The 72,089-nt window shown below is 34.0% G+C and overlaps 3 protein-coding genes across 4 annotated transcripts in view; 2 read left to right on the top strand and 1 right to left on the bottom strand.

Annotated features, from left to right (window-relative positions):
• Positions 1 to 6,033: 6,033 nt before the first annotated feature.
• LOC102800808 (glutaminyl-peptide cyclotransferase) lies at positions 6,034 to 15,037 on the top strand. The gene is made up of 7 exons (XM_085506764.1): positions 6,034 to 6,170; positions 6,365 to 6,511; positions 7,292 to 7,576; positions 8,725 to 8,880; positions 9,008 to 9,107; positions 10,562 to 10,672; positions 14,806 to 15,037. Exons 1-7 carry the CDS (start codon positions 6,117 to 6,119, stop codon positions 14,958 to 14,960), a joined length of 1,008 nt encoding a protein of 335 aa, XP_085362890.1. The 5' UTR covers positions 6,034 to 6,116; the 3' UTR covers positions 14,961 to 15,037.
• A 5,390-nt stretch (positions 15,038 to 20,427) lies between these two features.
• On the top strand, positions 20,428 to 58,446 carry LOC100367941 (glutaminyl-peptide cyclotransferase). Of its 2 annotated transcripts, none has more exons than XM_002740402.4 (7): positions 20,428 to 20,620; positions 50,040 to 50,189; positions 50,597 to 50,878; positions 54,458 to 54,613; positions 56,936 to 57,035; positions 57,497 to 57,622; positions 58,096 to 58,446. In XM_002740402.4, the coding sequence occupies exons 1-7, from the start codon at positions 20,534 to 20,536 to the stop codon at positions 58,260 to 58,262; spliced, it is 1,068 nt and encodes a 355-aa protein (XP_002740448.1). In that variant the 5' UTR covers positions 20,428 to 20,533; the 3' UTR covers positions 58,263 to 58,446. The 2 variants fall into 2 exon arrangements, with proteins under 2 accessions (XP_002740448.1, XP_077870251.1); XM_078014125.2 differs by lacking the exon at positions 20,428 to 20,620 and adding an exon at positions 47,080 to 47,247.
• Positions 58,447 to 61,859: 3,413 nt separating this feature from the next.
• The window catches only part of LOC100370177 (serum response factor-like), a 16,037-nt gene continuing 5,807 nt past the window's right edge, over positions 61,860 to 72,089 (bottom strand). Inside the window, exons 4-8 of the mRNA XM_006823685.3 lie at positions 71,357 to 71,560; positions 70,528 to 70,890; positions 68,589 to 68,720; positions 68,070 to 68,170; positions 61,860 to 64,952 (exon numbers count right to left, since the gene is read on the bottom strand). Of these exons, the coding sequence (XP_006823748.2) occupies positions 64,884 to 64,952; positions 68,070 to 68,170; positions 68,589 to 68,720; positions 70,528 to 70,890; positions 71,357 to 71,560 (869 nt within the window). The 3' untranslated portion in view covers positions 61,860 to 64,883. The remainder of the gene's footprint in view (positions 64,953 to 68,069; positions 68,171 to 68,588; positions 68,721 to 70,527; positions 70,891 to 71,356; positions 71,561 to 72,089) is intronic.

Here is a 72,089-nt window from a genome sequence, read left to right on the forward strand (position 1 = left end):
GCCGCAACGTATACCACGACTAAGAGAACTGCATAAACTGCAGCAACACCGTGGTCAGTGATATGGAGCGTCCGTAAGTTCATAAACATTTCGCCTCAAGCACAGTTATTATATAGTCTATAGAGGGACTGTTCCTCAAGCTATGGTATACTTTTATGATCAGACCACTAGTGGCCTGATGTTACAAGTAGTTTAGTAAACACAGCAACACGTCTCGGGCGTCGCCTCGTGTAAATTACCCCTGGGAAAGTACCCTAATTACTTTCAGTGGTTTACTGTTGACTGAATATGCGAATGTTTTTTAGACGTCTCGAAGACAACTCTCATAGTTTTGTTACTCAAGGGTAAGAGATAACCACACTCAAAACAAACGCGTCAAGCACAAATGTCTATCCTGCAATTAAGGTAGAAGCCTAGTCATAATTTTTGACAAAATTGGTCATAAATCGCATGACAATGTTCATTAGTTTAGTATGTACAATCATGAAGCTAATGTCCAATGGTACAGTTACAATGAAATAGCATTATTTTGTGTGTTGAGAAACGTGTCCAAATATTTCTTGAAAATTGCTATTTCTAGAACATTTCCATAGAACACAATGTTAAAGAACAATTTTAATTTTTTTACACTTTTTAAAACCCAGATTTTTTAAATAATCCAGAATAATAAAATGTTCTCCATCATTAATATGTGTTTTTTCAGCCTATGTCACCAGGCTAGATTTTAGGATATTACATAATATCTCTGCCACAGGAACCTGTGGTAAAACCACTATAATAGTGTCAAAATGGTGACTTACACTGAAATACAACCATCAAATTCTCGAAAAAAAGGCTGGTGACCCCCAACTTTTTTAGGTCAATATCCTTATATTGCCTTGGATTACAGTTTATTGCAAAATAAATAAATTCTAGGTATTTTAATTTTTGAGTAAGCTTCTACCTAAGTATCATAGTGTCAGCTTTATTGTAACTCATTGTTCATAACAGTTGTTCCACTACAGTTTTCTTTTCAAAGCTTCATCCTCGTTTCGGACACGTGCCTCCACAGACCTCAGATTTTCAGCCCACACAGGCTGGGTATACGGACATATGCATTTCCTTCGTTCGCATGTAACGGCACGAATATACATACCGCAAACAGATGAGAACGTCGTAAAACAGGAATTACAGACGACATCATTGCCGCAAAAAGGTTGTTGACCTTATTTGCATACTTGTTTTCGATAAGTTCTAGGCGCGCGCTATCGTCAAGGGATAATTTTAGCACAATCTCAGTGGAATTTCGAAAAAATCACGCTAAATATAGCACATGAAGCAAGTAACTAACATCGGCAGGTTAATATACTATGTCAAAGTGAACACGTACCGCGTGCGTGACACGCCACCTAATCGTGAAGCTTCACGTCACGTCACGGCACGTTTTCCCCTCCGGTCACCAAAATATGTTGACATGAACTTATCTTGCCGTTTATTCGGTGTTATTTCCTTTTTTTTGCTTTCTATATAAGTTGCTACTATTATTTTACAATTATTTTCCAGTACTTATTCACAAATATAGTACAAGAATGTGCCATACAACCTTGACACTGTTTTCAATCGGAGCGTGTTCACTGGAATTTCGAAAGTGACTCCCATTTAAAAAAATAAACAACATAAATATGGGTCTTGGGAAAAATTGCTGAAAGCGAAAATTGTCAAAGCGCGTTTTTCACTGTGAAGGGATATGTTCCCAAAACACGCCAACGGTAGTGGTGTTTTATTTTTTTATTGAAATCGAAGTAAATTATAACTACTAGTATCCGTTGTAGTTTACTAATTTCCACGCAAATATAGCATTAACATTCTATACTCTTTTCCCGATATTGATTTTACTTCCAAGTTTGATTTTATGTTCCGTATTAAAGACCAAAGACACAGAGAAGGTATCAATGTGATGAATGGAAGAACTGGACATAGAAGAAACTTAAAAAAAATGAACTGAATTGAACCCGAAGTCAGTTTGAGCTGATCACATACACGATGGTTTGCTCAGCTCGGTGCAATGAAAGTGTTACGTACCTCGTGAAATACCAGAGGATCTGGCACTGTGCTACATAAAAGTCAAGTCGATCGTCCGTCGCCGGAGATAGATAGAACAAACGAATTTCCCGTGACGTAATACAATGAACCAAAAGCAGAAGACTGTAATCTCACCGATCGCTAGAGGGCGCTGCGACAAAAATCAACGTTCGATTACTGCGCAGGGTTTTTTCTAAATTCCTTATGTTTTCTTAATTGACAGCACAAAAACAACCCCATTGTTTTTTATGTTTACACTCCGAAGTCTAGATGTTATTGCGAAAGAAGATATCTTCTCCACTTAAGCCGCCCAACGTAAATAAGATAAATGGAGTGATAAGACAAACATCAATATTAATATTTAAAGAGACGAGAAAACATGTACTGTGTGATAACATATCAAATGTTACCACGTTATCACATTAATAATGATTTTTTTTGTTTTTCGAAACAACACGCATCAGGCCATTTCACACACGAGTGAGAAGCGTGGTGTAACAGCAACATGACGTAGTGGCCTCTGGTCGGTGTCTCTGGCTTCTGCACGTAAAAAAACCGTTAGCAAAGAATGTACTCATCATTCACGTGACCACACCCTTATGTACCCTCCCATACTTACTGCAGATCTACTACCCTCATCTGCACATACCGCCGAGGCAACACACTACACTTTCGTAGATTTCGAAGCCTACTCATAAATGAAAATACCCAGAATTTATTCAAGTTCATTTTGCAATAAATTGTACTCTCGGGCAATATAAAGATATTGACTTTCAAAAAAGATGATGATGGTTGTATTTTAGTGAATAATGGCCATTTTGTCAGTATTATAACGCTTTTGCCATAGGCTCTTATGGCTGGGATATTATGCCATATCTCAAATCGGAGGCTGAAAATATCACATTGATTGGGGGTAATTTTGTTTTTTAATTATTTCAAAAATCTGGGTTTTAAAATAGATCAAAAATGCAACGAAAAATGTAAAATGTCGATTTAAAAAAAAAAAAAAAAACGTTTCTCAAATAGTTCGCTGATTGTACATAATAAACTAGACTGGCACAGTCTGGACGATTTATTTCTTTTTAAATTAAAAATTAAATAAAAAAAATAGCGAAATGTAGGTGTTAACGCGAAATCCTTTGTAACCGCGAAATAAGTCAGAAGACCACTCCTTGTGGTGGTTTCGCGTTGAGAGAAATCTCAGACTACTATACATCTCGAACTATCTCGCGTTATTTGATGAAATAATAATGGATATCGCGTTATTAGAAGTACGTTTAGGTTGGATTAGTTCGATCGGTTGTTTATTGGATTAAATAGTTAAGCCCTAAAACAAACGTAGCACGCATCTGAGGAAAACCGCGTTGCTAGTCTGCTCTATAGTAATCTGAGAAAAAAATGCATGCCTAAATTGCTTATTTCGGCAAACCTAGGCGCGTGCGCGTTTATGAATACACTTGGATGTCAGAGTTGTATATATGTTATTAGGTATTGCAGATCATGTGATACATGTCAGAAGACCACTCCTAGGTTTCGTGTTAGCAAGGTACCATTAGGCGATATGCCCTTGATTGAAGTTCCATTCCAAATGATAGCCATGGATCTGATTGGTCAGATCAGTCCAACAACTACATTTAACTGTTGTAGACTATGCTTCACGAGACTCTAAGGCTGTAGTTAAAGAAAATTATTTTTCCGAGGTGGTGCTGATGCATTAGTCAGTATATATAGTAGGGTTGGTGTACTGAAAGAAGTTTGTGTCAGTATATATAGTAGGGTTGGTGTACTGAAAGAAGTTTATGTCTGACATTATGAAGGAAGTAGAGTGTTGTCTAATAAACAATTAGTAACTACTCCATAATGCCCAACATGTAATGGTTTGGTTGAGCGGTTTAATGTTACTTTGAAAAGTATGTTGAAACCAAGTGCCAAGAAAGACCCAATGATTGGGATAAGTATCTTGACCTAGTAATGTTTGCCTATAGAGGAGCTCCTCGGAAGAATTTAGGGTTTTCACCTTCGATCTTATTTATGGTAGAACCGAGAGGGGTCCAATGATGAATTTTAGAGACTTGTGGACAAAGGAGGCCGCTGCACCAGAGGTTAAAACTACATATCAGTATGTACGTATGTATGTATTAATTTTAACATTTTATATTTATTTACACACTAAATGTGATTTACTAGCTTGAAATGACACTTCAAACAAATTATGTTGTGGCTAGACTGGTAGCCCCATGGGTGTAGGTCATACGTCCTGTCTCATACAGTTTTGAGGTAAGTGAATTGTAATGGTTCGTCATTCTATGGATTTACTCGATTTTCACTGTTTGTGCTTGTAATATTAGGTCTTTTTCTTTAGTAAATGGCGCCCTCACTCAGCAATAAATAGAATGAGTGGTTCGTGAAAACTTCAATGAGTCGCGTGCTTAGGAACTAGTAATGCTGTAGGGTATATTGGGAGGGGTAGAGGAATTCGGGTTTTCAGTGACTGGTTGTAATATTCTATCTCGTTGTTTTCATTGATTCATTTGATTGGTTGCTGGGTCATCGTTAAGACACCCTGTATAGATTGAAATGGTATGGTCCAAATCAAAATTCGATATGGCGGTGTCTTCTGAAAAATGTACATCAACATGATTTCTGTTCACTTATTACTGTTGTAGATCCCGAAAACTAGCCATTGAATGTGATGTGGGTAAATACAAGATTCATTAATTACTGCTGGCAATAATTTAATTTGAATTGGGAGCAAACTGTGACACCAATTCTAGTCGTTTTATTGTTATGCTTCTAAAATAAATTTTCTAAATGTCTTGAAACCGATTTAAATATAAGGATATGGATTGTAAAATATAACGATAAAAGAGTGTCCAGCAAAGTAATGTGTATATGGTAACGGTCGAGTCTTATTGACACTCGCTATCTTAGTTAGAGTGGAGCATTGAATGTAATAGCAAGGACTTTTGACATAGTGTGTTTTAATGTATTTTGTGGTCATTTGTTCATTTTCAATTTTCAGAAGCAGAATTTATTCAAGTGTATTGTAACAACTGCTCAAGTGACTGTCAAATATGCCATGTCCTGCTTGTTTTCCTTCTTACCCTTTCTCTACTATTGTTACATTGGTGAATTTATGAATTAATTACATCTGTAATTAGGTGTTTAAAATTATGTAACACTTGTAGGAGTTTTAGTATGCCCGTGCACTATGAAAGTAAACATTCATTGAAATCAAGCGAAATACTGCAAATATAGCAAAATAGTTTTAAAGAATTCAGTTAGAATATTATAAAATGAAATAAAATAAACGGAGATAGTGTGTGTATTTTTGTATGTTTAAGACTTGGCTAGCCCATATAATAATGTGAAGTAGGAAGTTTTCCTTTTTTCCTTTTTTTATTTGTGAAAAACTGTTGTTTTAAAGGGGCACTTCCAGTTAAGCCTAATCTCACAACAAATTTACTTGCTGGATTAAAATCACAATGGATAACAAAAAATATATTAACTTTGTAAATAGCATAAACAATAGTGTCCCATGATTCTGTGGTGCAATCCCTGGGCTTGGAAGGTTCCCCTTCAAGTTTAAGACTGTAAACAATAACACACCTAGAGTGAAGGCCAATTCATTAACTTGTATCACTTGTCTCTTCTCTTGTTTAAGTGTGAAAGAACATATAGTTAAGTGACTAATTCTTATTTTTTCAAATGTTAGAATTTCTTCTATTTGGGAAGATTCTTCTGTAAATAGAACAGATATATACAGATGATAGACCCCGCGGTAAAGAACTACTGTCAGCACCATGTATAGTTATGGGATTAAAGTTCCTTGTTTATTTCGCGGTAACCCAGTTTTCAGTCATAAGGATTGGCTCGATTGTTTAATTACTAATTTTGGACTAATATACCCGCATTTTTCATGCTTGAAATAAATCTCAGCTTAACGATTTACGTCACGACAAAAAAATATCACTGCTGTACCATAAATACGTTGTCACTTCCAGGCTATATACTAGTAACTAGAAGCTAGGCTTAGTCTTAGGAAACTATTCGTGATGGCGATCTGGTTGGTCGTAGCTTCAGTGATGGCATTGTGTGGCCAAGTCACGGTAAGTACGAGGTGAAAACACACATGGAACAACGTTGTGTGTAGTAGTAGATTGACCCAGTTTGTCAACGCTGGGATGCCCTCTTAATTTTACGATCGTTTTAATATTGTGGTTTGTATTGTGCTGGAGCTACTATATTTATTATCGGGCCTGTTTTTTGTATACTTGTATGATGTATGTTTATCTATTTACAGAATGCGTATCCATTTAAAGATTTATCAACATATGAGTTGCGCACGCTAGCACAGGCAGGAAATAACCTCACTGAATTCAAGAGCACACTCAGGAAGGTGTTAAAGTTGCGCGTTCCTGGAACGCTCGAACATACTCAAGTGAAACAGGTACTTCTGCCAGAAAAACGGGGGTGGTTGGGTAAACTAGTGTTGCTGACACGTAATCAGACTCTAGTTTATTTCAACAATCTGCATGAAGGAGGTACATGCAAAACTATGTACTACTTCTAGTTGTATTGTCAATACACGCACGTATTCATACAATGTTTGTTTGTTTCATTTGTTTTTTTTTTATTGATTTTGAATTATTATGGTTGTCGTGTAATTTTATTTACATACGTTTGTGCGAACTTGTACCTCTATACTTAGTCTTTTGAAATATATAAGCTAAATTACTGTTCTGAGCGAGACAACATACAGAGAATGTTTTATTCGAAAACGTCACAAAACCCTTCTCGCTACCTTAAGTGTTAAACTTGTAAACATTTTAAATGGAATTCATTAGCGTCTGTGTGCAGAATGTAATTTTTCATAAAAGTGTAGTTTTGACAATTAATACACTAGTGACTATATAACAGTTCAGTTGTCGATATGAATGACACTGCTTACGAGAATGCTTTGTCGCTAGAGGGCGCGAATTAATGGAGAAGCGTATTAAACGTCAATTTGAACGTTAAAGCGCGGTGGTCGTCGCGCAGCGCGTGTTCGAATTTCATGTAAATAAACAATGTATTTTACACGCGTTGTGTACGTCGCTAAGAGTCCCATATCGAACAGTACGCGGCACGACGACTGCCGCCCTTTAAAAGCCGCCAATGGCATTTGCACAAATATATTGTGTGGTTTGCAATTGTTGTACATGATAGAAACGACTGTTTTGCGTTTCAGGCAATAGTGAACCACTTCGAAGACCTCGGTGGATGGGATGTCTCACTCGACAAGTTTGACGAGGAGACGGTGTTAGGGAAGAAGTCCTTCAGTAACATCATAGTTACTTTGAATCCATCAGTGGATAGGAGACTAGTACTGGCATGTCACTACGATACTAAATTCTACGCTTCCTCACCCGAAGGCAAGCAGTTCTTAGGTGCTACGGACTCCGCTGTTTCCTGTGCGATTCTGATGGAATTGGCTAAACGCTTGGACAAGTATCTAAAAGCACCAAATATTCAGGTGTGTTCGATATCTGAAAGCGGGAGGGTCGTCACCTGCGCAAGCGCGGGAATTGAGTCCCCGAGCGCAAATGCTCATGGGTAGACGCTTGTTTGTAAACAATAACACGCTATGGCCATCTGACGCGTGCGTAGGTGACGACTCCCCCGCTTGAACTGATAAATACAGTTTTCATGTTAATCGGACGAACAAACGTAGAGCAGTATACCGGAACTGACGGCTATCGTCAATGTACTGTAAATGTTTCGCGTTAACAAAATACATAGATACAACAATTCTAAAAAAAATAACAGTCAATTGAAATTTGGCAAGGTGGAACTCTTTTGCATCAATCAAAATGAATTTGTTCAACCATACAATACAACAATATAGAGTACACGTTTCAACGCTTTGTTTTTGTTATTATTGTCTCCACAGTGGGGATAGGCGACTGGTAATGGCATGTCATCATATTACTAATAGTCCATTAAAATAGTGTGAACATCTTTCATTCGGTGTGTTTTGTTGTCTTTTTCCTCATAAATCACACTGCGTCATATTCAGTTTACACGATTAAATTCCCCTTCCGGTATACTCAAAGCTTTACGTAAATCACTCAAAGATATTCATTAATTATTCACTGGGTTTTTAATCAAATATAAGATGTGACCATTTAGTTAAAATAGTTAAAAGTATACTGTATTGGATATGTATAAATAATGTAAAAAACGAAGCAGTTTCATTAATCAAAAGCTTCGCAAGGAATGTGTAGAACTAAAAATAATATACTGTACTAATATACGTAATATTACTGTGTAATAAAACGAATCAATCATTTTATACTCAAAACGAAACAAAACAAAACGACACTCGCATAACACAGCATGAATTTACCACAGTATTATATATATTGTAGTATACTGATAGTTTTACCATTTACATATAATTTACTTTCTTTACCATTATTATCAAGGGTTGCGTATTTTTCTGCTTCCAGACGTTTTGACTTGAAGTTTGATTTTGCGTGTGTGAATCTTATTACATATAATTTAAGCTATATATCTTGTTTTGCGATGAGAGCGAGGTAACGTTATAGTTTTTGAAAGTATATGCAAATGTGAGTACTATGAAAGTATCACAATCTTATTCGATATGTGTTATGTTTACAGAAAGAGGTCACCCTACAGATGGTCTTCTTTGATGGGGAAGAGGCATTTCTGGAATGGACAGCAACCGATAGTCTGTATGGTTCGAGGCACCTGGCAGCACTTTGGCAGAATACAACATATCCGCCAGGCTCTGATACAACCATGCTTTCTGGAATTGTAAGTATGAGGAACGTACCAATATTCTGTGATGGGGTTATCAAAAGTAGTATTTGGTTCATGACATTATAATTTTTTTTTGGTAATGTAATGACATTGACACATTGTTATGCGTTAACCTCTACAGGACGATTTGGTGTTGCTGGACTTACTTGGTGCAAGACACCCTTCTATCTACAATTTCTTCAGTGATACCAGCGATATATATAATCAACTGATGGACATTGGTAAGTTGTATTTTTCCCCAATCAATTAATAAGTCGTCTGTTCCAACAAACAACTTTAAAAGAGAAAGTGTTATTAGATCACACAAGCATAAAATCAACATTCGCGCTAATGCTAGTAATAATATAAATTGATTAATGGCTTGATTTTATGGTAATCCAGAAACCGAGCTCGCTAATACCAGTGGTTAAAACGAGGAAATTAATAATAATAACTTTATTACACAACTTAACCATCTGTGGGTTTAGTAAGGTAAAAAAAAGAATACAAAAGACAAATAAAATAAGACACACTAAAATTAAAATACACTGAAATTCAACATAGAAAGAAATACAAATTAGAAAATCTCTGAAAAAAATGATTAAACAGCAGCAAGGTTCTCCCAGACCAGTTACATATTTATCTTTTAGGAAATTGTATTTTTTAAATAATATGACAAAGCCATATTATTTCCCATTATTTTCACAAAGCTTTCCATTCTGGACAAGTCATTAATTTTTATTTTAAAATACTTCAAGACATGTTTTCTCTCTACTTCATAGAAATTGCAATCTAAGATGAAATGCATTTCATCTTCAATTTGATCTGAATTGCATTGTTTGCACGTTCTTTCATTTTCTGGGGTTTTTGGTTTACTCTTCCTTCCCAATTCAGTTTCAAGGTTGTGGTCACTGAGCCTAAACTTTGCTAAAACTCTACGTTGGCTGAAGTTTTTCATTTTATTTAGATAGTTTTCTAATTCAATTTTTTGTTTAAATACACTATATGTTCTAAGTTTGTTCCCCTCTTTTTTATTTAATTGTTTTCTCCATGATTGAATAAATTCATTTGATAGCTTTGTTTTTACAACATTGGTTAGTTGATTAATATTGTTGATCTTGTTAGTTTCTTTTATTTTAGACAAGTTTTTTTCTCCAAAAATTGTTTTTATTTGAATAATCCAGGTAGAATTATTTTGTATTTCCTTTAATGCACATTTTAATATGTGATTTTTAGGAAGCAAATTTATTCTGTACCAAAATTTAACCTTTGAAACCATTGCATTTATTCTTACTGGTAATCTACCTAGTTCACCCCTTATACCAACTGATGGTGTAAATTTACTAACACCAAGAATAAAACGATAATATTTATTACAAACTGCATTGCATTTAAAAGTGTCGACCACGTGACGAAATGTAAATTTAAAAAAGAACGGATGGATACCTATGCTTGTTTCCATGCTTATAAATGGTTTGTGATTTTATATATCAGGTGGCTCTTATTACCGAATGTGTTCAAAATTTTGAACTAAAATTGTGTTATTTTGTGAAAGGTGAAACTATTTAAAACTATTTAACTTCGGCACTCAAAAGATTAAAGGTCAAAGGAATATGCTGGTAAAATATTCACTAGAATCACCGTAATCATAGACAATTCAACAATCGTTTAAATCCTCTGTGTTTAACTATTACAGAAAAAAGACTCTCGGCCGAAGAATTGACCGCTCGCGTGTCGCCGTACTTTGTTGGTAGTGCACATTCCCCTATATTTGTTGAAGATGATCACGTGCCATTCCTGGAAAAAGGTAAACAATGTTAATACATCTAATTCTGGCAGCGTTCTTTATCCTAGCTTGAGAAATCGGAGAAACTGACATCATGATGTGACTTCGGTTTGGGGTGCTTACAAATTTTAAACTTGAAGTTTCTGCGAGTTTCTATCATGGGGGAACTCTTCTTGCCCGGATTTCTCCAACACGTGTCGGGGGGGGGGGGATATTCTCGTCTGGTCTCTATACACGTCTGCTTGAGGTACCGGACCGGGAAAGTCACTTAAACTTTACAGTCAAATAGACGCACACAACGGAATACGTTTCAATAGCTAGTCTTTAGCCACACCGAGAACGCCTCGACGCAAACTGCCTCGTCGGAGACTCTGCCCAGGACTGACCAAGACTCTCTCGCCTCGTGGAGCTCTCTCTGGGACCAAGGACTTAGACCGTTTATTACGTATCAGAACTTAACCAATTACAAAGAAGTTTAAACACTGTAAGGCGTAACTTTCACACATTCAATTTGCACATAACCAATCACACTAAGTACTGGACACGTCATATCTTTTGATTAATCGTTCACTGCATTAATAACTGCAAATACCAACTGTCAGAAATAGCGGCCCGAATGGCGTCGGTTATATCGTAATTAGTTCCAAATCACTGAGTCAAGTTCCGTCCAGGACCTCGCATGAGCCTAAATGATGACAGATATAACACAGCCATTTACTAATAACCAGCTAAATAAGTCGGTCAACAGATACGCGAAAACTAATTCATGACATTTCTGTCAGGTGCAGGCTAGTCCAATATTTCGGAATGAGTTGCCATAGTAACTGATTTTATTATTTCCCATGGTGAGCAAAGTAATCAGTAGGAGATGTTCTGCGTATAATACAAATAGAATTACAAATTATAATATAATATAATATAATATAATATAATATAATATAATATAATATAATATAATATAATATAATATAATATAATATAATCGGGTGAACGCGGTGCTTTTCAGCGCTCCCCGATTTTCTGCCTGTTTTGCATTTTTGCGTTCGGTGTGCGCCCGTGTTTCTACACAGTTGTATATATTGTGTGTCTACCTTTTACGTGAGTAATTTACTGTTGTTGTTTTTGTTATTATTGTGGTTTTTGGAGTGTTTTTACATTTGCCTTGGCAAAGTGGTTGGCAACCAAGATGGCTGCCGCTCACACAAGGCCACCGTCAACACCAACAGATCACCTCACTGAAACCATGCGGTACGATGTGAAAACATTGAAGGCATTCCAGTAGAGACTTATGTGGAGTCGGTTGCGGATTTAGTCGGGGCCAGTAATATTGTGGCAGCATCCCGAATGAACCGGTCAGTTATTGTGTTTTTAAATAAGGTCACATGGGTCGACATGGTTTCTGCCGCTGGCCTTGACATTGGAGACCTCTATGTTTCTGTTGAACCTCTTGTCCGCCCCTCAACAAAAATTGTTCTTTCAAACGTTCCCCCTTTTTTACCTGACAATTCTATTACAGACGCATTAGCTAAATACGGGCGTGTAATGAGCGCGGTGCGAGCGATTCCACTCGGGTGCAAAAGACCAGCACTAAAACACGTAAAGTCTTTTCGCCGCCAAGTTTATGTTTATTTAAAAGATCCCAATATTAACGGTTTATTACATATTACTTTTCAAGGTCAGACATATAATATTTACGTTTCGTCTGACGAACTGACTTGTTTTTCATGTAACATGAAAGGACGTACACGTAAAACTTGCCCAAACTCTAAAACAATGAATATGCAAATGACAAATGATGAAAACAATAGTGTTCAAAATAGTTCTCCAACAGACTCTCAACAGGTGAATGTAGTAACGAATTTAAATTCTCCTGACACATTACACGACAAAGACGATGACATAACTGATATAATTAACACCCAAGCATCAGATACTGAGATAAACAATCTTGAGACCGATGGTACAATAGATAAATTGAACTTGAAACTGAAATGGATACAGATTCATCAAAAAATATAAGCAAAAAGCGCACGCGCTCTAAATCACCAGTTCATAGAGAAGAACAAAACAATGACCAGTTGAATGACGAAAATAAATGTGAACCAAGTTCTAAAAAGCATAATGATGGAAATGAAATCGAAATTGATGAACAAAATTGTCCGAGTGATGAAGAGAGGGTACGAACCCCTCCTTCCCCTTCCATTGCTTCACCATCGCCTCCCCTACTCCATCCACCCCACAAACCTTTCCCCCACGTATATGCCAATGCAACAGTGTGTACTCCAAAGCCACAGTCCGAGCTTACGGAGTCGACCCCATTTCCATCATCTCCCTCACTTGAGTTCACAGTTGAATCCCCGCGCTATTCGCCGCTATCCGAAATCCCCATTGATTTAAGTGGTTTAACTGATCAATCGCAAGACCTTTTCAGCACACCTATGTCACAAAATAAAACCGCTGGTGATATGGAGGAAACTGCCAGCGAATGTAGTGAGAATGAGGGGTCTATCATTTCAGATGTTTCAACATTTACTGATAGTAACGTAACTGATAGTTTTAATGAGCCACTGTTTAACAACCCACTCATCATACATAATGAGCCTTTTGCGCTCAGACACTTTGTTGACGCGGGAATAACCAAAGTATGTGATTTAGTCTCAGAAACGAATGAAACTTGGTTGGAGGCCGCTGATATGTCGGATAAAATTAAAATCCATTCGGAGCGTATTCTCCATCTCAGTATCAAAGTTATTCACGATTCTATTCCTACCAAATGGAAAGATACTATCAACACTTACTTCAAAGGGAACGGGAAGTGTAATCAATCTCTTTCACATCATAGCTTTGAACTGCACTTTTCTGATGAACTAAATTTGCCACTATATAAGTTTGAAAAGGGCGCAATCTATAAATATCTATTACGTGTCTTGTTAATAACACAACACCCACAAACACTTGACACTGTTTGGCATGACATCCTTAGTCTGCCTGAAAATGCTAAACCCAACTTCAAGGATTGCTATGAAACACCAGTCATTAACAAATATGGAGATCTACAGTGGCGTATTGTCCATGGTGCCTTTCCAACGGGGAGATTTCTGTTCAAAGCTCGTTTGAACAATCCAGATAAATGTTCCTTTTGTGATGAAGTTGACACACTTCAACACATTTTTTATGATTGTCCATCAAATAGCACCTTACTCCATTATTTTAATAACATCGCGTCGCGACTGCTTCAACCAGATTTTTGCATTCCGATTTGGTGGTTCACTATTTTACCATCCCATCGCTCAAAACACTTAATGTCGTGCAAGGCACAAAGTATATTTTGTTTCTTAGCGTGCATGGCTAAGGTTGCAATTCATGTCAGCCGTCGTAATAAAAGCAAAACAAAGGATCGAGTGAGCCTCTGGACATTTTCTATTTAAAACAGGAAGTTGCCTTGTATTGTTGTCAAACATCGATACAAACGAACATCATTGTATTTACAAAATTAGCACACGCACAGAAGCTAAGAGTTTTGTCCTCTTGGTGGGCTATCATTGCACACACTTACAGCAGCGCATATATGTTTTATGTTATTTGTTCTGTGTTTTAAATGTTTTGTTTTTGTACTCAATACAATACAATACAATACAATACAATACAATACAATACAATACAATATAATATAATATAATATAATATAATATAATATAATATAATATAATATAATATAATATAATTGTTTGATACACGTTGAAGCCCAATCTATATGTATGTTTTGTTGTTACGTTGTTACGGTATTAAAAGTTGTTTTTTCAGTGCACTGTATAAAATTAGCTCGATAAAAATGAAATTCACTAATACGCATGTGTTTATGGTACGCACCAAATTAATCAGTGCGCATGCGTATTAGAAAAATGTCATTTGTTTCATCGAACGAACTATTTCTGAGGATCCTATAATTTTGACTAACAACAATTATGATTAACGATTTTATTTATTATGAAGTGTGATAACTCTTAGAGTTCATCATTTGACTGTTAATAATATCAATGCAATGTGTATTGCTATTGTACGTGTCCATAAAAACGATATTTCCGTAAAAAAACACTTCCATGTCGACATTCAAGCTAGAATTGTTTTAACTATCACGTTGTCTGTCATTTCAGGTGTTCCAATTGTACATATCATACCCGTTCCATTTCCATCGGTGTGGCACACACTTGCAGACGATGAGGACGCATTAGATTACGACACGATATCCAAACTCAACATAATATTTCAAGTCTTTGTGTCGGAATACTTGCTTTTAAATGTAATGTAGTAACATATACTTCAAGTGTATGCCCATATTTCCTGTCTCGACGCTATATTATAAAAACCGACTGAGACATACTAGTATATCTTATTGTTTGATTTATTTATTTGCAAATATATATATATATGTATGGTTTATTCAGTACTATAGCCATGGGCCTATAGTACAAAGTAAGACACATTAACATACACGTAAAAAGAAATTGTCTAGAACGATTTGGTGGTTTACAACTGGTCAAAAGTATCGAGTTGTGACAAAACTCTAGAATCGTTAGTTTGTATAAGGCATATTAATGTATGATATGAACGGTCCTTATATAAAGATAGACATTTCTCTACTAAGATTATTATATCGTGGACATACAAGGTAAAAACGAAATTCATCCTCGACCAAGCCCATGTTACATAATTTGCATATTCTCATGTTCTTCGGAATATTGAATATCCGATTCCACCCGAAGGTTGAGTGATGATGATCTCAACTGGCATAAAATATGACTCAGCTTATCGTCATAATTAATCAGAGATGAATATTTTTCACAACAAAAACTTATTAAATTCCTGGTACTTGACAAGTTTAATTATCTGTGGCCCATGATTGAATATACATATTGCGAATTTTCTGCTTGAAAAGTGGCAAAAGTACTTAAAGCGGGAGGGTCGCCACCTGCGCACGCGGGGGAATTGAGTCCCAAACGACGATAACAACACATGCTAAAACGCAAAGGCTCATGGGTAGACGCTTGTTTGTATCATGGAAGGTATAGTACTAACTGTTTGTGTACAAACAGTGAACAGTGACACGCTATGGCCATCTGACGCATGCGCAGGTGACGACTCCCCGCTTTAACATCGTCAACTCCCTGATTCAACCAAACAAACCCAAAGCCATGAGGGAACAACAACTTTTTGATTTGTTGGGCCCAATATTTAACATTCTTTTCTGCTTTGATATATCGATGCTGGTAACACTGGTAAACATAACGGTTTGTATTCATTTTCAAAATGTCCAGCCAAAAAAATTAATGAACAAATAAACAAATTCAAAACATATTTGCAAAATTTTCGTTGCGCCATTTCGACATTTTCCGCGCCATCAAACCCTCAAATTTACATTAATATTGGTAATATCTTACAGTCATAGGTATTCATATAAACTTGTACGTCAATGGAACTATATTCAGATGAAACACGTTCCAAAGCAACATTGTTTTCATCAGATTTTTTTAGCCATAAATGAACGGCCACTAGAAGAAAATGGGATATCAAAGTAAGTAAAGGAAGATACGACTGAAAGTATTTCTCTGTTATAGTACCATCTCACGTAATGCCTCAAGGTATCATCTCTCCTGAAGATATGATTTGGGTTTTATTTGTATTTACTTTAAGTTTCCATTTAGCCGAGTATTCTGACAAGCCATTTAATAGTCTATGTAATCCAATTGCGTTGGAGCTAAACAAAATCAAATCATCTGCAAATAGAAGGTAAAATATTGTCTAACAAATCAACATATACGCCAGAGAATCGATTGCTGTAGATGCTCGCCAAGGTCATTAATAAATAATGCATATAATAAAGCCCACAAAATGGAACCTTTCTGAACCCCGCATAAGCATTTGAACACATCCGAGATTCCATTTGACGTATGCACGTGGGACTTTATATTGCTGTTGTTATCATCGCTTATGGCCCCGTCACACCACAGGGAGCCCAGGAACTATAATCAACTGTAATACGCAGTCTCTATGAGCGGGGGGGGGGGTATCGGCTGGTATCTAGTGTAAGAAATAGACAAGGGATGAAGGCTCCAGCCAGCTCACATTTTTTAAACTCGAAAAAACAGACGAAAAAAAATAAAAAATAAAATGTAAAAAAAATACCAGGTTGAAGAATATTAGTTGCTCCTTCGAATTTCGCCAAAGCCTTACCTACATTTTACCGATATCTGCAGAATAAATCAAGAAAACTACACAAATTGACTCCATTTAGGAATTCCTAACGGTTAGTCCGAACGCACGACACCGTTGGAAGCGCGGCCTGTTCAGCATTTATCAACAACCAATCACAAGACTTTAGGACGACCCTCCCGCTTTAAGAAAGAAAATATCTTGGAATTCGGTTGCCTGGATCCTTCTATTAGTCACCTGATACGATCCTTTTACAAACACATGTTTGGTCCAAATTAAAAAGAAAGAACTAAAAATGTGCCAAAATACGACATCAATTGTAATTGCCTAATTTCCTGTGTACCTGGTCCTGCCTTGATATGAAGATCATTGGCAACTGCTGATCTGGTGTTAATTGTATGCATATCTCAAGTATACGAGAACATTTCTCTCATATATGAAAGTGCTTAATCGTTCAGTGATTTAAAAACTGGAGTTGCTAGGCGAAAATGGAACAGATTATATAATGGTAACCAACGAAGGGATCTAAAAAAGATTTTAAATGAGTGTCTGTGAAACACCAAGAATCGGACGAGACGTACGTTTCTGTAACTGAAATAGGTTTGACACACCTGATAACAAGCGCCAAACTGGAGCAACAATATGAAAGAATAGGAAAGATAAGAGAGCTGTAATATTTTTTAATGCGTTAAACTTAGCGTTAGCATTAACTTTTCAACAAACTTTCTTAATGTGGTCCTTTCAACTAAAAATTGTGTTCACAATAACATCAAGCAACCTTTTGTAATCGACATTGATTTAGTTTTTTCAGTGTTGATAACCATTTCATTTTTATCACACCACCGTGACCCAGATATCATGTTGAAATCTTCAGTATTCAGCTCAGATAAAGTTTTCGATGATGTGTGCAATGTGGAGTGGCCGCATACATATCAATATCTGTATGACAAACTTCAATTGGCAGGTCATTGATAAATGTAAGAAATAATAGCAAGGACGTAGAATATATCTAATGAGGGACCCCAGTAGTAATAGGTATATTTTCAGAGTGGACACCCTTGAAATTGACAGATTGGTATCGATCTGTTAAAGTATGATTTGAGCAAAGTAACAGCTTTGACTTCACATTGGTATAATGATAATCTCTTGAGTAAAATTGTGTGGTGTACAGGCTAGCTTAACGTAGGTCTAATAAAATTACTAATCCTAGTAAGTCGCCCTTCTGTACGGATGTTGTTCAAATTTACACCAACCTACTGAGGGCAGTCTCACGTGAATGACTGTGCTGCTGCCCAATAATCCATAATCAGTTAAGTATTTGTAGAGAGTATTATAAATGTGCTTTTCAAAAAATTTGGAAACCACTGGCAATACATATGTGGGGCGATAAATATTTGTTTTGTTTTTTCATCTCTCCATCCTCGAATATAGACGTAACCTTTGCCAGTTTCCACGAATTTGGAAAAATCTCTACTTGAGATACATAAATTACAGATCTTAGTCAAGGATTGACAAATACAAACTTCAGCAATCTAGCACTAATACCATTAGCACCAGTGGATTTATTTGGTTTTAAATTATCCAAATGACGCAAGGCAAACTCATTAGAAATCATAAAAGTATGATAACCATCGCTTGTACCAAGTTTATTTCTAACAAAATTACTTGTGTTCTCTAGGTAAGATGGTCGGATTTTTGCATATATTACGTGGAGTGAACTCACGTGAATATTTCTACATATTTTAGTATTGGCACTTTTACTTTCAATATTTGACTTGAAATATGTAGTTTTAGCTGTTACAATTAAGACATTAACATGATTTCTCGTATTCTTATAATTGATATGATCACCAGGAGCCTTGAAATAATCCCTAGCTACAATTGTATAACCTTGTATGACGTCCCTCACGTGGTTTTGGATATCTGACACAACACTCCTTTAGTGGAGCATGTCCACCTGCATAGACATTCATAGTGCAATATAGAACTAAATTAAAAGGGCGGTAGTCGTCGCGCCGCTCATGTGCGACATTTGTGTTGATAAACATTGACTTTTCCACAATCCAATGCGCTCTTCTAATGGAATCGCAATTATGAGGTTTGACTGGGGTCACTCCTTCGATACTTTCCAATCACCGAAAAAATACCTAATTAAAGCTTGGTAACGTCGCAGTTTGTGTTCGTTGATCTGCGCAACAGCCAAAGTTGCCATTTTTGTTTATATGAGACCCATATATCTCGCGCATGGTTAGCGCGACGACTACCACCCTTTAAAGTACAATGTGTGAATGTATAATAGGATTGACAACTGTACAATTTTGTTGTCGTGTCATACGTTAATTGCAATCATTTAGCTTTATGTTGAACTCTACGAATTCCACAAATAACTCCATCCCCTTTTGTGTATATCACGTGCTTAACAAACAGTTGAGGCTGAATAACACGGCGGTTATGTACCATCATCAAGAACCAGTTACTAGTACCAGTTACTATTGGTATATAAATCTCTTATATTTATCAAGTGATCATTTTGATTGTCAAAAAAAACAATTCTCAGAATAGCCAGTATGAGTTTATGTTCTTGTCAAGACAATATTTTGCTCTAAACCACCCGTCTGCCTAATTATTGTCTGGTGTAAAGTGTTGGCCCGACGTGGAAAATTGGTTAGAAATTGAAGTTGGACGACACTCTTGAAGGAGGTGCGCCCTCTATGGCAACCAGTTCAAAATGCACGTCGCACAAATCAGATGACTTGGAAAAATAAAATGATGGCATGAACACAGAGTTAGAACGCTGTAAATCCGCATTAAATAAACGAATTTGTCACTTTGTCGTCCATTTCATTTTCACTCTAGTTGCAAGAGTTAAACACATACAGATTTCACAATATTTAAAGTGGCATTCAGCCTATGTGATGCTGTTAAAACTCACTATATGGCACATACCCCCACTGTTCTAATCTTGTGAGAGGTATACCACTAGAAATCTGGGTGATGACAGAAAAGTTCACATGAAAAAATACTGCATGGATCTTAGGAAAAAGTATTTCACACAGTGGAAAAAATACAACAAAATCATCATGGGAAAAATAGTACAAAACTGAGTGAAGGAAAAAATGTTTCTAATGGTCCTAATATCACACACAGTTATCCGTAACCAAACTCACATCAGACTAAACTGTTTTGACGAAATAATGACGAAAATGGTTTCCAGGGATCGTGACATGCGCATAGAAAATTACTACGGTAAAACTTCTTGATATACTGATTTGATTGTAATAATGCGTTCTTGATGACAATAAATTACTCCCGAACGCTGTGTTGAATTACAGATAATAGCCGTAATGTTGTACATCCAGTGGAGACTTCACTGATTATAACGCGTGGGAGCTTGAATATTATTATTCGTGAATAATTATCTTCCAGGAGACGCCAATTATTTAGGTGTTCCCCTCTCATGTAAGGAAATATTTCATTGGTCTAATCTTCGTAGTAGCAGCCAATAGTGTGACTGCTCTCATTAGTATGCACCACACCACTGCGCAGCTGGTGGGTTGATCGCTTCCGCGTTGTTCGTCATTCCTTAGCGAGCTACGTAAAAACATTCGTCATTCACTTCCACGTCTCGAGTGGAGAAGAGAAAGCGAGTTTCTTAGCCGAAACGGTTGTACCATGTTGAGGTTTTCCGCTGTGTTGATCGCTACAATACTCGTATGCCACGTACAGGGGCTGGGTAAACCGAAATGGACCACGAAACGGGTAAGTTAGTTTTACTATGGTATAAACTGGTGTGAGTTGGACTATTAAAATACAACATTGGGGTCTATTTTTCAAAATGTGGGACTTTGGGACAGCTCGGACTATAGTGTAGATATAAGTAGGGGTACTGCTGACGTATTGTATCCTATCGCTCCCTGACTGACATTGTGTACGATCCGATCGTCTACCAAATTGGCGGGGGACCCACTTGTTGATGTGATCGCACGTGACTACACGTATGGTTGTTTAGGGCGTTAACGCGACCCACTTTTCAAATTCTTCAAAATAAACAGGCAGTCCTTCCAAAACAATTCGGCGATTTTCCAGCAAGATAACTTTTAAACATTAAAACTTCTACTTGTAATCATTAATCAGGAAATCTATTGCATATAATTTAAAATCTCGTGACACAGTCGGCAATAATATTTGTACAAGGTTTTGATAAGCTATTTTCTTTTCTTGAAAGATAACTTTCTAATATCCTTTATGTGTTTTACATGTAATCATTTTCTGTATATACTAGATGTTGTTTTTTACCCGTATAATTATTTTTGCTCTTTTCCTTGTTTTTATAATTGAACTGTAGTCCTATAGTCGTTGGTTTCTCAGACCCATCAGTGTGGAACAGGTCAAGGCGCTGAACAGAATGTCTCCGTAATGTCTGAGTCCGTTTACTCGCACTGCCTTGTTCAACCTTCAGCGTGCAATGTGACAGATAATAAAAAAAAAACTTTTGTCGCTAATTGCTCCGTGATTCCTCAGTGTCATATTGACGTAGATGCTTTCAATGTCAAAGGCTGTTTTTCATGCAACGCGATTCTCCTAGACTAGATGCTGTCTACTGATCGCGAGACTTTGAGTGTACTCAAAATAGTTGGATTCTCCTTCCGTTTTTTCGACTGAAATTACACGGTGAGGATTACAGAAGGTAATACCCCCATTAATCCATTTCACCGTACTTTTTCGTTCTTTGAAGTACTCATAAATACCGTCTATTTGCTATAATTCTTCCGGTGGAAATCCTACTTAATGATAGAATCAAAATCATGGATATGTTTTCAAGTGATCGCAGTGATCATCAAACTCTTTGTATTTCTTTTTTCAAAACTGTTCTCTTGTTAACTAAATTGTTCTAATCAGTAGTTAGAACATAACTAGAAACAGATATATGTTTATTGTGGACGATAAAAAAACATCCCTAACTAATATTGTAAGCATATATCATTATTACTATATATAACAAAACTGTCGTTGGGTTTCCTTTTTGTTAACAGTAATACAAGACGATATTTATCACGATCAGACATTTTATACACTGTGATATTTATCTTTTATGACAACAAAAACAAAAATGGTCAATAAAACAAAAAAAGATACGACAGACTATCAGTGGCGTCACATGAAATAAAATGGGGTCTTAAAAAAGTAATGGCAGGTTTTTATGCAGATATGGTGTTGATTACCCGCAAGGCAATTGATACTTAAAACTACATTTCGCATGATTATGTGATAAGCTTTTTTTTTTATACGCTTTTAGTATCAGTCTTTCTATATATTTCTTCACGAAAATGGAGCGTAGAATCGATCTAATATATTAGAGCTATCATTGTATGGTAATTCTCGTTGCGTTTATTGCTAACCCACTCTACGACTAATACACGAGTGTCTTGTTAGAAGGGCAATCTTGTAAGTGGTTGCTGTAGCATCTATTTTTGAGATGGAATTTCTTTCACCTCGACACCTTTACGCATTAAAGTTACTGCAAGTGTTAAGTGGACGTTTCAGTGTCGATACTCGTATCTTACAACGCTGTGAAGTAGCTGTACAAGTAGCAGATACACTGTATTAGTGTTTCCCTGTTGTATTTATCCATTGGTTTTTTAATCACCTTCGGTCAGGGGAATTAATTCAAGAACGTGTAGGATTCATTCTTATCGTTCGAATAAGATTCATATTTTATTTCTGTTCGCACATATTTTCAAATATTTTGAATGATATTGTACATTTGATTCAAGTTGTATATCTGTAATTCTGATTAATGTCATGTTATTTTTACGCACTGAGGCTACTTATATACTCGTGGAAAACTACATTTTCAGAATTTGACAGTTTCCCGTTCACAACATGATTACCCCGGTGAATTTATGTCATCATGTAATTACGGTTGCAATGTCAGTGAAATGTCGCCTATTATGTTATAAGTCATTTTTGCTAATGGTATTCGTAAATAATTAATTTAATTGTTATCACTGATGTACACGTCAATGATATCGTGTTTGCTATTTTTATATCGAGAGTGACAACAATGCTCGTCGCCGGTCATTAAGAGAAATTGAAGAGTGAGAAGAAATAAATATTGTTCTGCAATCTCGCAACATAATATTACTCTAGGGGTTTATCTTAAGTCTAAATTTGAAAAAAAAAAACAGTGTGCAATCCATCTCTTTGATGCTTTTCTTGCCTCTACTATATGGGCTGTATTATAAAAAAATTATCTTGGTAGGTCAAAGGTCATGGAACATATCCTGAAAAACTTTAATTTCTTTATTTTTTTTACGCATTTTTTACCAATTTGTTAATTATGAAACATTTGAAAAAATTAGCAAGAAAGTTGATATTTGAATGGAATATGACTCTAAAATGACATAAACTATTTTTTTTTTTTTGACAAATCAGATATTTTGTGGCCATTCCAAATGTTTGCTCATGAGCATGTCCCAATCATATTACATCATAAGCTCTTTACTTTTATTATTATCACTTTGTGTACTACTTAATTTCTGTGTAGTGATAGGATTTTTTAAACTTACTCATCGATGCTAAAACTGCCAATACACTGTATTTTGGCCTGTGAATGTTTTGTAATTTTGTAGTCAGTTGCCTAGAAACAAAAATAAAAACCTTTCAAATTTTTTTTTCCCTAAATCCATGATAAACACATGCACACTTGATTCTGAGCAGAATTTGTTTTAAGATTGTCAATCTTCTTCGCTTGAACAATTTTATTATCCCTTTCACGGCTTGCCTCTCGTCATTTGCCATTCTGTCGTGAATACGCCTCATTTCTTGAACTTAATTGCACTCAGCGTACTCTGTAATTGGGATTCTGTATTATAGTCTATGTGAGATCTCACTATTGGTGTTTCAAGTGAAATTAAAGTTCTGTTGCCATGACGATTTTGATTAATGACCGTTAGAGTCATCTGCTCCACAATATAGGAAGGATCCACGTTGATTGCATTAGATCAGGTTTCACTCGCAGACTCTTTTCTTTATTTTTAATGATTTATTTTTTGTTTGCTATCACAATATAATTACCTGTCATTGTTAAAAAAAAAAAAAAAAAAAAATTGGCGAAAGAAATGAGATTTATCGATTTAGTTTTTAAAAAGTGACAGCATGCCTGTGTGTTTGAAGAAACGACTGTTCCAATTACATTCCAATTTTACTTAACTGGATGACACAAGTATTGAGGCAAAAATGTTATCTTCATGTGAACTTGCATTCATTAATTTTATACTTAATGAGTTTTTGATTTTACATATTATTTTATTCACAACTATTATTGAATTTAAACTCGCTTGCGTGATTGCTGTGAGCTACCGTTTATTTGACTGAGAGCCCAGTTCTTCAATGTTTGCTCTTAATACTCCACTTCAATCTGGCGGTCATTTCAAGAGGAAATTAATTTGTTTCTAAAATTATCAGAAATTGGATTACCGTAGTTGTTTTTAGATACTCAGGATTCGTGTTGACATATGCAATTATCCTATCTGATGTATATCTTAGTTCTAATGCTTTTCTTCTTGACTATCAATAAAAGTAAAACCACTTTGGCTTTTCAAGACTTGAAATTCAGTTGAACACCATCCTCAAAGTTGTATATGATATTTTCATACCAAAACAGGAAAATTCATTCCAATATTTTGTTACCATAACCATAATCAGAAAACAGGATTGCCATAATTATTCCTATAAAAATATTTGTACAATATATTTTCACATTTTTATATATTTATATATGAATTCATTCTGTTATTTTTAGACATAATTTCAACATGGTTCATATTTTGTTCAACAAAACCTTGGCTTTTAAAGGTTTACTTTTTTTTCAGGGATGTACATTATTACAATTGTTCAATCAAATTAATTTATCCAGAAAAACATCGTTCAGGCAGATATTATCAAGTATAATAGTTAACTAGATAAAAGGCAGGTTAGACGATGTAATTTAAACGTGAGAAACTCATTTTCTTTTTCTCCCTGATTTCCCATCCTAATGAAACCAAATTGAGTGACGGAGCACTTCCTTATTACTCCTGACGTTCTATTTGCCCAAAATTGGGGCGAGAACTAGTCCTTAATGATCACTTCATTACGTGTCAATTTGTGAACTGTGGACTTCCAAATGAGTTGGTCGCCATTTACGTGTGTGTGTACACATTCTGTCGGTGTGAGTAGCATCGTAATACCTTACTTAATTTCTGCTGCATGTTGTACGTCGTGTCTATACTGTAAATTACACGATGAAGTTGTCATGAATGGCGTTGCCTTTCAATGAATGATGCAGAAGACGATCCTTATATATAGATGAAATTGACTATTACGAAGGTCTGATTCATTTCAAAAAGTCCCTGCTATATTAATGCGTATCACCGATCGATCATATTCGATTACAGTACGCTTCTGTCTCAGTTACACATTGGCGCTTTCAGATTCTATTTTTTTTCCACCTGTCTATCATCATTTTATTTATCCTTGGTCTGATTCTCATATTTTTCTTTTGTATTCTCATTTTTAATATAAAATAAACAAACAATTTTTTATTATATGAAACTGAAGATTGCTGGTTGCCATTTTATTTAAGGTCCAATTTTTTCAAAAAGGTGTACTAAATGGACCATATGAAAATATGAAATTTTTTAATGAAAAAAAAATTATATTTCAAATTTTTTTCAATATTGTAAATTATTTGATTTGGCAAAGAACGAATTTTCATTAATTTCATAATTCTGAGTAAAATAAAAAAAAATGTATTTCCTTTGGTCACGAAGTCACTTTTTTATATTTTATATTTAACTCTTTTTTTTTTTTTTTTAAATACACTGCATGATTGATATCTTGTTTAATCAAACTTTGATATGAATAATCAAGAAGTACACATCCATAATAAAAACTATTTTAAAATCAGTGATGAATCGGCAAAATTTATGCTTACACACAAGGTACAATTTTTCGTAAGCGCCGTGTTATCGCTATTGGTCACGCATCTTGACATCAAACATTACTTTGACTTGTATCACATTTGAACTTGGTGCTCTTTTAGCATGCTGTACATGCCTTGGGTTTTAATTCGTATAAATGAGGTCGAAATACAGGAATGTACTACCGGTAATACCGAGTAGATAATATTTGAGCAATTTACTCTTTCATATATATGTGTATAACCATGAAATTTTCAGATTTTCACAAAGACCTAAAAAGCTTTTTTTTTTGATTTCTCAAAAATTGTCAAGCAATGTTTTATAGAATTAAACAGAGTTTTCTATGGAAACAACACTTTCTATAGTAACCAACATATAATCTATGGAAACAACACTTTCTATAGTAACCAACATATAATCTATGGAAACAACATAGTTTCTATGGTGACCAACTTAGTTTCTACATAATCGGCATATAATACTAGTAGCCTATTGTTTATTAAATAATCTGCAAAAAGAACATTCCTAGTTTTGCCATTCTAAACAGCCTACAACCTAAATATTTAAAAAAAAAAAAAAATTTGATAAGGGTTGTAGTGGTTTACTAGTAAGAGACCGTTATAAAATGACAAGGTGACCTCGACTAATTGATGTCCATTATTTGCTTTTCTGCATTTTCCGAAGTAAGGATATTAAATTTGAGCATTGTGATGTGACTATTATCAGAGAAGTCATGCTGTCTGTGTTCAATGAGTAAGATTTATGACAGACAGGAGACAGTCTCACTGAGCAGTTGTGACTGATCATGACAGTGTGTTAGTGGATATTGCCATCACTGTGTCCAACCCCCTAAGGGATGCGGTCTTGGATCGACTAACAATTATGGATGCATCTAAAGAGAATTCTATGAGTTCAGAGTATGGTCATATTTTATTTAAATTAAATAGTGTTATTTACGTCTTCTATGTATGTACATGTAATACGGTTCCAGTTGTGCTAGATTGATGTAAGCTTTTACTAACTGGAGACGAAGCAATTCAAATCCCTGACTTGGGCTTTTGCTGATTCTTTTTTTAGTCGCAACAAGTTACTTAGACTTGAATGCAAAAAACCACATTCAATTTTGATCGATAGGAAATTTTCCGGATTTGATGATTTAATGGCATTTTTTAGAACCAAATTTCAAGAAGGTTTTTTTTCTCGAGTCCATGTCCATAAGAATTTAAAGTGCCTGTGAAATGGCTGCTATTTTCACGCATAAAATTATCCATTGATACATAAATATTATTAATTTTTATGTTTCTAAGCATGAATTATTTTTTTAAGTGAAAAAATTTGTTTTAAACTCAATCTACAGCAACTTTATTTTTGTGTATTTTAAAACGAGGCTCCTCATTAGCTTCTTATTTGCCCTTGTGACGTCAGAAGGGGAAGTCGCATGGCAGCTTGCATTGCCGATACGTGTAAATAAGGCAAATTTTTTGTACAGTTTTCTCGTCTTTGACTAAATTATCACTTATGTACTTGTTCGTCGAGGAGGAATGGACCATAATGAACACATAGAATCAATTTTTGTTGCATGGGGTTGAGTTAGATGCGAAACATGTCCGTTCTGGTGTAGCTGGTCACCGTGATCATCACCGGCGCATGTTTGTACACTGTCGCTGGACAAAATAGGTTACTAGGCACGTCACTACACTGTTTTATTTTATCGATCGTCTGAGTAAAACTTTCAAAATTAAAATAAAAGAGGACATATTTTGACATTCTTCTAAACATTAGACTATAGTGATCACTATAAAATAATTAAAACAAATGACAAATCACAGTTACTAAATAAATGACAGCCGCGTGGAAATAATTTGAAATTTTGTTGAAATAGGTGAACGCGTCGGGTCACGACGAGGGCAAGTGCGTTAAAAGCGGCGTTGAATTGGATAACAAAACTAATCGAGATCGACACACATACAGATAAATTCAGAGTGGATTCGAGTTAGCTTGATCCATGGCGTGATTGTCATGATTATAACATCGTATTAAAACTTTATTTGATGGAAACACATTGACCAAGCCCGGATTCTTATTTCATAAATTATTACGCAGACCAAGCTGCAAGCATGGAGGTAAAAAAAGAACAGAGGTGTGAATTCAACATTCAACACCAATCACCAAACGATTCAGAAACTTTTAGCCTTCGAAAATGAAAACAATTAGCAGTGTGTAAGGGCTGTGTAATTTCCTGTTTGTCCGACGCTTCGTTTTTGTGTCACTGTCAAAATTATTGCTACTCTTTACTTAACAAGGACTAAATGGTCTCTATAAAACGATAATCAAGATCGCAAAAACAGTCAACTCATTTGAAACACTTGCCGTCTCTCTCTCTCTTCTGAAATTCGCCTTGGTGATTATGGTCCGGAATCTATTTCTTTCAAAAGTGTTGCGCCAGGTTTATGTTGTCGGCGTTTCTCTTTAAACCTAGTTGTTTTTTTTCATGGACGAGGACAGTTTTTTCAAAAAAGAAGAAGCTGAGGTTAAGTGGCTTTCGTCCACTGATGCATGGAAGGTCCATGACTGATGTCGCACTTTCGAATCAATTAGAAACGTGTGAATACTTACACTATGACTAAACGTTTCACTGCAACTGCCCATAACACAACATCTAAACACTCTCTCTCTCAAAAAAAAAAAAAAAATAGACAAAAAAAAAGAAAAAAAAACGCCGACCGAAAAATGTATATCGTTTAAAAGTATACTGAATGACTAGTGTTATTACGGCTCAGGGGTATGACTTCCTCTCACATTTTGGCATTTGGTGGCGCACTTTCGGCGAGAGTCGGAAATCCGGAAACAGTCGACCGTTTCAGGATAGGTATGCGTGGCTACAACACGAGAAACATCTCAAATTTACTTGGATAAGAGTATCATTTTCAGCAAAAAAAATCAATAACTGCCCATTTCAGTGGGTCACAGATCTAAAATGGGAAACGTGAGGGTGGGCATTGCACAGGCACTTTAAACTGCTAAAAAATGGTTGTATTTTTTCAGACTTGAGGAAATTTGCAAGGATTTGTCTCTCCCAAAATGAAAGTGGTTTCCAGTATCTACACCAACGGCGAATACAAATTTCAAACCATGAATTATTTGAAAGTTTTGAATACTTAATATCATTGTCCTCATGTTTTATAAGTCACCGTGAAACCCAATTCTAGTGTCTTTGATAATACCGGTATGTGTGTATTTGCGATTCCATATCAATCTGAAAAATATTCTTATCGAGTAATTTCATCTCAGTCCTGATCACCATGTGAACAATGCATATTTTAGTTTATTATTTTACACTTTAAGGCCAGATTTTTATTATCCCTTGTTTTGCGAACCCGCCGAATGAACAGGAGCCAAAAATGAAATAAAAATAAAATTTTATTTCAGCGTAATTTCTTGGGCGTAACTTGTAAGGGCAAAAAATTGCTAAAAAAAACTTATTTTTATCATCATTTTTTTTCCGCCCGTCGCATAACAAACCCAAGTTGCATTTTCGTGGGAGTATCATGATCAAAGTACCGAAGTCTCGCGCAGATGAGAAACAAGGTTATACATGGAATAAAATTTTATTTCATTTCTTCTCTCCGATCAATGATCTCACTTACAATTCTTTGAGAATCACACAAATCTATTGGAAAAAAAGAATTAATTTTATTTTTTTCCGCTCTCCTCAGAAAAATTGCCTTATAAAAACTAGAGAAACAAGGAGTAAAAAAAGTCTGGCCTAATGGAAACCTAGCATGACAAGATCAGGCATGTAAACTCATGGTATTTTTGTTTAGCTCATCTCTATAGCAATGGCTTAAGCCAATAAATTGCCATTAGTAAATAGTTGGACTTAAGCTTATATTATAAGTATTATTGTATTGTATTGTATCATATTATTAATACTACGCACATAAATTTAGATTTTAAATAAAGTTATTTAAATAAAGAAAATACCAGTGATTCTTTTCCTCATACAGATTTAAAAATTCAATTTCATAAAAATTTATATATTAATTTAAAAACTGGTTCATATATCTGATTGATATCTCTTTTTTAATATAAATTCGGAGTTTGAATAATATTAATCTCATATTAATACTGTAAAATACTTTATTTTAGCTGGGATTTTTAGCTGAAATCTGATGAGTTGAATGTAAAATTTAGAAGAAAAAAAAGATATTTGCTGGATTTTATTGGGTATATTTACTAGATTTTATTTTCACAGAATCATTCCTTCAGCTAAAATAACGAAAATTAATTCCAAGCGAAAATAAAGTATTTTACAGTATTCAAATAAAGAAACTTTTGAATCTGTCTTTCAATAATGCTTTAAACCAATACAGCCATCATGGAGTTTTAACATTCCTGATGGTAAAAGTAATTTCCATGCTGTCTTAATTATTATTGCTGCTGCTGAGATATTAACAGCATGATCTTTGTTGTTTTTGATTTTCAAATATTCCTGATTCGTCAATTAAATATAATTATAAAAATTTCGCTGTCAAGGCAGTGTATATTATTCAAACGTAGCTGTTTGCAATGACGTTGCTAGTCATGTTAATAATGTCGTAGACTGTAGGAAGCTATTTGCACCTTTCTGGGCTCTCCCCATGTGTAGTGAAGCGTAAAAATGAAGCTTATTACCAGTTCATGGTTAACCTTCATGCAGAGCCAAGAGAAAGAAATATTGCAGTTGCGAATAATTGGCAACTGTGTTACGGTTGTTGTGCATCAGTCGCTACGTACATACAGTACTCCCTGATTATTGAACTGTCAATTTATTTAATTGTTGTCACTATAACGTACATGTGTTCGGCATTCTGATCAAATATGGACACAATGGAGTGATATGGTACGGTAGACGTCAGAAATGAGTAAACATTATTAAAAACTAGGAAATATGATTTTTTTTTCTGAATTCATTTTTCAGTGAATATGACATCATTTCGAATGTTACCCGAGTAACTAATGGCATTTAATCAAATTACCGAAATTGACATAACAAATTTGTCACTACTAATTAAAATTGAGTGCTATATCAACCCAACTTCTGATTGTTTAATATGCCTTAGAACTGCAATCTCAAGTGTAGCTGGATGCCATCTGTAATATCAGAGGTAGATAAAAATAAGGGCTTGTAACCAGGGTTCTGCCCAGCGTGATTTGAGTGCCGGTCGCTATTTAATATTCATGAGCTAATTAATATTCATGAGATAAATAATATTCATTTTTCCATTCTACTAGCTACAATTTAACTACTTTAATTATTTTAACTTTTATTTTAAACATTTCAATGTAAAATTAATCTGCTTTGATAAAAGTGAAAAAATATATACACTTTATTTTCGTAATCACGTCTAAAATACGTATTTTGAGACATTGACCTCTGACCTGGCAGCCATTATTTTTGTCAAAGCATGTCGTCCGTTTGTTACGGCCAAACTGGAAACAAGAATTTAATTGTTTTCTTTTCCAATGGAATGCTGGTAAATCAAATTAATAGTGAGAAAGAAGTATTCCTTGTATCGCTGACTGAATATAGCTTATGAATTTAATTTTACGAACGAATCATGAAACCAAAAACATTGATGAATGTTCCTTCACTCGAAGTGCAGATTAAACGAACGACAGCTTGACGCATCACTGCCGGTGAAGTGAGCAAGTTATTGTTCAACTCGACAAATCCTACACACAACTAAACTTGTAATGGTAATCCTTCCTTCTGTTTATTTATCGTTGTCTTCCCTTCCATTATCTTGATGTACGACTTATTCCGATCTGGTTTGTTTGTTAAAACTAACAGAATGTCAATCAGAGGTTAAAACAAAAACACATTAGGCCAATATCACATGTGTACGTTGATTTTGAACAGCGATGTCTTCTTGCATTAAAGTTTTGTTGTGTGTTAATTTTTTGCATTGTGTTGTGTGTTAAAACCAACAAGGACGATAAAATGATGGTCCAGTGGCCGACATCAAGTGTGTATCATAAACAAATAGAATAGTGCCGGTCGCCAACTTTTTGTCCTGGTCGGAAATTCTGAGTGCCGGTTGCTAGCGACCGGCGCCGACCAGCGTGGGCAGATCCCTGCTTGCAACCATGGTGATGTAAAAATAGATGTTCCCATTGATGACAAAAAAAGTTATTGAATTATAGAAAATGCTTACCTTTAGTCACAAGTTTTGTTTTGTTTTGTTTTGTCCTTATTTATACCATGTATGAGGATAACTATGTTTTTGCCTGATAATCTTTAGCAACTCTGTTCCTACAACTGAACTGTGCAGATCAGTGTTCAGTGATAATAATAGCATTGGTCAAACTGTCTTAACGTAATTGTGTTAGCTGGAAATTCAAACTTTTTAGTCCAGTTTCTTCTCCATATACTAGATTTTTAAAATAGTTGCAATGTTTATAAATAAGAGATGCATCTGTGAAAAAATAACTTCAAATTTTATTTCACTTTCACTCCCCCCCCCCCCTATCAAAATTAAGTATTTGTGTTCCATGATGTCATTTAAATCACTAAAATCACCTAGCACAGTTGATTTAAAATTGAATAAAAAATGGAGTTTGTAATCAGTTTGGCATCACACTGGTTAATGGTCTTGTAGGAAAACACTATCAATTAAATTGGTACCAGTAAGAAAAATATGTTTTTTTATGTACTGGCAATTTGTTTTGAAATTACTGGAATCCATTGTTCTGTTCTTAAAATATGAGCCATTCGTGTGTTTTTCATTATTCATATAGTGTAACGAGATTTCAGAAATATATTGTAACAGCCTGGGCCTCCATGAGATGTCGTCTTTAAATATTCGTTCTATACAGTCAAATGTCTCAAAATGCATAGGAATAAGTTCTGCAAGTCTTCACCTTGAAATTTATGAAAAAAAAGAAGAAGAAAAAAAAAGTGAAAATAAATTCATTGAGTCAGTATTTTGGTGTGAATGAACATGGAATTGAAAGGTCAAAAACGATTTGAGATATTGAGAATGAATTTCTCATCAATCAAGAATTTAAACGCTATTGAAGAGAGGAACCACTTATTACGCATTTTATAATCATCTGCACTTCCCTACCCATCAAATATTTCAACTGTCAAAATTCAGATATTAATTTGTAATTATAGCTGAGTATTATTATTTTGCATAGTAGAACATGTACAGTGTTCATATTAAATATAACATTTACATTTCACAATATTTTTCTCCATTCTGCAGATTAGCTCCAGGTAGCTTGCAATGGCAAATATAAAACGATTAGCCTGCTCGTGCTTGCATTTTGTCTCGTGCTATAACTTATCTGGAAATCCCAAACATATGGCATGGCAAATTAGAACCATGTTGCTACGTTCAGAACGATGACGCTTATCAGCCGGCTGCCAGTTTTCTTCACTGCATGCTTATTCATAAAGAGTAGGAATGTACAATTTTTTTTTTAGACTTAATTTTACTAGCTTTCCATTCATTCTGCGTAGAATTGCATTTCTATAGCAACAATACCTTTCTAGATTACATTCATCGATTGATTAAGTGAACACATATTGATCCAAGTTCATTAATTTTCATCGTTGGCAGTCCATCATTTGTGAGTCTTCGGTTTCAGAAACTCCAATTTTGTTCAACAATTGTTCTTTGATTGAAACCGATTGTTTGTGATTTTTGGAACGTTTTGTACTTTTTTTTCCATTCTAGATGTCGAATAGATAAAAAAAAAGTTGTGTTTTTTTATTGAGTACTTATATTCATTATACTAATGTGAGTTTTTGATCGAGGAGTTAGTCCATCGTTCCTCGTTGTGAACGCTTTATTGCCTCTCTTCCCTTTCACTGTGAAATAAATCCGATCACTTTACAGCTGAAAAGACATTTTCGCTTTTGTTTACACGAGATGTGATTTAGGGTTTGAGATTTTATTCGTATTCATTTGGGATTAAATTTAAATAAAGCGTGAATAATAAATAAGGGATAACGACTGGTACATGTTTAGCCTAATTGGTCGAAAGTATTTATAATTCTGCGTGTATTCATCAATCGTACTGGGAAGATGTTGATTTGCATATGGATCATAGTACGGCTATAAATTTCGATGTTGGTTCATAAGCTTAATGCACGGATTAAAAACTCTGAGGATTATACATGTTTTAGCATGTAAAAAAAAATTTAGTTTAGTTATCATTTGAACTAAATAATATTACCTTGTTCTGGCTTGTTTCTTTGAATTCTATGAATATATATGCAAATAATAGTTGCTTTTTCTCTTTTTTGTTATCCTTATTGAAGAACAGCTGTTTCGATAATGCATTATATTACAATTGTTTTTCCTTATAACTGGTAGAAGCTATGCCTGTAATATTATGATGTGGAGGGTCATTTTATTGTAAATAATCACGACGCATGTCTCTGCAACATGTGTTGTGTCACACTGAAATGACCCAGAAAATGAATGCAGTTTTATCTCTTGTGATGCTGTACGTAATCCTCTCTAGTATTAGACGCCAGGCTGATCGAATAAAAAAAAAATCTATGTATATTGCCGGTGTTTTCATCGTGTTTTTTTATGTTTATTGCAATATATCACGTGAAATCCAAGCTGGTGATCAATAGTAAAAGTTAACGAATTTGATACGCCAACAAAACATGCACTGCCATCAAAATAAATTACTTATAGCTGTTGGTTCAATTTGTCTTTTTCTAAATATTTTATTGGGAAATTATGCCTATATTTTAGTTTTACCTGAAATTTTTTGTTTCGTATTTTCCATAATTATGACAGAAAGAACTAAAAAAAAGAAGCTGTGACAGTGACAATTTTTTACTGACCAGATATACATATATATATTTTTATCTGTCTTTAATATATCAACAATGTGTGCCATAAACCTTTTGTTTAATAAACAATACATTTTTCTAATATCATATACCAGCTGTGATAATAGAATTGACAACACTGATATTATACGGATGAAATTAACCCTGAAGCCACAATACGGGGAAAAAAAAGGTACCGGTACATTTCCTGTTCTTTCAGATGTCTAACAATGATACGTGTGAGTTCTTTTTATGCCCAAAGGGATAATAGCAACCTTCAAAAAAAAAAAAAAAAAATCTTGAATTGTGTTTCACAGATCTTTCAAAGTTTTGATATTTTTGTATGAATATTCTTGTGACTTTGCCGCCAGTATGTCAATATCACACATTGATTCAGCTAGCAGAATGAAAACTTGTCTCCTGAATGGGAAGAAGGTCCTTGGTTGCTGCTAACAACTGTTGTCATGGAAACATCACGTCAAAAAAAAAACGAAAAAGAAAAAAAAAAACGATAGTTCTGCGTTTCCACTCAAGGATTGCATTTTGTAATTAAACCATCGGTGATTAACCTCTGAATAATTGAAACCTTTTGAATACATGGAATAACCGGTTAAAATACGACACAGTTATCCCTGCATATTGACTCTGAATGAAAGCAGTACCTAGCAATTAGTTCATTGGCTTTCAGCTGAATTTATTGCCGTTGATAATCGCAAACAGATAAGAAAATCAAATGATGCTCATCAATTGTGAGAAAGCACAGCAGGGTATTGAATAAGTTAATTTGCTATAATAGACGTAACGCAAACATTTTGCACAAACTCTCCATATAGTCATAGATAGGAGAAACTACCTTATGAAGTCACAGCTCCAACTCCCATAGTCGACTTTTAATGAATAAAATCGGCGATAAGAATATAAGTCAATTTATATACAGATACTCGAGTGAATTCATCAGACGGGGATTCATTTCAATCAACCGTACTATTGTGCCTGGCTCGGGAAATAAAAACGGCAAAGGTGAATGCAGCGATGAAAATGGAATGGAAATCTTTTGGGAGTAAATGCAATTATCTTCGTTGAATTTCTGTTGTTTTTTAAAATGAAAATGGTGACATCCTTGGGAGTAAGATGTTAATATTTGATTGCTCTACGTATAAATATATACCATACTCTCATTCCCAACTATGTCCGGAATTTATGTCTAAACAAGACATTTTTTTTATATATACGACTTTCCTGAGTACCTTCTAGACTTTTTGTGAGGCAGTACAGCTGCTTAGAAATTCTTGTATTTTTTGACCATCCATAATTTTTGTTTACATATGTTTGATGTAATCTGAACCTACGTGCCCTCTTTATTTAAAGCTGCATTCGTGTATGTTAATTGAAATCTCATTTTTCAGGAAGTTCCACGTGTATGTACGTCAGTATGGTAAATACCCGCCATAGTTTTCAACAGTTAGTTTCCGCAGCTGCCAGCTGCAAGCAAGACACTAACTGGGAACTAATGAAACCAAGAGTCTTGACAAAAAAAAAAAATGATGATTTTTGTGTTTCTCAGAACTTGATCGCTACTACATACATGTATATTACTGTGTTGTGATATGTACTGCATGTTTATTCTAATATCATTAGTAAATAAATGCATGTACAATCGAATGAATTTAGACTTTGTTGCTAACATTATAAATGCAGCATACTCACAGCATACGGCTGATTTTTTTTCCTATGCTACATGTCTTGCGTCTGCGGTGTATTTTTTCATCCCCGTTTAAAATAGATGATAACATACATTATTGAAGAAGTACATGTAGGGCTACAAAAAAAAAAAAAAAGCACAAGGAAAACTAAATCGCAAAGAAAATCAGGAAGAAGCAGAATAAATTTGTATACATGTGCAGATTGTATTTAATCATCATGGAACATATTTCTAGCAAAATTTTATTTCAGAGTTAATGTTGATCCCTATATGATGTCATCCATTGAATCCGTCTTATTAAATGGCAGCACGGCTGCTTACTTGGGTAGAAGAGGCTTTCATCTCTTCATCCTATCGGTAATTACTTCCGGGCTTGTTATGAATCTGAAAAATTCTGGAGTTGATATTACAAAAGGTGGAATCAAAATCTTACTGTGGATGCCCCCCGCTCTCTATTTCGCTTTCATTTCTTCCTCTTGATATACTGGATCAATGCATATGGTAAATCACTATTTTTCCATTAATACTGATAATTTTGGTTCAGTATGTATAGCGTAGAAATATCACGTTGCAACAGAGCTTATCTATTGGATTAGACTTAGGAATACTGTATTTGCTCTATAATAATGTATATGCTTTCACGAGAGACAAATAGTTGACAATATCTTCCGCCATGAAATTGCTAAATTTTCTTGCAGTGTAAATTTTATGCTTTACAGCAGAAAAAAAGTTGTGTATTTGTAATGATTCAGTATACAACAAAATTTGGGAAATTTGCTTCCATTGGAGATGCACTTCTTAGAAAATAAATATTTTAGTTATTGCATCTTTTTTTTATAATCAGTTTAATTAGTATTTGTTAATTTTGGACCAAATGGGCATATATCCTCCCATTGGCTATACCGTATTTGCTCTATTAGTAACACATAGACTTGCATGAATTACAGAAATGTTTCCTCATGTTCGAAATATTTTAATGATTGAGTATACATCAAATGTAATTTCAGGTTTGTTATGCGATTTTTAATATTTTAATTTTGTGTACAGTGACGAAAAATGTTGTTTAAACCGTAATCTGGTATTACATTTTCTTGTATTACAGTTTCCCTAAGTTGGTCAAAAAAATGTTCACTGACATGATTGTAGGTGGGGTTGGGGTGGGGATGAGGGTGGCGGTGTGGGTGATTGTGGGGGTTAACGTGTAATCCAGGGGATAAAAGGGTGCTAAAAACTTGCTATTTATATCTTACAAAATTTTGAACCATCTGTCAAATCTGACATTTACCTGGATTAAGCCTCTTGTATATTTCATGAGTTTCGCTGAATCTAGCATATACATTTGTCCCAGGAGATTTTTATAGTCCAGGTTTCAGTGTAAAAAGCCAATGGGCTTGTGAACTATAAGCAGATTTAGTGAATAAAACCTTGTTAAGCTCTACTATTAAAGGTATAATAATGTATGCGGACAAGAATTAAGTTCAGAAGAGTTGGTGATAAAATATATATGCAGTTTCTCGGTGAGTAAATAATTAACTAACAACCAAACGAAGAATCTACAGGGAATGGACTGGTGTATGTATTCATTGATGATGAATAACTCTCAATAACCGCATGAAAAAAAAAAAATTTATATTCAAGTAGCAGACCAATTCTACTGTAGGAAACAAGTACGACCAAGAGGAGCTGTTTACAAAATAGTTAATGTTTATGTAAGCTTCAACGGGCAATCAAATACTGATTTATTTTTGTCGCATTGACGACTATCAATTTGTAAGGATGCCGGGAAAATTAAGTATGCCTGAAGTTTGAGGCGGATAATTGTTGACGAGCTGATTGAAAAAAAAGCAATCTTTAGTCAAATCTCTGAAGGAAGTGTATCAACATTTGCTGAGTTCAATTTGTAAAACAATTTCCGTTTATACATGCAATGAGGAGAAGTTGATCTCAGCCAGCATGGCAATAACTCCTCAATGTGTTTTTTTTATTACACAAACTTGTAATTGATGTTTGAAGTGTATATTGCACAGGGATTGTTTTTATACAAACAGATCAACACCATCATTATATATTCCTTGCAAATTACCCCCGATAGTAGTTGTTTTTATAGACTATGCAGTACCACCTTAAATATATGTTGATGTTTACCAGTTTATTTATGGTTAACATGATCGATTCATCTGTATTTTTATCTATGATGATTATGAACTTTATAAACTGTGTTCTAATGGACTTCCTATTTAAAGAGATGAGATATTGCCATTTTAATGGTCTTGAACTCGTTAAAATGTGTGATATTATGCCACGTATGAATTCAAGACGACCCTTTCACATTATGTGGCTTATTGCCATATATGTCAGCACTAAAGTTGACTTTCCGAAGTCACACTTCCCATTGTGTGAAAAACACCTAATAGGTTTTCATTTGGTCAATATATTATTCGAAGTACCTCATTTCCATTGTATAATCATCGTAAAAGTTTCATTCATCAACAATTAATCTATATATATTGAGGTTATTTTTCTCCCAGCAGTGTTAAGACTTTATAGAACACTGTATTTTTGAAAAGGACAATAAAATTGTCAGCCAGATGGAAGATCAAAAAAGTTCGACCCACGCAACAGAACTGCCTTCAGTCTTTTTTATATGGTTAAAGCACTGTCACTTTACTAGGAGAGTGACTGTGGTTTTAAAGCACAGTCCCTTTACTCTGTTAAATATGCTTAATTGAGACTAAAAAATGTCAATGTGCTGTGCTTGCATGCTGCCAATTAACAGTGTACATTTTGTAGTTGAGTGAATTAAGCATTGATTGTTATGAAATTGTGAAATAATTACTTTAATCGTGATAATTCTAATTAATTCCACCTTGTAATCGTGTCGTTTCATTTGTAACAGCCACACTTACGATCAGCAACTTATGAATGTCACAAGGCCAAAGACAATTTAATATTCTCCTGTTCTCTCAAATACTCATTTATGTCCTATACTATATCAAAATATGTAATGTTCAATAAAAATGTTTGAAAAAAAAAATTCACATTCGTTCTAAATACGCTATTTTTATCATTAATCAGAAAAACACTTGGGATTTTCCAAAACATTGATTTAAATTTGTTACTTATTAATACATATTATTTAGATTTTTTTTGTACATAAATATGCCTTAAAATATTGTTTTAAAATAAATGATAATACTGTATTGTTTTTTTTCTTCAATGTATTACAGTGATTTTTACGTATCCTGTTCGATATGGGACACGTACATCGTGTAATATACATTGTTTATTCACACAAAATTTGAACATGTGCTGCTCGACGACTGTAGCGCTTGAAATAGATCTTCTTCTGTGAGTAATTTTACAAGCAAAAAATACTATAATCTACTACAAAATGAATTTATTTTAAATTTGCTACTCTGGGGGAAAATCGCTGTTTTTTAGCTGCTAGTCACATGACCCAAGTTGCCGGGGGTTACTTTTGGAACTTTTGCGAAATCTCATCTTCAAATTACAAAAATATCTAGCGGTTTATTTGCAGTATTCTTATTTTCACCATGATCAAATTTGAATATTAGGTCATATCCGATTGTATATTGAGAATGCTTAATCTTTTTGCTATTTCATTTTGTATTTAATCTGTATTGACTTTATATTAGTGTATATAATCTTAAATGCCGTATTGTTAGCTTTTTTAAAAAGCATTCTGTAATTGCTGCTGAAACCCAACGTGAAAAGACTTAAAAATGAGCGGAACATCTAATGGATTGACTGCCCACAGCTAGATGACAGACTGATCGTGCATACGTTGTGACACAACCCTGAGCGCTCAGCGGTAGATGTTCAGTCGGCCCACCGTGATATTTAACCGCTTCGAGCCATTGAGATTACTTTGTTTGTCTGTCTGCCAATGTTTTGGTTCCTTATGTGGTACATAGGTGCTTCAGGATGGGACTAATTAGTTTTGTTCAATTTTGTGCATATTCACAAACAAATTTGCATGATTCAATTTTGTACATATTAACTAACAAATTTGCATAATGCATGATTCAATTTTCAAATTTGTGCATATTAACTAACAAATTTGCATAATGCATGATTCAATTTTTAGCCTGTTTAAGATTTCAAAAACGCATTAAATGTTAGTGAAATCCTTTCTTGCAATTCTGTTTGAACATTATCAAACACATACCGTACATCATGCTCTGTAATGCTTTTTTGTCCAGGTATTGATTTTTTAACTTGTCTGATTAGCTAATTTGCATGTTTAATTGGTTAAAAAAAAAATTCAATATTTCCTGCATGTATTTGGAAAAATGGGTGGTTAATCTTCACATTAATTTCTGGTGGATGTACCATATTGTTCAGTTTGTTAATTTTATTAATTTTTGAAAAATTTCACTGCCCTCCATCATACATGCTCTCACAACCCTTGTACATACGAGGATATACCATACATCATCTATGCTTTTTTCTGAATATGTTTGATATTAACTTTATTGCATATTAATAAAGCTTCTAGGCTGTTGATGTTCACATGTCTCAACATGGTATTAAATAAGAACATTTTTTTTTTCGGATTAGAAAAAAAATAACTGATGTTTTATTATTCTGTGACATACATTGAACTAATGAAAGAAATGAAAGCTTCTCCCAGGAGCTTGACATTACACGTAGAGGTCAATTCTCCTGATTTAGTTGAACTGTGGGAAATCACGATGAGAAACCGATTTTGATTACCATTGGCATATAAGAAAATAAAAATGGAGTCTATAATTTACGTGATTTCCGCATAGTTGGGTCGGTGCTTTGCAGAATGATGAGATATAATTATGGCCGCTTACTGAAATGTTATGAGTGTATTTATTTTTTTTTTCCAATACAGACAATTGTGTGTGTGTGTTATGCACATTATAGAGGATCTCAATGTTTGTCATACACTGTAGTCTGTGTGTCTGCGTTCTGACATTTTAAGAACAGCTTGACGTAATACAAATTCAATTTTCTCATCGTCGAGTCTATAAGCATTTTAAACTATATAATTGGTGGCGTCTGAACAATTGATTATTTTGAAGTATGGAGACAATATTTTACGAAAGACAAAAAATAAAAATAAAAACAATTGATATTTTTAAGTCTACAACTTTTTTGTGATTTTCAGACTCACAAAATTCCTTAAAAAAGTTTTAAATGCCGATGGTCACCGCACAGCGTGTGTTCAAATTTTGGGTAAATAAACAGTGTATTTTAAACACCTTGAATATGTTAGTTACCACTGCCCTTTAGCAATTTATTTTTATAATTATTTTGATTTTAAGAATAGTCGAACAGCTATTCCAACTCAAAGCACTTCTGGAGCAGTTCCAAATACTGTATAAAGTTGATAATGATGACCCCAACAACGTAGGAGAGATGCACCCTGCAATTGTCAATTAACTTCCGTCACCTGCCACAAAATAGACGTGTTTTATTCAATAATACCATACTGTATTCTAATATTTGCTCTAGATGTATGCATTTCAATAGAAGATGCTTGTTAATAAAATTTTTTTTTTTTTGTGAAAATACTATTAGATCAAATAAGTATGTTTGATTTCGAAAAATTCAAAATCTGTTGTCAAATATTTTAAACAATATATTCTTTGTACTCATTTCAAAACTGTATATGGAGACAATTGCAGAGAACTTTTTAACATTCGAACCCATTAGTTGCAAAGGTCAAAGATTAAACTGCACGCTAGCCGTATAATTTTATTACTATTACCAAATTCTCCGATTTCGCTTCTAACTAAACTAATTAGAAAAACTGAATTAAGAAAGACGTACAACGTACGCACCGACTGCTTTTCCAGATTCTGTTCGTTACTTTTGAGACAGTCTAACAATTTGTTAGCGGTTGACGTTAATGAAGAGGGGCGTATTTAGATGAACGCTAATGGAGTCAGTTCATTATGATACCCATGGTTACGTCCTGTTGACACCACTTTCGACGAGAGTATCGGACCAGTAAAGTAGTTGTCTGATGTTTAATTCACTGTGTTCTATTTAAACATTCATTTCAGTTGACATGTTCTGCCTTAGAGCAAAATTTTAGTTTTTAACCCATCAAGTATTGATCAAATTAGTCTTGTTGGCCATTCCAGTTTATTCTGCTGTTTAACTGACCAAAATGTATTGGCCATCATACTTTAATTTATTGTTTCACATTTGGATAATGTTACCTTTACATATTTTAAAAATAAACTAAATAAAGTTTTTTTATTTTTTGTCCCTGCTTGTTTTTGTATTTTTGACTTGCCTATGGTATCCATTCAATACTTACAGTAAATATAAATGTATTTACTTATGACTTTGAAAGTGGAAAATCCAATCATTGTAGCACTTGTTATTAGATTTGACAATGAAATCAGTTATTTTCTTTTTTCCTTGCAGCTTATTGCTCATAAACACAACTTAGTTCCAAGTGCATTTGATTTAACTATAATCTTGATATTCAAAATCTGCCAACAGCGAGTTGGAGATTTTTTTACCCATGAAATTAAAAAACAAACTTTTATGTATCAAGATGTATTAAATTGAAGTCTCATATAAATTATTTAACAAATGATTTTTTCTAAAGATCAAAACAATTTCTGAAATTAGTTTTGACAATGTAATTTTTAGTACTGTCGCATCATGCTGTTTCCAAGAGTTCAATACATTTGTATTAAAAGTTTATCCCTCTATGATTTAAAACAATACGTTAAAATTATTCCTAAAACATGTTGATTTCACCGCGAAACTTTTTTCTTTAGCTCCATGATTTCTCTAATTGGAAAATAAGCAAATCAGCTTTACTAAGCGAGAGTTGATCTGACCTTCACTGTTTCATCACAAGTTCATCTTTGAGTCGTGCATTTGTCTTAGTGATTGTATGTATGTTGTCGTGACAAATTGATGAAAGACTGATGACATCACTGATAAATGAGGACTGCCCCGGTACGTGGATGCCGACTATTAATGTGTCCCCATTAATGTTATCTTATTCTTTAGTGCGATTATCGTATTCACGTGGGAAATTAGGTGAGTTAACACGTTTTTTAGTGGGAATCCATAAATTAACAAAGAATACTGATGATTTATTTTCATATTCCTGTTTATATCTTCATTATTAAAGTTTAAGGGGCAATAGCAGGTAATTTCAAACAAAATTTTGCAATCTATGAAAGGGAAGTATCGTGCTTAAATCACTTTCAAAATATGCAAGTTTTCATTCTAAGTTAATAGCTTTTGGTGGGGGATTCACTTTACATGATTTAATTGTTTAAATTTCTTAATGCTCTGCTTATCGTCTCCTCGTATATACGCACATCAGTCGAGTAATAATAACGACGTGGATGTGTGCAATTCACTGAAGTTGTTTCAACGAGTCATATGCTACATGTGGGAAATCAAAATGCAATTAAGTTTGTATAATATCAAGACAAGGAGTCTGAATTAAATAGTTTTTAGTGTTGTCGGCTGTCGTTATTTGACAGTTTAGTAGTTGACATGATTTATTTTTTTGGAGTCCGTAACCGTAAATATTTTAATAAATATATTCTGATGCCATCTTGTTTATGACATTGAACAATCTTTACTGAAATGAACCTAAAATAGAATTATCATTGTGAAAGTTTTTTCAAAACATTTGAAGATTCAGTACGTCTTGTATCGGAAAAAATAGAATTTACTGTTCTGCAAAAAAAAGGTTTCAAAATGTTCGCACAGTGCAAAATGTTTTTCGTTATCTTTTTTTTAGTTTAATTTATTCGGTATGAAAAACATCAATAAAAAAGAAAACAACAAAGCATATAGAAATTCAAAAATTAAGCCTCCCAAGAACCCCCCGTTGGAGTCCATAGCCTACAAAGTTGCAGGGTCCTAACACCACAGCCACCGGAAACACCAAAATACGCAAAAATACAAAATTACAATGTAAATACAAGGCATAACTTAAAGTTTTTTCACCTACATTTATTATTTCATTATTCCTATTGTTATATGAATCTAAATTATTTATCTTATTAGAATATTTTTTGCAGATAAGGTGGGCTACTGCTGTAAAGATATTAAAAACATAATTTAGATGAATTTGTTTGAGCCCTGTTTCTTACATCCAAAATATTTACTTTATCCAATCTTTATAATTCGAAGGGGGGGGGGAGATTGAGAATAAATCTGACTATTTTATTCTGGATGACTTGTAACTTATTCTAAGTGACTAATGCAGTAACTGTGTACTCAAAATTCAGTTGAATTAAAGTTGGAAGATTTTCTAATTCATGTGAAATACCCCTTGTCTGTGAGAAAAATGTAATTTATAATATATTTTTTAAAACATTTGCTGTACCATTTCCTCCCCTGACAATTGCTCCAGATGTTAGACCCAAATATTTAACTGAGGTTTTTTGCTTGAATATTTAGATTTTTAAAGCTTATCTCAATATAAGTTAATTACAAGAATACAGCACAAAGCGGTTTATACTATAACTGTACTGCCTTCATGCATAATTTGCAGTATCCTCACAATAAAAAAAATTAACCTTCTATTATATAACCAACAGCCATAGCACGTACTCCACACACTCAATTATTAAAGGTTTTGATAATCTGATAACCTATAACTTTTTCTGATTTCGCAATCTGAATTTTTTTGTTATACTGTGCTCTAAAGAACAAATTTACAATAATTGTGGAATTTTCATGGAAATATTATTTGAAAAATAAATATTTTCAACTATTAAACCTTTGATGTTTTAGCAAATTCTTGCGAGAGACAATACTGTACATTTCTGGAGTTCACTTAACTGTGTAGTTGTTGCTCTGACTTGAATTGAACTTTTTCACCAGTGAAGTGCCATGCACTCAACCTTGTATACCCGGTAGTACGTCACCCTTTCATGTATCCATAAAAACAACTTTACGTAAATGTTAAATATATAAATTTCCATAAACATTCAAAGTCCTTGAGCAGCAGAACTTCTAAAGAATGTGTGCTACACCACTTTCAGAATTTAGTTTAAAAAATTTGAATTATATATGTAAACCAGGCTCAGTTGAGTTGACCTTGATTTTGCATTTATTTCTCGTTTACAACTGGTACGAAAATAAACTGATCTGGAAAACCCGCTAGCTTTCAATTTCAACACTGCCAACTCTGCTTGTTGTGACTTTACTTTCAATCATTCAAAAATAACAACACTCATTTGCATATTGAAGTCTAGTTGTATTTTAATGCCCAAATTTACAATAAAATGGTTGGTTAATTTGTGAGCAAACCATTTCAGATGTAGAGCGTTTATTCAAATTCATAAATCTCATTTCAAAATAGTTTTGTCATATCTCAGTGAGTGAGTTTGAATCAGAGCAGTTTTCGCAGTCTATGTTTTATATTTTTTACAAATTAGTTGTGACCGTTTAATTGTCTATAGTTGTATTCTTGTCTTGGCGAAGTACACATATTTGTCAGTTGACTAGACAACATGTATAACACAGAGGAGACGGAATGTTTTCCTGACACAGAAAGTACCATAAAATTATATCCATCCACAGAGCACTTCCTGCAATGGGAATCAGATATACATGCGAACATAACTATAGACCACAGTTGTAAATTCTGATATTAAAAGATGTTAAAACATAAGTGTTAAATTACCCTTTATAAAAATGGTTGTGAAAAGTGTCAAAGTCGAAAAAAACATCGCTGGTATTGTTCCTAGGAATATTACAATGTTGCAAGGGAAACTCAGAGTTTTTCTGATCAGTTTATTATTTTCGTCTGTTGTTACGTATACCTGTCTTTCATTTTCCGAGAGGCTTCTTAGTTAAGACCTTCATAATGAGAGGAATGGGAAGGGAGGGAGGGGGGCGGGGGTCAAGTTCTGAAAGAAAAATTGTAGGAGTAATTAATATAATATTATACTGTCAGGATTATGTCTGCATGCAGTATAAATGCATTCTAACAAGAAATTTAATCGTAATTTTTTATTACGTCTGTCTCTGGAATTATAATGGTTAGTGATTGTCTATTTAAACTCTATAAAGCTGAAATGAGAATTCTTTAATAGGTTATGCCAACAGTCATCAAGTATGCTGTCTGTTAACTGTCTGTCTGCGTGCATCATTCACAGTATGACGCCATCTTGTAAAAGTGTGAGTAACGCTGAAATATTGATCACCATAGAAACACATAAATAAAATGCTTGAATATTACTGGTACGTCAAATCAACATGAGAGATCAAGAATCATTCTTTATGTTTTTCACGCAATATATTGTGGAAAACTATATAAGAAATTGAGCTGAATTCTTTTTGCCGGAGAAAAAATAAATCATAGCACTCCATTCAATGGGGTTGGGTATATTGAGCATAAACAATTTGTTCACTGTGTGTCCAGCTTCCCTATAAATTCAAACTTCAACAAATTCATAGTAATTATCAAAATTATGATTTATTTGTGCTTTATAATGCATAAAAATTTAATATAATTTTTCATATGGTTCAAAATTTAATTTCAATTAAAAACAAAAAAAGATTATATAATGATTTTTATATAGTATTGTTGATAGCTTAGGAATGAAACAACCAACAACTACACATGGTGTCAAAGGTCATCTAGCAGCCAGCCAGCTCTATCATATGTTTGTATGTTTCTGCTTCCCATGAAGTATATGGCAGATAATATGTGTCTTTGACATGTGTTTAAGCAGGAGATAACATTTGCACCATGTACTAAGGCTGTTTCCGTGCCAACATGGCTGTATCACATAGGGCTTCCAGTAACAACAAGCAATATGGGGTTTTGGTTTTAATTTTAACGGTGCTTTTTTACTACGGATGGAACTCAGTTGATGATGAACACCAGGTAATATGAGAGAATGTATTGATGTATGTATGCCTGCAGTTATCACGTGTAAGCTAAGCCACAATTGTACTGGTATATTGTCTGTCTGACGTGCTCTATACTACGCCATATGGAATGCAAATGTGTTTAAAAAAAAAAAAATTAATTGGAATTTAATCTAGAAATTTAGTCTTAATTAATTAATATCATCAGTGTATTGTTACAGTTTAGTGTACACTCGGTTAAACATTCACTCAAATTATTTATTCACAGACAGTCACAATATTGTAAACTAAATAGACCACATATAAATGTACCTCCTGTGATGTTCAGCCTACCTATCAAGACTACCAAGGAGAAATTATGTGTGGTGCACTGCTCTCACTAATAACACACATACTGTGTTGAATAAAAAAATATTTGCATGCAGTTCGCTTATAATCTCATAAATTTGTTTTTTCCCTCAAGAAATATATATAAACATTGTAGTTATAATGCCCGTAGTTATCAATATTGCAAAAATATGGTTTTAGCAAAAATGTATACAATAGATTTTGCATATAATATTTCAGTGTGAAGTATGTGCATTGTATACTTGTGATAACATAAAGGATCTGGTACTCCATAGTTGAGAATGTACAAAGCGATTAAATGGGTTTATTCAATGACAATACTGGTGTGGCAGGTATGGACACAATGGCGCTGCATGACCGCTTCGTATGCATAAATCAACCTTGCAATCACAGTGGAAATAAATCATCATAGTTTTAGACTACATGTAGTTAGGTTTATATCTAGATCACAAGACTCCTTTAAGTCTCTGTATTGATTTCTTGGATTGAGATTCAATCTAGCAAGGAATGTAAGCTCATTCGATATATAATAAATCCCTGTGGTACAAGATGCTTTAATCGATTGATCAATCAATTAAATGAAGTGATTACACGTTGTAAAGCGTCAGCTGTTCAACCTGGTATTCATGTAAATTACATTTTCTAGACTCTAGTCTGTGATGCTGATAATGTATTTTTTTTTATCTTGAGAAAGTTTTTTTTTTTTTTAAGATTAACTGATTTAATCATATCAGTAGATCTGATTGAGACAAATAAAATGTCGTTATCCATTTAAATTTTGCTGCAGTTATGTTTCTCAGCTGTTTGAAGGAAATTTTTTCAAAAGTCGCTGTGGCTCGTATGTTCACTACGATCCAAGGTGAAGGTACAAACTTTTTCTCTCGCAAAAAACCAGTAATCATATACTGCAGAATACTTTATTTTCGCTTGGAATTTATTTTCACTGAATGGATGATTCCGTTAAAATAAAATCCAACGAATATACCCTTTTCCGATACTTCACATTCAACTCATCAAAAATCAGTGAAACTAAATTTCATACAAAATGCTCAAAAAGCATTTTCAGCGAAAATTAATTCCAGCTAAAATAAAGTATTTCACAGTATACATAACTGGGAATACAAAAATACAAAATGAACTAAAGGGATATAATTGACTAGATAAAAACAAATCATAAATAATGTCAAACTTAAAAATTATCAAACGACAATAAAAAAATGCAGAACATGAAATTTGTATCCAGTTATGATTATAATCATGACTTCAGAATGTGACTGACAGCATCATACAATAAATATGAACTGAAGTGGAAGATGAAGAACACTTTTATAATAATATGCCTTTGATACAAAATATAAAGATATTCATTTGACAAAGTAATTAATTTAATACATTACAAACTTAGCCAATAAAGAAGTAATCCAATTCATAATGTTGATAACACTTCTCTATCATCTTACTAATGTACATATAATTTGGATTTCCTTACAACTACGTTAAACGGGCATGTGCATTCTATTTTTATTTTAAAGCGCGGTGGTCGAATTTCAAATTTTACTTGCGTTGTATACATCGCTATGAATCCCATATCAAAGAGGACACAGCGCGACGACTTCCGCTCTTTAAAGGAAATCTAAAAGATTCATATATGTAGTTATTTGTCTGGTTCTTAAAAATCTTATACCCGGTACTGTTACCCTCATATTTGAGGTACCATAGTTTTTGTTATGTTTTAAATGTACCCTATTTAATTACTTGCATATTTCAATAAACATTATTGCCACAGATGGTATAACCTTTGATGTTTTTCTGTACAATACTTATCATCAATGTACCCTCCCTTTTGTTGCTCCCCATCACAAAGGGGAGATCATAAAAAAATTATTGTGTTATTCAGATATCAAAATTTAAAGGAAAAATAAATAAAAACAGGATAACTGAATACTGTAAAGGGGGTAATTATTCACTGGGTTTTAATTTAGCTTATTTCGCTGACTAGAAAAATGCGCTAAATTAAAACACAGTGAATATGTAAAATTTAGCATAGAACACATTATCTAAATGACGAAACCGTGAATTTAAAACCCACTGAATATGCCCTAATATAGCTTGTCATATACCTGGTTCTTGGAACTTTGAAATGAGACGTGAAATTTGATATGCAAATGAATGTCACAGTGTCTAAAACTATTGGTGACTCAGGATATTTTTTTTTTTCATCCTACATTGTTGTAGCGGGTAATGTGTGATATGTTATCTTTCTATATACCAAGGTTTATTACTTTCGTAGATTGATTTTTACACATCAGTTAATATCTCACTGTAGAATCCAGGTGTCAAACCTTAAATGAAGTTTATAGAATTGTGCAAATAACACATCATTAATATCTCCTTCCTAATCTACTTAAACTCTCATCATTTTCATTAAATTTGTCAATTTTTATCTGATTGTGTTACCAGGATACGCACAGATTTAAGAGATTAGAGCCATCCAAATTACAGACTTTAGCTAAGATGTCTGAAGATAGTATGCAATTTGACAAATATCTAGACGACCTTGTGGACATGCCTAGAGTCCCTGGTACGGAAACTAACGAGTTAGCTCGTGAGGTAAGATTTTTTCTTTGTAAAAAAAAAATGTTTCAGGAGGGGTATCGTTTATTTTGTTTATTTTCTTGATCACTGACTATATGTAATCTTGTGAGCAAAGGAAGAAATGTATGCAGTAATTTACTTCTATACTGGTCTAAACACATTGACCACTGAAAACTCTCTCGGTTAAAAAACGTTTGTACACAGATTGCTAATATACTGCATAAAAAAGCTCTTTCAGGCAATATGTGTTAATGTAGATTTGAATTTACTGCCTACTGCCTTTTTTATCTTATCGACGTTGTTTTCAAGTTTTCAATACCCATCAGCACGCTGGTGTTCTTTTTTTCTTGTCGCTCATTTCGCTTTGTGCAATGTACATCTTTTTGTTCAATATTTAATTATTGTTATATTTCTGTTTTCAGAGAATCATAGGGCATATCAAAGATATAGGTGGTTGGAAAGTTGAACTTGATGCGTTCGATACTGATACCGTCATTGGGCCAGTACACTTCGTGAACATCATCGCTACCCTGAATCCAACAGCCAATCGGAGACTTGTATTGGCATGCCACTATGATACTAAGTTGCTTCCCTCAGTTGATAATGTGGAGTTTGTCGGCGCTACGGATTCGGCGGTGCCATGTTCAATGATGTTAGACTTGATCTATCATCTGGATACTTATTTAAAAGCTTTTAAGAGAAAGGTCAGTACATGTTCCATATCTTGTATTTTAATCCCAAATGGAAAAAAAAAACATGATTTGGTTGAAAATGTCAATGGAAGTTAATGCTCACTAAACATTCGTTGTGTCGTAATCTAGAGATCCATGTTACAGTATTTTTGAAACAGACAATTCTGATGTATCTCCAATAAAACTACATTTCCCAAATGAGGAACACTATAAAATAAGTGGTCAGTGACAATAATAATCTTGTTTCCCCAAAACTCAAAATTTGAAGACTTCAGATTTGACTAAATAGTCCAAATCGAGATTATTTATAATTTCTATTTCATCAGATTTTTTTTAATAATTTCGAGTTTAAACTGATATATACCGGTAGATACAAGTTAAATTACTATAAATATATTTCAACGCTTCAGTGTGCATATTTAATAAACAACATCTAAAAAGATTTATCTCTTCATTCATTAGGAATTAAGGCGTCATTTTCCTGTCAGCATTGGTTTAATACCACAGAGAGTGATACCTATAAAAGAATCCCTCGTGGTCTATGATTGGATAATATTTTAGTTTGTCTTATTTATAATTCATACCAAATGATGTTATATATCATAACCAGCTCATGTTTCTATTGTGTATATTTATGAAATTCATTACATCATTTTTTTTTAAATACTAAACCTGGTATGTTTTGCTTTGCATAAAACACAAATGAAATGTTCGTCCAAACCACAGGTTGTCCAAAACGAAAGAGGAGCTTGTTTCAATATTTACGTGTAATGGATATTTAATAGTGTATATAAACCACTTCAGTTCTGTGTGTATTTTCGCAAATATGGCGAGACGGTCGCTCTCAGAGTCGCTCACAGGAAATTGAGTGATCGCTCTCTAATTTGCAAATTTTATTAATTTGAGCCATCTTTTGAAGGATAATTTGTTCGTAGATTCGACTTCCACCACATTTTAGAACAAATCTGATTTTTGTTCATAATAGAACATGGTTATAAATTGGGATATGGTATCAACATATCAGCCGTATTACAGTTGTCAATAATTGAAAGCACTGCAGTCGTCGTGCAGCGTTAGTTAATAGTTCATGTTAATAAACAATAAACAAACACTTTATATCATTGTAACAATGCCCCTTATAATATAGGCAATCTCACATAATCTCTAATGCTCAAAAATGTGCATAATATAAATTGAAATCTGATATTTTCCATTCTATTATATTTGAACTTCCATTTATTTTTGTGAACTCCATTCAATTCTATAGAATTCTGTTGAACATTTTCAAGATACACAAATACATATTCAAACCTTTTTTTTTTTTTTATAAAATTTTAAATTCTATTTAATTTCAATTACTATATAAATTCTATTAAGTACTATAGAATTGTATACAGCTGTGAAATTTTCGAAATATTCAGGTACGCCAGATGGCGCTTGCACCTAGTCAGGATATGAAGTCTGGATTTCTCCATGAAATAAAATATTGTTATTAAAAAAAAAACAAGATTGCATCTTCCATATCATATATTATCAATTACTTTGAACAATGAGATATGTCTGTATAAGATATTTCATGGATTATCTCTTGGTTTTTATCCACAAGATTAAGATCTTGAATACGGGAGATCTCGGTATAATTTCAGTGCCTAGTGGAGAATCGAAAAGGTCACTCGTGAATAATTCACCCGACTGGCAGCGCAAGACGTATCATCATCTATCCTATCATCTCGTAACTGATCTTTAGCTGCATTGATAAGGATACGGTCGTTTTTTTTAAGAGTATATATGAGCTTGTATATTTGCGAGGGAGATGTACGTTGTAAACAATTGTGATCTTTACGGCTCTCGCTTCGGTGATACCTCAATCTTACTCAATTACATCATGCATAAATGCATTAATAGTCTGGTTAAATACATTTGTTTGTTTTTATTACGCTCCCGTCTCACCTATCTGTGTTTATCTTGCAACATGAATCTACTATGCATCACATAAATTTTGTTCATTTTTTTTTCATATTGTCAACCTTTTGTAGATACATTTTATTTTTTCCCCTCTTAAAATATATAGCAAAAACAGAAATGTGCAGAGCGGAAACTTTATAAATCACAGACATCGGGTGTTCATCTTAATAAAAGGAGACAGAACAAAATCCGTGTACAGGTACATTTCGAAATCCACTAATTTATTATTCCAGGGAGTTCAAAGTTTAATCTATTTTTTTTTCATTTTCTGAGAAGAAGCTGCTGCTGAAAAACAGTAATGTGTTATGTATACGTAAACCTTTGTTCGATTTCACAATGAAGGCAAATGGTTCATATGCTCTTTCGTGACTGGATTTTTACATTATTTGTTGGCTCGGAGACAAATTGCACGGCTCACCTTACATTTTAACTGGACTTTGAAGACCAATCAAAATGTAGCTTGTATATATAGCGGTAAATCTGTACTTGTGTTATGTAGTCCCACACCGATAACTTCGCCCCGGGGCTGCACTGCAAATGGTACTGTTTCCCTACTAAAGAGATTAGTAGCAAGTACACTACGTCACTCTTATCTGGTCATTACCTTTGCTATTTGTTCCACGGACTCGGATGTTCTTCATGGCCTGTGGGCTCAGCATGTAGCTGGTACCCACTCAAGTTGATTGAAGTTTGCCACGGTATGATTACATTACCACAAAAGGTTTCTTATTCCATGCCAGCCATATACAGTCGTGAGCCTCTACTTTGGAGAGGCAGAAAAAAAAACAAGATATTTTCTACCTATTGAAGCATATGCCTTCAGCGACACCAGAAATACTGAACTTATATTGTCATTGATATTCATATACTCCAGTAATTTGTGGAAATATGAAAGTTAGGAGATGACTCGCTTCAGGATTTGGGATTATAATAAAAATTGGGGGTATTTTTCAAAATAGATTTCTTCGTAATGAGTGCTGTGAGTTTATGAATAATTAATTTGAATTATGTTTCTGTTTTCCTCAAATTTTAATGAGGAAAAAAATCTGTCAGTAAATGTCTAGGCAATGTTTGTGTATTTAGATTGATACATACATGACTCTGGTATAGTCAATTTATGTCATTACATGTCTCTCCCAATATAGTGAGCTGCTTATTAACTCGCTTTATTTGGCAAGTTTAATATGAAATTGATGTTTCCTTCTCGAGATCAATTCTTGAATTGGATGAGTGAATTTGTTGCCAATTCTTGTCATATTTATTGACTGTCTTCAATCACGTATAAATGTTTCTTGTATTATCTGAAGACATGTAGTAGACAACATGAATAACAACAAAAACACATTCAACATATTTGGTACAATTTGGGAGAAAAATTAAAAAAAAAAATCTGTGAGATGGTGAAAACACAACTTCTTCCCCCTCATGTATTAACCAAGACTATGTGCATGGTTGCATGGCAACCAGAGAACTGACAATTTGTCCACTGATTGGTTCAGAGATGTTTGAGCTGAACCCTCACATATGATGGTTATACCGCCCTCAGGCATATATCTTGCTTTTGTTTTTATATTGCATTCTGTTTATTTACTGTATATATTTTTATTTTATTTTATTTTCCTGCAGGATATTACTCTTCAGTTGTTGTTTTTTGACGGTGAAGAGGCGTTCAAGCAATGGACATCAACCGATTCAATCTATGGAGCCAGACATCTAGCTGAGAAGATGTCAAAGACCCCCCATCCTCCAGGCAGCAAAGACACTACAGAACTTGATGCTATCGTAAGTTTCCTCCTTGTGATTTGTCCGATATATGTATGAATTGATATATAATTGATATGAATTCACATATTACTACCTAGCCTACTCATCTTTCACATATTACCACCTTACCTCAGGATTAGTACATGCTATACATGATTAAGATGCTTACTCATCTTTCCACATATTACTCGTCTTTCACATATTACCACCTAGCTTACTCATCTTTCACATATTACTACCTAGCCTACTCATCTTTCACATATTACTACCTAGCCTATTCATCTTTCACATATTACCACCTTGCCTACTCGTCTTTCACATATTACTACCTAGCCTATTCATCTTTCACATATTACTACCTAGCCTATTCATCTTTAGCTTATTACCACCTTGCCTACTCATCTTTCACATATTACCACCTTGCCTACTCATCTTTCACATATTACCACCTTGCCAACTCATCTTTCACATATTACTACCTAGCCTACTCATCTTTCACATATTACCACCTAGCTTACTCATCTTTCACATATTACTACCTAGCATATTCATCTTTCGATTATTACCACCTTGCCTACTACTCATCTTTCACATATTACTACCTTGCCTACTCATCTTTCACACATTACTACCTTGCCTACTCATCTTTCACATATTACTACCTAGCCTACTCATCTTTCACATATTACTACCTAGCCTATTCAACTTTCACATATTACCACCTAGCTTACTCATTTTTTCACATATTACTACCTAGTCTATTCATCTTTCGCTTATTACCACCTTGCCTACTCATCTTTCACATATTACCACCTAGCTTACTCATCTTTCACATATTACCACCTTGCCAACTCATCTTTCACATATTACTACCTAGCCTATTCATCTTTCACATATTACCACCTAGCTTACTCATCTTTCACATATTACTACCTAGCATATTCATCTTTCGATTATTACCACCTTGCCTACTCATCTTTCACATATTACTACCTTGCCTACTCATCTTTCACACATTACTACCTTGCCTACTCATCTTTCACATATTACTACCTAGCCTACTCATCTTTCACATATTACTACCTAGCCTATTCAACTTTCACATATTACCACCTAGCTTACTCATTTTTTCACATATTACTACCTAGCCTATTCATCTTTCGCTTATTACCACCTTGCCTACTCATCTTTCACATATTACCACCTAGCTTACTCATCTTTCACATATTACTACCTAGCCTATTCATCTTTCACATATTACCACCTTGCCTACTCATCTTTCACATATTACCACCTTGCCTACTCATCTTTCACATATTACTACCTTGCCAACTCATCTTTCACATATTACTACCTAGCCTACTCATCTTTCACATATTACCACCTAGCTTACTCGTCTTTCACATGTTACTACCTAGCCTATTCAACTTTCACATATTACCACCTAGCTTACTCATTTTTCACATATTACTACCTAGCCTATTCATCTTTCACATATTACTACCTAGCCTACTCATCTTTCACATATTACCTACTAGCTTACTCATCTTTCACATATTACTACCTAGCCTATTCAACTTTCACATATTACCACCTAGCTTACTCATTTTTCACATATTACTACCTAGCCTATTCATCTTTCGCTTATTACCACCTTGCCTACTCATCTTTCACATATTACTATATTTTTGTTGAGGTTGTCTTGATTTGGCTGAACTTATACTCAGTCTCAGCAATTGACTCGGTGTGCAAAAGTTCACTGTTATTGACCTCATGAAAACATAATGATTTACAGTTTACTGGCAATCATTCGGCTGAACAAGAGTCTTGAATTAATGACATCAGACTAAATGTTGAATTGTTACTTACTCTGGGCCTTTGAAAAATCCATCATAGTCAAGAATTTCTTTCCTTATTATCATATTTAAAGTATTGTTTCTGAGTACACTTTTTATAAATTAAAATTTTTATAAATCAAAATGACTGGTAGAATTCTAATTGACCAATCCAGAAACAATATGATGACATCATCACAAGTTCTAATTAAAATATTAATGAGGTGGTTTAACATTATCCATTCAGCAAGCCTTTCATTTTGAATAATCTAGTGATGGCAGTTGAAAGCTTGTAAACGCATTATGTGCTTTGACATTGCGGGGGTCTCAAGCCAATCATTGTTAAATATTTGAATTTGAATGAAAGCTAATGATTGGTATTTACGGTGTTATTAAGTATTGTGTATATTTTTATAAACTATGGTACAAGTTTTCTGCCTTTTACTGTAAAAAGAAATCATGTCATTGTTAACTGATTTATTTGTGCTAAATTTGTATTTTGCAGGACCTTTTTGTACTTCTTGATTTACTAGGTGCAGCGGAACCGCAGATTGTCAATCATTACGAAAATACAAGATCTCAGTTTGAAAAACTACAAAAAATAGGTAAATCTGCTTGTTTTAGGGACTGTTATGGTAACTCTAAAGGTAACTCTAGAGGGTGCTAGACATGATTAAGTACCAATCCTGATTGTCAAGTACCATATCACCATAAGCCGTTCTACGTTTATCCTAATGTTGAAAAAACTTATTTTTCATTAAAGAAGGTATAATAATTTTGTTTATATATTCATAAAAATGTTGCATATATCGCTTTGTTGGAAGCGTGCATCAGACAAAAATGCAATAATGTTTACTGGATCTTTAACATGTGATTTATTTTTACCATAAAAACACTACAAGTATGGTATTTTTAATAACAGGAAAATCTGTCACATGAACAAAATGTCTCTCACACCGTATAATTATCAAATTTGTTTTTTTCTCATTGACGAACTTGTTACACATGCTTTGTTGTGCAATTCGGTTTTCCTCCCTCTCATCAAGTTTCCACTGTATTTCTTTAGAGGAAAGACTTCATTCCGGTAACCTTCTAACCAGGAGTTACAAAGCAACAAAGCCTTATTTCCGAGGAAGTAGCAAAACAGTGTACGGTCAAATCGAAGACGACCATAAACCGTTCAAAGAAAGAGGTGAGATTAACCGCATAATCTGAAATCCGATCAGATATTTTTGAGAATCTAATGTGTTCAATTCTCTCAGAATATTCCGACTGTGTAAACACATATTTTCCAATCTGATGAATCAAATGCATTTTTTTTTTCTTTTTTTTAATATTTTTTTGTGCCAGGCGACATTTCCGGACATTGAATGTCACTGTTGCCTCGTCTGACTTTTTTTTTTTTTTTGTATGTGCAAATTGCAAATGTTAGTGCTGACGCATAGTGCATTTTTGACACAGAAGTCATATTCAAATGCAGTTTTGTTAATTTTTGGCCAAATTGACAATTACACAAGATAATATTTGTGGCAGGTGATGCAAATTGACTTTAAAAATAAAATTAATAATTAGATTAATAATATATCTTGGTACATGCACATGCACTCAAACTGCATATAAAAAAAATTACAATTCTTACCATGCAATATTCTTCATCTGTTTCAGGTGTTCCAATATTACACATGATAACAACACCGTTTCCTAGAGTGTGGCACACTTTGGATGACAACAGAAGCAACATTCATGGCTCAACTGTGGATAACCTGAGCAGAATATTGAGAGTATTCGTAGCTGAATACCTCGGACTAGATATTCCATCAAAACGAAAGTAAATGAATGGAACTAGATGAAAACAGAAAACTAAGACATGTCTGTGAACAAATTTGATATAAGATGTCCCATTCTATTGTAATGTTGTGTCAAACCTTTTCTTGTGGGGTTAGGTAGGGGGTGGGGGAGGCTGCATTATGCTTGTTTTTACTTGATTAGTATGCGTTTAATTATTTCAAAACAAAACTTATTGTCCTATTCTGTATTCGCAATAACATTTGTTGTTGTTGGTTGATTTTGGGGTTTCATAAATCCCCTACTTTCGTACTAGTTGCCTGGGACCGCTGGCAATTGAAATTTGCATATAATTTGCATATAATTTGTAGCAATACATGTACGCAATCTGATTAATATCATACATAGGAAGTTTCCACTTGCTTTGAACTGGCATTAACTTATATTGCCTTGACCTGCATTTGACAGCTGTAGTCGCATACATATTTCATACTACCGGTACGTTCTATGATGCTCTGATTTGCAAACAAAGCCCATCAAAGAAAAGCATCTTTTGTTTAATAACGAGAGATGACGAGCGCTGATGACCAATGCCCTACCCCCGAATAAGTTAAGACATTAGTACTGCTCGTGGAACTTCCCACCCCAACCCCACCCACACTTTTAATAATATTAATTTAATATGGTGGTTTGTTTTTATCTTGGATTTGGTACGTCTCTGACGTTATTTTTTCTGCGCAACGTCAGAGATAAATCTATTTTTATATTCTTCATATTGTACATACATACATACATACAGACAGACATTACAAAACAGAGCTGAGATACATTACTTACGATTGGAACCGAAATACACATTTTCTTGGTAATATCAGCGATTCATTTGCTTAGACTTTTTATTCGAGCCAAACATTTATTTATATATTTCAGGACAAAACAAATAAAAACATAGTGACGATCTTTGTTTTAGGCACCTGTGATATATTTGATCTTGCATACAGGTGATGTGCCAGTTGCAATTTGTTGTATTATTCTGGGTCAAATCAAATAATAAAATTGTGATTTAAATATCAGGGATTATTAATACATCATGTTATTTACATCGCTGTTCGTGTTACCCAGTGTGCATCGCTTTATATGCATTTCATAAAAGCATATACACTAATAAAATCAAGACTTAAATAGAAGAAAAAATTTGCATACTTAAATATGTACTTTATATTAATATTGTAGTACCTTTTATTTTTTTTAATTAGAGGTTAATTATAAAGGTCTTGTGACTTTGTTATCCGGGGGCAGTTATTTGCATTCTGTATTACGCATATGTCTTCATTAACTTCAACAGTATTAACATTTCTGAAATAATACTGAAGATTTGCTTCTCGGTGTTATGCCTGGGTTGCTATGTCGTGTATAAAACCATATTTGAAGTAGCTCTCTTAAGATCTTTCATGTTGCTGCATTCGGGCTTGTTTCAACATTAATTATTTATTTGTTTGTTTGTTTGAATTTAAAATTCTATGAGATGGATTGACATGTGTACTGAATCCCTGCTCGTCACAGTAATACAGAACAGAGTGGATTTGGATGATGTGAAAAACTGGAACGAGAACGGGGGTAATCTGGGTGATGTAGAACAGGGGTAATGTGAAACCGGGAAATCTGGGTGATGCGAAACCAACCAAATTTTGCAATATTTTAATAATTCATTCATATTCACATAAAGCTCAGAGTACGGCAAAGTTGTGGCAAAGTACGGCAAAGTTGTGGCAAAGTACGCAAAGTGCTGAAAAGTAGTGGCAAAGTAGTGGCGAAGCTCAGAGTGCAACTTCAATAAAGCATTAAGAATGTATTAAGGTAGAAGTCTACAAGGTACTCGTAATTTGTGAGAAATTTAAGTTGCATGGGCATAAATCATTGATTTATTAAGTGAAATCACGTATTGCCACATAGCAACATGAAATAACATTGTTTTGTGGATTTTCAGTGATTTTTTTTAAATAATTCAGAACAACAAACAGTACCCCATCAATCACAATAATTTTCTTGAATATTAAGTAAAATTTATTGCAAAATGAATAAATTCTGAGTATTTGCATGTATAAGTAGACTTCTACCTTAATTTATTGTACATTTATGCTTTTGGAACATAGTTCATAAACTATGGGCCTGTATTTTTGCTTACGTATTTTAAGCTGGCTACTCAAAGTCCAAATATTTTTTTTATCTGTAACTCAAGGTGTGAGAAACATTTTAAATGCATTTTTTTTTTAATTTTTTTTTTCTCTTGTACCAACCCTTGAAATTTCACTTTATTTCACTTTCGCACCACGAAAGTGCGTACAAGAAATGAAAATTATTATGTTGTGTCTAATCTGTACGAATATCGAAGAAGCAAGTTTTTCGGTAGAATCTCATCAACTGATTGTGAAATATCGATGACCACGAGTGTCAATAACACCTACAATTCTAGCGGTATAGTTATCATGGCGATATAGACACCCAAGAGCTGTTTTCTCTGATTTTTTTGTAAAATACAAAAATGCAGTTGTGCTCAAACTCTCAGATCAAGCATGTGCAATTTTCACAAGTTATATTTTTTAACCTGCTTTTAATTTTGTTCAATGTTATAAATTGAGGATACCTGATGATGGTATGGACTCTTTCTCACCTCCAAAAAATATTGGTTCAGTACAGGAACTTTTATAGCAGACACTGAAAAACTATCAAACAATATGAATATTAATTGTGTGACACCTTGACGTAGCAAATAACTTATCATTTACAGTAAAAATAATTTTATCTTGGAATTATAACGTAGTTGTTGTCGATAAATAAAATTTCGATGAATGAACGCATTGACTGGATGTTTGTAAGTTGGTTATTTTCCCCTCACATGTAAAAGATGCAGTTTTAATAACTTCCTCACAGGTGAAAGATTCAGTTTGAATAACCCCCTCGCAGGTAAAAGATTCAGTTTGAATAACCCCCTCGCAGGTAAAAGATGCAGTTTGAATAACTCCCTCGCAGGTGAAAGCTTCCGTTTATATAAATCCCTCACAGATGAAAGATTCAGTTTAAACAACTCCCTCGTATGGTTTGTGTATTTCGTAAAAAAACATCTCCACACATACAGTTTATTTAAATTGTGGCCCAAATTACAGCTGTAATATTCAGTCCTATGTATACAATTTGACTTCTTCACAACTAGACTTGAAATTATAAAGATCTCAATTGACCAGGGTTCATTAGAAACACTACTTGACCCTTTAATAAAGTAGTGGCAAGACAATTTTTCCCTATATACTAGTATTCTATTTTCAGAATGCAAATGAACATAAAACTAAGCCAATTGCGGCCTTGACTTTCCAGTTGATACAACTTGCAAAATCGCTAGAAACAATATATACTGTGGAATACTTTATTTTCGCTGGAATTAATTTTCGCTAAAAAGGCTTTTTGGGCGTTTTGCTTGGAATTTATTTTCACTGATTTTTGATGAGATTAATGTAAAATATAGGAAAAAATGTATATTCGCTAGATTTTATTTTCACGGAATCATCCCTTCAGCGAAAATAAATTCCAAGCGAAAATAAAGTATTCTACAGTAGTTGAGTCTCGTAAAACAGAACATAATATGAACATTTGATGATACAAGAGCTGTTCTTATAGTTTATTTTTATTGAACTAAAATCGATATATTAATGGCATGATACAGCATCTCTATGGTTCAAAAACAAAAGTTATGAATAATATTTGTATAATACCATATTTAATATGGAATGATCAAATCTAAGAAAAAAAAAAAAAAGATTACAGTTATCTGACTGTCACATCTGGAAACAAGACCCTTGATCCAGCTACCATTCTTTTCCTTTTTTCTTAATATTTTACCAGTATAAAATAGTATAAAAATTTATAATACATTCTTATACAAATAAGTATTTACTTTGAATAAAGTACTTCTCCACAGCTAGAATTGGGAAATAAAACTAAAATTCTTAGAAATGCGCTAGTTATGAAACTTATCAAAATTACTGTAAAATTACCCAATATGTTGTTATAAATGCACAGAAAAAAGTGGCAGGCATCAATACTCAGTAGCCACACAGACTACTAAACTTTGTATTTTAAAAAAAAGAAAAAAATCCTCAAGGTGTATTTAAAAAAAAAATACATACAAAAAAGAAAGTTGATATGAAAACTTTTTTTTTCACTACGGAATGATTCATTAATTATTCAAAGCACTTGGGCTTTATTTCTAGAATGTTGGTTCCACTAAATCATTGCTTTTATGCCACCCCACCCCACCCATCCCATCTTCCCATCTATATTTCTATAAAAAATTACTTATATTGGGGTAATGTTCTATTCTGTTGGGGTAATGTTCTACAAGACAGTCCTATTTTTGAAATGCCATAAAATAATCTATATTGCAATAAAAAAAATTGTAGGCAACATATGACATGGAAATATTGAGTGTGACAACCATCTACAGGAAACCCACCCCTCAACTGAAATTAAACTATAGAACACTATATGGTAGTTGAATTAAAAAAATAAATAACCCTTTTTTTTTATAACATACAAGTATTTTTTTGTTACAATTTACAAGAGGTAATTAATTTACATATTACTGTAATTACAGTAGAACGAAAAATAAAGATTCCTTTACTTTTCCTAAAAAAAAAAATGATATGACAAAATCTTGTAGTATATATACAAGCCTTGTTTTAATTGGATAATGATGATGTATCATTAACCAATCAAAAGAACATGTATATCGCTGGTAGGTCGTTTGAATAAACTTCGGCAAGATAATGTAAATGGTTGAAATGTTACACACAAAAAGCAACCAATCTGTACTAATAAATTAATGCTATAATAATAAAAAAAACATATACGTGCGGTACTTTTTCTGCAGAAATCGTGAAATGGAATACACTACACAACTAGACGAAATGCCAAATTTTTTTAAGTAAATGTCAGTCAGTACATGTATACATCTAAAATTTCGTCCACAAAAAGGTTGCATTATTGATTTGCTCGTTTAATTCAAGGTGACCTAATACACAATATATTGGCACGCCTTGCCATTTCTATTAGAGCTATTAACCTTTCATTTAATTTTTCTAATAACGAATACAGTTCAAAATAATCTTTTAGGCTTCAAAAATCCTCTAAAACACAACCATCTTATTTTTCGTATTAAATCAATAAATGTTGATGGAAGTGTCATGTTTACATACTGTAAAACACGTCTTTCTCGCGTGCATGTCTTTTTTGCGAATTTAGCGAGAGAACTGATTCGCTAATTCAAGATGTCGCTAATGACTTTATTATCAATTCAAAATGGCCACCAAACAAAGAAATCAACAATGACAAGAGAGATTCGCTAAATCAACATTTCGCTATTACGTCATTTTACCAAAATTTGCTAAAATTGCATGCCGCTTTTTCAACATGTTTTACAGTATATAAGTTGTAAATTTACCAATGCTTTCTCCGAATATGGAAAGATCCAGTTCCCTTATTAAGAATCTTAATCTGGGTGTAGTTAATTATTCCACAACCAAATGATGATGTAATCCTTGCCCAGTAAGTAAATTACTTCCACACAGCATTCAAAGTTTAATTTTCCCCTTACCCCCCCCCCCCAAACAATGAAAACGTCTGGCACAGGACAGAGCAAAGCCAGTCTAATCATGTTATGTAAATGAACAAAACCTTGCAAGTCTGATTCATTTTTAGCACCAACTGAATGAACAAATATCAAACATAAAATTAACGACTAAAATAATTTTTATCTTGTTGTAAATGCATCTATTGTGTAAACTGTCGTTGCTACGCGGTAAATACAGTCGGACAGGAAGAAACAAAAAATAGGAAAACATATAAAGTATTAAAAATTAAAAGAAAGAAAAAAATGATATATAAATAATATACATATAGCATTCAGTTACATTGAGATGAAGAACTCAGCACACTGGTAAGAATTAAGATACGATTAATAAATTCTGGAAATACTATTTGATAATACACCAAGAAAATAATAAACAAACAGACTGACAGCTGGTAATGCAGATTTTTGTATGAAATAAATATCAGTTGGGACCATGGGATGCAATGCAGCCATCTGTTAAAGTTACGCGACACTCCAGGTATCAATACATCCCACATGGGTGTAAGCTATACTACTGACTAATCTGCTCTATGTAATAACCAGCTGCAGTCATATCCCTGTCTGTCAAAGTACTTAATAATTTGAATTCAAGTGAATAATTTAATAATAGCTTACTTCAAAGTCATTCTTTTACAATTTTTTTCTTAAACATGGTGATAATAAAAAAAAAAAAATCAGTGAATTTTTTTTTCTAAATTCAAGAAATGCCAAAGAGCATTAAAGGCACAACATACTTCCATTGAGAGAGAATGCCATGACATCTTACAAACTGTCAGCATGACCTCTCACCTTTGACCCGTGACCTAGTATACTACAAGCACCAGTGTCTCTTACTTTGTTAAAAAAAACATAACAAAAATACACCACTTGGTCATTTTTTCCTAGTAGACAGACAATACACTGAAGATGTTCTCAGGTTTTCTAGTCCATACTTCGTCCATAGAAAACTCTTTAAATGGAATGATTAAATATGGTTGATTCAGTGTCACTCTGGCCTTGATACCTTAATGTCTCCAACTGATTGCTGCAAGTCTGTTGCATCAACACTTTGACCCTGAGAAAGACATACACAAGGCAAATAAATTATTACTATAGTGACAGGATGGCGAAAACAGAATTTCCTTTTGATGGACACAACTGTCAAAATACTATAGGCAGAATATTCTCTCCCACGGCAATATACAGTATATAATTTGAATAAACATTACAGCTACATTAAGACCAGAATTTTTTTTTTTATTTTAATTTTAAAATTGTCTCAACATTTCATTTATTTAGATTTTTCAGGAAATTGAATGTTTCATTTTCTTGAAAATATTAGAAACAAGCAGCCTGTCGGCTGAGATAGCTCCGCTGTTAGCAATGCACATGGCAATTAAAGAACAGAAGATATCATTAGAAAATGAACAAATCTAAGAGGTCCACATGTAGTACCTATATGTATAATATATCAAAGCAATTGGACTTGCGGTTTTCAACAAGAAGTCGAAAATATCACTTTTTACCAAAAATTACAAAAATATTCATCAAAATTAGAGAATTAAAGATATCATCATGAAATGAACAAATCTGAGAGAGGTCCACATGTAGTACCTATATATGTAATATCAAAGCAATTGGACTTGCAGTTTTCAACAAGAAGTCGAAAATATCACTTTTTACCAAAAATTACAAAAATATTCACCGAAATTAGAGAATTAAAGATATCATTACAAAATGAACAAATCTGAGAGAGGTCCACATGTAGTACCTATATATGTAATATCAAAGCAATTGGACTTGCGGTTTTCAACAAGAGGTCGAAAATATCACTTTTTACCAAAAATTACAAAAATATTCACCAAAATTAGAGAATTGAAGATATCATTACAAAATGAACAAATCTGAGAGAGGTCGACATGTAGTACCTATATATGTAAATATCAAAGCAATTGGACTTGCGGTTTTCAACAAGAAGTTGAAAATATCTCTTTTTACTAAAAATGACAAAAATATTCACCAAAATTAGAGAATTGAAGATATCATCATGAAATGAACAAATCTGAGAGAGGTCTACCCAAGGTACATATACACCAAGTATCAAAGCATTCAGGCTTGTAGTTTTCAAGAAGAAGTCAAAAAAGAAAAACATTGACACGGACGACGACGACGACGGACAATCACTCATATGATAAGCTCCGCTCGACAAAGTCGACAGCGGAGCTAAAAAAAAGTTACTGCAGAATTGACATATTTAATTGATGTGCGCGATGACCCACAACATTTTTTTTTTTCTGGTATTTACCCATTACAATAGATATAATGAGGTAATTATCTTAGTGTTATGTAAATTAGTCATATATATAATAATAATAGTTTTTATTTCGAGAACCAGCTCATAACAAAGTTAAAATTACTAAAAACACAACAGCAAAACAGACATTAGAAATATGGCGCCTTATAAATATCAGAAAAGACCCTTTTCCAGTAGTTGCTGTCCCTCAACATGTCAGTAGACATGGCTGCCACAATTAAACAATTCTCACTAGAAGTCAATCTTGTGTAAAAGCCAGCTCTGGACTTAACGCAGAACACTTAAAAAAGTGGGTACACCATTTAAAATCTGAGTTTCAGAAATAGTGACATAAAAAAATAGCGCGAAAATCCAGCGTAGTATCATTTAGATAAACATGAGGAATACGTGTAATACTGTGGAATACTTTATTTTCGCTGGAATTAATTTTCGCTGAAAAGACTTTTTAGGCGTTTTGTATGGAATTACCCCCGGTACTTTTCACTGATTTTTGATGAGCTTAATGTGAAATATAGGAAAAAAGGTATATTCGCTGGATTTTATTTTCACGGAATCATCCCTTCAGCGAAAAAAGCGAAAATAAATTCCAAGCGAAAATAAAGTAATCTACAGTACTACTACGAGGAGGCAGTATATACATACACTTCGTTTCATCACTCTTGAATTTGATGTTATGATTGTTGGCAAAATAAGTACAGGTAGTCAGCAAACGATTCAAACACTTCACAGATGGGCATATTAAAACTATGTCGTCTGCATACATTAAATGATTAAGACATTTTTCAGATAAATGGCAACCAATACCCGTATTGCCAAGTTCATTGCTGAGTCCATCTATGTAAACAGTAAACAGGTGTGGTGATAGAATACTGCCTTGCCTAACACCATTTAAAGTATGAAAACTTTAATATCAGTGGAATGACCTTTTTTGAAGCCAAATTGATGGTCACTCGTACGAAGAGACTGACCACAGCGCTCCAAAATGAGATTCTCATACAGCTTTGAGATTGCAGTAGCAGTAGCAATGGGACGATAATTTCCAGCGCTAGTAATATCACCATTTTTATTTTTCACAATCGGCACCAACGTAGTTTCTAACATATTTGGCGGTAAATAGACGTGAAAATGCGCCGCGGTGAATAATAATGAAAACAAAATGAGAACACTGTCATGTGCATGCTTAATATGCTCAGCAGAAATGCCATCAGGACCAGTCGATTTTCCAACAGCAAGTTCGTGTATGCTACATTGAATCTCCGTTGGACGTACGATCATGTCCTGTGATGAGTTTCCATTCTGAAGTTTGCTTCTTACATATTGTTCGTCCTTGTTGTCCGATACACAGGATAGTAGATTTGCATAATGTTTCCCCCACATATTAGCAATATTCGTGTGGCCATTACAACCATCAATTGACTCATGCAACTATGTTTACATATTGAGGATTAGGTTTTTTATTGTCCAATGATGGCGAGGTTGAGAACAATATATCTACAGGACAAGAACAGCCCCTTTTAACTAATCTGGAAGTACGCAAACAATTTCAATATCCACAATGCTTTGTACATAATAGTCACCAATAGTCTTAAACCGTATTACAAAATTCACTATGAAAATTATTATTTCACCTGCAGCATGCTATTACAACTCACTACATGTGAGGGTAGGACCATGCACAATGAAGGTATTTACAGATAAACAAAAAATTTTGATATCCACAAATTTAATTGGTGATCTTGGTATTTATAACTCCTCGGAAATAAATCGAAAATACAACACAACATCTTTTCAAAAAATAGCTATCATAGCAGTCGATTGCCCGAGGGAAGTAAGCCACAGAACTCCAACATTACCATTACAAGACAGATAAATACTTACATGTGCATGTAGTGTTAACGGTATTGGTATTTGCGTCAATCCTGAGGCTGCCTGACCAGTCTGGCCGGTAATGGCCGCTAAGGTCACTTGCTGCATGCCACCTATATGAACAGAGGCAACATTGGTTATTAAAGACAAACTTTAATAAATAACAACATGCATTGTTCTAATACTAGCACACTAATGTATGTCATTCAACATTCAAAGGTTATCGGAAGCAGCCGCCCAACAAGTGTATTTCACATGCACTCAGAATCTTCTAATATATTTTTTAAAGAATTGTTTCCACTTTTTGGTTTTATAATGAAAGCATTAAAGAAATAGCGATCCATAAATGAAGAAATATCTATTATTTCCAAGTATTTCATAAATAAAATAGTATGTTCACAACCGTCATCGATGACCATACAGAGAAATATAGAAGCACAGATGACCCCTGCCTCTCCTGCAGAATGTTAAAAAAGTGCGTTGCATAAAATAATTTTGAGGATAAATCCAGAATGACAAGTAATACCTTACCCATTTCTTGTAGTTGTGTAATTGCAGGGTAGTTTAAAAATGTCAGACCATCAGTAAGTGATGTCGGTGCCGGTGCATACACAACTCCTTGCGCCGTCTGATACATAACATGACTAGGCATTGATGTGGCTACTAATAAATAAATAAAAAAGTCTACATTGGTACACTGAACTTTTAAAGAAATGACAAGAAATTATACGTGTGTAATCACGAATGTATACTTTATCATGCCATCAAAACAGAAAATTTTCTGTTCACTGCAAGATTCAGCATTATGCATGAAATTGAATGTTAAAACACAACAAAGGTCATAAGTTGTAGTGACGTCAAAACATCACAGTATTCTGGGGTATTTCAACGCTTAATAATGTGCTATACACATTTGATGAGTGTCAATTTTTTTCAAAGATTAGGGCAAAACAAATCGATAGTGTGTTTCTGGTTACATCGATAGTATAAATAGGGTAATAGGTTATAAAATTAATTAGCTAGAAATGGGAATTGTTCACTCTCCATTTTTTACCATATTTGTCTGATACCCCACCCTGGGTGATGTTTTGGTGGACAGCTCATATTTTTGGGCGAGTAGCCGAGTACTTCTCCAAAACATCGCCCAGGGTAATCTTTTGGTAATCGGCACATTTTGGTAATCGCTGCTTTAATCCATTCATTTAAAGCCTGAATACATTAGTCATGACAGAGTATCAATAATAGTATAGTCAGTATTCTAATTAGGCATTGGGCAAAAATATATTGGCTTCTCCGATCATAGTAAGCCCAAGGGCCTGAACATGTAAAATCGGGGAATTAAATGGTGGGCTTATTACTTGAGGACCACCTCAGAATTTTTTATTTTTTTTGGGGGGGGGGGTTAACATAATAACCATCTTATCCCCAACAAAAAATTAACTAAATTACATCTTTCGTTCACCCCGCCGGGCTCGGGGAAATATTACATCTTTTTGAAGAAGAAAAATGCGAAACTTTTTACAATGAAGAAACAAACATGTTCCTATAAATACACACATTTTATTACAATACAATCTACTTTCGGTGCAAAGCAATTTCCACCAGGATATTTTTCAACAAGACTGGACCTAAATCATCTAACAGGTCACATCTTTCATTAACCAATCAAAATCCTGTGTCATACTGACGAAATTTACCGATTATTGACCATATAATTTTTTTAACGCAAAGCAGAAGTGATTACGGGGATGTTAAAACGTGATCTGTAGTACTGATGCTGACGAAAAAACGGTGATTTTTCCCTAAAAACTGGTGGTTCGCAATTTTCGAAAGGTAAAGTGTGGAGTAAGTATTTAAACACCTTTCACAGTCGGAAGAATAGTTTACTCGTTCACACCGAATTCATGATAGCCTCAATGGACACGATTATTCAGAAAAGTAAAACGATGTCCAATGACCAGACTAAGCACAATTTTTATGCAATGAAACACACCTTTTTACATGCATATTTTAATATTGAACACCTTGAGATGCCCTCAACTCGTTAAATGTCTAAAAATAGAGGGGTGGGCTTATACTCTGGGAGGAGCTTATGATCAGGGAAGTATGGTAGTAGGAAAAGATCACAGTAGTGTAAACTGATCATGCTATTTTGAATAACGTACTTGTTTTTGATTTGTTACTAAAATACATTATTAGTATCATACACAATATCAGTTTGTTATGAGATGTATGTGAAATTTTAATTATTTCCAACATAAGCAAATGTTTTTGGTCACTCACAGACACCAAATGCAAAATGATATCTGCCATGTTTGTTTCATGCTGACCTGAAACGACCAATTAAATTAACCAATCAGATTATTTGTGAATTGCTGAACAGCGTCACATGATGAATGCAAGTGATTTTTATAGAAGAGTTGCAGCATGATCTTTTAGGATTGATTTCGGTGAAGATATAATATTATACCTGTTGTGGGTACCTGTGAACTAGGCACAAGTGATATAGTTGTAGTTTGTTGTTGTTGTTGTTGCTGCTGTTGCTGTTGTTGTTGCTGCTGTTGTTGTTGTTGCTGCTGCTGCTGCTGCTGTTGTTGTTGCTGCTGTTGGTCATCATTCGTTGTATGTGTATTCTGTTGCTGTTGTTGCATTGCCACTGCTGTCAGCATTTGGTTCAGACTTGACATGTTGGATCCTCCCGACTGAAATCTGTACACCTGTTGAGTTGGAGTAGTTTGAACTTGACCTGCCTGTACTTGAACTTGTTGGCCCTGTGTTTGCAACTGAGGTAATCCTGCTAGTTGTATTGCTGTGCCTGGTGGCAGTTGTGTTCCTAATGATTAAAGAACAAATTTTTACTATTATCACATAGTAGGGATATTTAAAGAGAGCTACATTTCTCAGGTTTGTCACAATATATCACTCTTGATCATGTGACCCGTTTATTCCTGCAAACCCCACTTGTCCAGTTTGTATACAGACTGTAAACCTGCACAAATGCATTAATTCATATGCTGATTGGAAACCACCATAGTTGCATTCATACACAGCTTAAAAACTGTGCATTTGTACACAGATTGTAAACCGCAATTTTGGGTTTATATATGCTTCTAATAGAGCAAACCATCAATGTAGTTAATTGTATGCTAGAGAAAAATAAATAAATAATTATTGTTTTAGCAAAAATAATAATAATAAATAAATAAAATAATAAGTTCAAACAAACAGATTGTAAACCACAATCAAGCAAAATTACAAAATAAAAACACAGAATACAAAAAAAATCTTAGTAATGATACCTGGGGAGAGAATTGTAGCTATTCCGCCTGGTAACTGCATTGAAATATTACTAGAGTTAGTGGTAGCGGTGGCATGTGTCGATGCATTGATGGTGCTAGTCTTCACGCCACTAGACGCAGTGTTTATGTGGTTACTATTGGCTGTACTTGTAGGCATGTAGTTAGTCATTGGGTACGTATGACCAGTTCCAGTTATTTGTATACCTATATATGAAACACAAATAAGCATCTGTTTTTTTCTCTCAAATTAATCTTTTCAATACATTCAACATTCAAACAGCTTGCTCAACACTTTCTGTCTATACTGTAATTGTCTGACTTTTTCACTCTAATTTATTCCAGAGAACATCTACCACAAAATGATCCCTGACAAATGACAAAACTTCTTCATGCAGATCGGTCCAACTGTCTGTTACTGACGTGAATATAAAATTAATTGGTGAATTAAAACGAAGTGTGAATATTGCATGCATTGGGCCATCCAAAGTTCAAAGTGCGTGAATATATTATTCCAATGTTGAGTGTACAGTGCATGCATGGGGTCATCCAAAGTTCAAAGAGATATGAATATATTATTGCATTGTTATGCGTACATCGCATGCATATATTAAAAAAACATGCAATGTGTGAATAAAAACAATATTGTAAAAGGCGTGAATTGAAACTTGGAGGGTGTTTTGCCCTACAGTTGTTGCATTCCATTGCAAATCACCTGTTTAGCTCATTCAGTAAG

Source organism: Saccoglossus kowalevskii, chromosome 2 (assembly GCF_978046115.1).
Source record: "Saccoglossus kowalevskii chromosome 2, keSacKowa6.1, whole genome shotgun sequence".
NCBI classification, from domain to species: Eukaryota; Metazoa; Hemichordata; class Enteropneusta; family Harrimaniidae; genus Saccoglossus; species Saccoglossus kowalevskii.

Coding starts and splice junctions, on each gene's coding strand:
- LOC100367941 (XM_078014125.2), top strand. CDS start 47,137: ATGGCTGTATCACATAGGGCTTCCAGTAACAACAAGCAATATGGGGTT. Junction 47,248..50,039: donor CAGTTGATGATGAACACCAG/GTAATATGAGAG, acceptor TTGTGTTACCAG/GATACGCACAGATTTAAGAG. Junction 57,623..58,095: donor TAAACCGTTCAAAGAAAGAG/GTGAGATTAACC, acceptor CATCTGTTTCAG/GTGTTCCAATATTACACATG.
- LOC102800808 (XM_085506764.1), top strand. CDS start 6,117: ATGGCGATCTGGTTGGTCGTAGCTTCAGTGATGGCATTGTGTGGCCAA. Junction 6,171..6,364: donor CATTGTGTGGCCAAGTCACG/GTAAGTACGAGG, acceptor ATCTATTTACAG/AATGCGTATCCATTTAAAGA. Junction 8,881..9,007: donor CAACCATGCTTTCTGGAATT/GTAAGTATGAGG, acceptor TAACCTCTACAG/GACGATTTGGTGTTGCTGGA.